Source organism: Pseudopipra pipra, chromosome 9, assembly GCF_036250125.1.
Source record: "Pseudopipra pipra isolate bDixPip1 chromosome 9, bDixPip1.hap1, whole genome shotgun sequence".
Lineage (NCBI taxonomy): Eukaryota > Metazoa > Chordata > Aves > Passeriformes > Pipridae > Pseudopipra > Pseudopipra pipra.
This window is the reverse complement of record NC_087557.1, coordinates 9,638,798-9,710,886: the sequence shown is the minus strand read 5'-3', so window position 1 is coordinate 9,710,886 and position 72,089 is coordinate 9,638,798. Positions and strand designations below refer to the sequence as shown.

General features: G+C 38.9%; 3 long non-coding RNA genes across 4 annotated transcripts; all 3 read right to left on the bottom strand.

Moving 5' to 3' along the window:
- Positions 1 to 9,983: 9,983 nt before the first annotated feature.
- Positions 9,984 to 12,893, bottom strand: LOC135418821 (uncharacterized). Its single transcript, XR_010432687.1, has 3 exons — positions 11,992 to 12,893; positions 11,436 to 11,595; positions 9,984 to 11,178 (listed from the first exon to the last, which is right to left on the bottom strand). It is a non-coding gene; the product is annotated as an uncharacterized LOC135418821 (long non-coding RNA).
- An 18,182-nt stretch (positions 12,894 to 31,075) lies between these two features.
- Positions 31,076 to 45,848, bottom strand: LOC135418820 (uncharacterized). 2 transcript variants are annotated; one of them, XR_010432686.1, is made up of 3 exons: positions 45,233 to 45,848; positions 42,687 to 42,776; positions 31,076 to 32,610 (listed from the first exon to the last, which is right to left on the bottom strand). It is a non-coding gene; the product is annotated as an uncharacterized LOC135418820 (long non-coding RNA). The 2 variants fall into 2 exon arrangements; XR_010432685.1 differs by lacking the exon at positions 45,233 to 45,848 and adding an exon at positions 42,878 to 43,030.
- Positions 45,849 to 55,281: 9,433 nt separating this feature from the next.
- Positions 55,282 to 59,413, bottom strand: LOC135418552 (uncharacterized). Its single transcript, XR_010432514.1, has 3 exons — positions 58,184 to 59,413; positions 56,933 to 57,178; positions 55,282 to 55,546 (listed from the first exon to the last, which is right to left on the bottom strand). It is a non-coding gene; the product is annotated as an uncharacterized LOC135418552 (long non-coding RNA).
- Positions 59,414 to 72,089: the final 12,676 nt, after the last annotated feature.

Sequence of the window (72,089 nt, the reverse complement as noted above, 5' to 3'; positions counted from 1 at the left end):
GGAGTATATCAACATTTGCAGCATAAAACTCCATTCTCTTTGATCATTCAAGCTTTCCATCACTCTAGGTGGTCCTAACTAATAAGGAACTGTAATCCTCTTCACTACTTGATTCCAGTACCCACACAACAGACCACATGCAATTAGTGCTTGCCATTAGTGTTTCAGTCAAATACCAAGACTTATCTACAGATTTATGATCCTTTTAATTACATATTTATAAATCAGATCACTATATGTATGCATCTTTTTCTTTGGGATATGGTTTCCCTCAAGGCAAAAACATGTGCAGGTGTTTTAATATGTATAATATTTGTTACAGAGCTGGAGTGCTGCTCTGAAGTTCCATACAAACATGTACTATGAAAAATAGAACTCTGATCTTCTCCAGGTTTCTATATGAAGTTCTTTGTATAAGAATCCGGTTTACAAATCTGACATGCCTGTGCAATGCCCAAACTGTCAGCATTCAGTCCCATATCTCTCCTTCAGCAGCTCTTGTCTGCTTTGCTACGGATGCTAAGCACTAACAGCCCCACTCATTTGTTGTGCTGAGAACTCTGAAAAACACACCTGCAGAGAAGGAATTGGCAGCCTCAGAATTAAATACCTGCTTCTGGTAACACTCTTTTCCCAGGCAGCTATTCTGTAGTGAGTTTAATATGATTTTTGAATCTTTGAACAAAGATGCTTGCACACAGAACACCAGTTAAGGTGTCGTGTCCTAGTAAAGGAGAAGTTGTGGTCATAGGATAACAGTCACCTTGAGCAGATACCCAGGTGTGGAACAGAAATATATCTCTCTTGCTTAGGTATTAGGGTTTAATGACAAATGAAGAAAGGCTGATGATAGAATTCATTAGTATGACAACTCCTTCTGAAAGGAATTTAAAGCAACTTTAGCCAGGCAGATCTTTCTCAAATGTCTCTCCTGTATATAAAAAAGTCTGCTAAATTTGAGATTATTGAGAATTAAGAAGTTGACAGAGGGAAACTTTGGTACATAACTGATCTCTATATAAATCCTAGGCTCCCTATTACTTCGATTTGCTGACCTCATAATCTTAGAAAATACATATTTGTGATTGGATCATAGTGAGATATACAAGTTACAGCAAGACCTTTTGATGCATAAATAATTCCTATGTTAGAGGTTTATGAGAGTAACCCCCTCACTCCAAATCTTATGTAGACAGCAATTTGTGTAAGGTTGAGCCTTACTCCCAGCCCTGTTATTTATTTGGGATACTTGGTTAGGCTGGATTATCTGACTATACATTTTTTTGGTGCTCTGAATGTCTCATGCCAGCAATCTGAAGCACTGAGCACTAATTTTAAACACAACCTTTATAGTTTCATTGCCATACAGTCCCTTAATTCCACATACTCCTTGGAGTTTGGGTTAAAATCCCCTGGTATTTCTGTGCTAGTGAAACACACAGATTTGGGACTTTGATTTTCTTCCATTTTAATATATGTGTAGATTTTAAATAATTGTGAAATATATGAACTCAAAACAGGGAAGATGTCTGCTCTAAGAGAGGAATGACAAAACAGATTTGCGCTGAACTGCCTGGGATCATTTAAAACCAATGAATTAAAAATCAGATAGTTTGTGAGGGCTATAATTTACACTACAGAGGTGATAAAGCCTTTTGTGTTCCTATTTGCAAAGAAAGCATTAAACTACAGTGATTTTTGATTTTTTCTCTTCCCACCAGGGAGAAATGTGAAACTCAATTTTACCCCCGATTGGTAAGGTGCTAATTTGTCTGACAAGTTGTTGGAATCTCAGCATGTTTGAGGTATCCTTGATGTATCAACACCTTCATGCTGAATGAAGGATGTCTTTAATGTGTAAATGTTTAGTACATATCCTATATCTCATTAGCCAAGAACAATACAAACCACACACAGGCAAGAAGGGTCAGAAGCCAGCTCCAGTCAAAGAGAAAAATCTTTTATGTTCTAATTAAATGAGCAAACATTTGGAATACATCTATTTTGCAAATAGTTTATCAAAAAATACACTTGAAATTTGCAGCCTCACTTGAGACTGATGAGTCTCCTATCAGATGAAGCATCCTGAATCGGAGTGCCATATAACACTGGTGTCTCAAAGTTCTTACTGCATGCAATATCACAAACTATTAAGAATAGTAGGAGAACAGCAGTTTTTAATAAAACCACAAAGGTATACTTCTCGAACTATTTCTGTTGTTAGTCTAAACCTTGGTAACTTTGTAACTTTAGAAATTTAGCTTCATTGGCTCTTTTGTGAAAATGAAAACTTTTCTAGGGAAAATGAAAGAATTTTCTAGGGAAATACCGACTGCGTTTGAAAGGTAGAATCTCCAGTTTCATCTCATTCTGTAAGTATAGCAACATCAAAAAGAAGCCAAGACAGTGAAAAACAGATACTTTAAAGAAAAGCTGGTAGAAATATAACTGCATTGCAACTGCATTGAGCTGTGGCTCGTGTGGAGAGCTGGGGGATGCCCGTGAGGTGAAGTGAGTTCCTTGCTAGGCATCTTCTAACTAGGTAGGTTTGCCTGCTTGTGAGAGGAGAAAAATGATGGCTCTGAATGAGGACCTGGAGGATGTGTTCACACACTCTCAACCTGTTACCACTGCCATTTTCCTAGTTTTGTCTGGGATTATGCTGCTTCCCCTTGTAAAAGTTTTCCAGCCTGAGAGGATCATCAGGTTTAAGTACAACAGGGCTCAAAACTAGAATTTTTGCTAATTTGTATTTTTGGATGTTAATCTACTCCAGGCTGTAGTACTTCAGACGTTGGATGCCATGGTTTTGATAAATATGATACAGTAAGAGGAACAAAGGTAAACAAAGCCTGCAATTTAAACAATAGCAAGAAAAATAGCTAGATTTTTGCTACCATACTTTATTACAAAGACCAGAAAGCACAGCTGAGTACCACAGGCTGCTGACAAGGCTAGAACCTCAGTGTACCCCAGATTCCTACTTGTGGAGAGGGAGAGACAGAGACTGGTCTCCTGCAGTTCACGGTCTCAAGAGCATACAAAGTTTGCCACATTTCTGAGTTACAGGTATCTAGAACATGGCTGTGGATGTGTTTATATTCAAATGCTTCTTACCACAAAGCTATACCTTGTCTGACTAAAATATTCTGCTTCTCAAATAGACCTAAATAGTCTATATACCCCCATTTACTAATATGATTATACTGAGCAATACAGAGTGTAAGTTCATTGCAGTAGATGAGCATGTCTGGGAAACAAGTGGTCTTATTTGTCTTGTATGGATTGCATTAAATATATTTATGAAAGGAGACTTAGAAAATCAAAATGTAGAGAATCATCAAAATTGTCTTAAAAATTCCCAGCTTGAAGAATTAAAAAAAAAAAAATATTCCCGTTTGACAATCTTGATTATCAGTATCTCAAGGGAGAAAACATATTTTCAGTACTCTGAGTGTCAGAAAAATGGGTCTTGTTTGTTGTGCTGGTAAGATGCATAAAAAGTATCTGCATCTATTTGCTCATTATGCAACTTTTGAAACCTAATATTTAAATAAAACCCCATGACGAGTTTATGAAAATTTGCAAAATCCTTCTTCCAGCTGAACATGTTATTTTTTCATCTTTGTTTTTAATGTTTAGAACGGCTTCCTCTGTCCTGCACTAGAGCCAGAGTGAAGTCAGGGACACTTAGGGGCATTTAGGTCTGGGAGATTCAGTCTGTCAGAGCTGGCCTCACCCTGCCTTCATGGCCATTGCTCTGGATATTTCCATTACCTTTCCCATCCCCACTTCCCTCCAGCAATCAAACAGAGCTGGGAAGCTGCTCGGAAACCCTCTCACCTGAGCACTGCTGTCTGCTGTCACTGTCTTCCCTTTCTGGAGCAGCCTGAACAGGGCTGGTGGGCTTGTTACCAGCCCTGATACCCGTTCCACCCTTGGCTCTGGTTCAGGTGGTACCTGTTGCTCTCTCTAGACCAAAGCACAAGGTGTACATAGGTCCACGGGGGAAACACAGAGCTTCTGCTCCATTTTGAGCCCTTGGAGGGGGAAGCCCTTTCTGGCCCAGCCTTTGCTGTGGTCCTTGCCAGCACTCCCTTCTCTGCAGGCCATGTGGGCATGCTGGTGTGCTGCAAACTTCTGTCTGGCTGCATTCTCATGCTGCATACAAGAGATTAGAGACCCTCTTTTCATTACTATTTATCCACATTATATAAAATCAGTCTCATGTTTGTCAGTTCAGTTGCAATTGTGCCCTGGTCCTGTGTATGGGTTCATTCCTTCTTTCTGCTTTTCTTTTCCAGAGGGTTGATCCCTTTGAACTGCTGAAACCTGGTGACTTGCAATCAATAGTCTGTAAAACAATAAGGTCAGCAGTGTGAAGATTCAGATTTTCTGCCTCTAAATACAGACTGCTGTGCTGGGCCACTGAGGTGAGTCTGACCTGATCTGATTGCCTGATAGAAGAATGGAGTGGGAGGAAAGGGATTAAAAACCTGGAGACATGTTGAGCTGTTAATACAGTGTCTCTTCAAGTGCATAGCTGGGGAAAATACAGCTGCGTAAACTTACGATAGATGCGACTGACAAACGTAATTTTCCTGTTAAATGTTAAATCACTGAGGGACCCTGTGACTGGAATTCTAAGCCCCATATGCTACACTGCAACCTTGCAAAAAATCAGGAACCTTTACAAGTCATAAGATCAGTTTTTCCAATGAAGATGAAACAGGAGTCTAGGATTTTTTCTGGGAGGGCAGGGTTTGTGTAGTTCTTTAAATACCAGAAAGATTATATTTATTTTTTTCTGGGCAAATAGAAACTTTTAAGACTTGCATAAATGGCAGGAGTGTTATAGGGTGACATGCTTTGATACAAAATGCGAGTTTGGATTCAGTTCCTAAAAGGCACTGAATCCAGGTTTCTCAGCTGGATCTCAAAATACATCTGGCACAGCAGCTCTAAACAATTTCGGTGACTTTGTGCAGATGGACACATTATATGGGCTGTAGAGAAACTGGCCTCACACTTACCCTACAGTCTAACAAGCCCTCAGTGGATCGATGCTGGTTAATATATCCATTTAATTTGGTTCCCAGGAATACAGCAGGACATCACAGTGGCTCAATTGCACCCAAGTTTATGTTGCACTCACAAAAGAAAACAAATGCAAGGATCAAGCAGTCAATCAGTGAAATGATTCAAAGGGAGAGATTTCCCCCAGATTTTGACAAACTGGCATAAGTACGATCCCAAAGAGTGCTGAGGTATTAAAATATCATACAGACAGTATGACAAAATAACAGAGATTATATCTGTGACACAAGGAAAAAAAAAAAAAAGATGAATTTTCCCAGTATGTGAGTAGGGCGGGGAACATCATCCCACTGATGGAGCCGGGGTCAGTGGCAGGGCTGTGTGGACATGGCCGGCTGGGGCCAGCTCACAGCAGCCTAGCCCAGGTTAGAAAACAGGGTGAGGTATTCATGGTCAGGAACTTGCACAGAGTACTTAGTACTTAGAGAAAAGAAAAGAAACAAAGTGCTTTTTGGCTAAAAGACTGAAGCTTCTTTTGTGGTTGAGATTCATGCAAAGAGGCTATCACCTCATGAACAGTTTGTCCAAGAAGTAGTTACTAGAGTCATTACAGGAGTGTTGTGTCAAGTATTCCAAGTTCACAAGACAAACCCGGAGTGATTCAGCCACAGCAGCTGAATGACCTGTTTCTGTGACTTGCTGGCTGGTGAAAACTCTCTGTGTTAATTAGCGTGTGTAAATAGTTACGATCCTGAAGTTTTACATAACTTCACTGTGTTGGTCTCAAATTAATGAATCCACTACTAAAACAATTTACTAAGTGCTGTTAAATATTTCTCTTGTATTAGTGTCTGAAGCTCAAATCAGAAAAGCTGCAAGAATTATCCAGTCCCGACAAGGTTCAATTTCTGCCTGAAATTAAATCAGCTTGCATCAATTTTGAAAAAACCTGCTGTAGCGAGGTTTTTCTGTTGAGAGTGATCAAAATAGATCACAGGAAGAAGCACAAGAAATAAGTAAAAAAAGAAAGAAAAGGCTAGGAAAATAGAGCAGGTATGTCAAGATATTTTTCATGGACATTTTGACTTTCTTGCTATATTAATTTACTTTATGTCACAGACTTTCATGTCACAGTAGCAATAACCTTAAGAGGAACAAAATCCTGTCACTGACATTGTACAATAGGGAGAAGATTTACATATTTAACTTAGGTGCCTGTACTGAAAACAGCGAGAGTTAGAGGAACTTAAATATACTTATAGATCTTGTTATTGTTCTCTTCAAACACCATTTTTCAACTCTACAGATGAAGTTCTGGTTTTGTTAAGGTAATGATCATAGAGCATTTGTCTACTCCTAATTGATAGAAGCAAATATTCATTTGAGATCTGAATCCAACCCTCAGATGCCTACACATTTATGCTGCAGATATTGAAGAGATTTGCAGGAGTGCATGTGCAGAATTGTGAAATCAGACCTGGATCCTTGGAATTGCTCATGGGCCATAAGCATATGCAAAGCAGAACACTGCTTGTTTCCTCTGGCTCATTTTTAGTTTTGGGATTCCAGTAGGCAATGTTAAATGCAAACCCCTCAATGCTGACCCCTCCTACATTCCCATTTGCAGCTGCACATTCTAAATGCTGTGAAAGCAGATCTCAGGACACAGTGTGAGCTGCAAACATACATAGGATAGATGAGCCACAAGAACTGTTCAGGTTTGTAATGGGTATCATAGACAGCTCATGAAAAAGACGTATTTTGAAATGAAAATGTAAAGATGTAGGAAAAGATAAATGACTCCCTTTGCTTCTGTGAAGCATTTTGTCCTGAATACTTAAATGCCAATGCCTAAACAAAGCCACACAATTTATTGTCCCTACCTCTCATTAAGGGTGTTTGCCTGCATAATATTGGGATCAGCTGTAGCTAAGAAAAAAAAATCACACTTCTCCCAGATCTGTATTTTACCCCAGTGCTGCTGGAAGGGTCTGGCAAAGTCTCTCCTTGTTTCCAGACATGTTAGATTGAAGCATCAGTGGTGGACGTTCAGGTAGCAAGTGTTTGCAATGCTGAAAATGCCGCCAATAAGAGCTGGCTGGGCTGTCTGGCTGCTCCAGCAGTTTTCCCTGTCAGGTTCCTGGCAACCTCATGGGGTGCATAGGCATGTTTACATGGCACTGGGCCCATCATATGGCTGGGACTCTGAGCAACACTGCAGAAGCCACAGGTCTGCTCCTGGATATGTCTCCTCAGCTCCTTGCTTTTCCCAGATAGCAGACACTGGAATACAAAATTGCTCTTCCATCTCTAGACTCCTTTTCTTTTCCTGTCATACAGACACATATTTAACATAAACATTAACAAACCATCAGCCTTGGTACTATTATCTTTTCCTACATCAAGAAAACTTATTCATGGTTAACTGAAGCTTCAGATGATTTAGAGCACTGCAATTCATTGACTCAGCAACAAAGTCAAGAATATACCCCCCACATGGTTATTTTTTTTTCCCTACAAAATACAGAGAGCACAGAGGGTCATTTTCAAGGCTTGTATCTATCTAAGGCATTTGAAGGTCAAGCCTAAGTGGTCTGTGGAACTGCTTCAAACTCTGAAATCAAATTCTTCCAAAACTGGTATCTCCTAGTGAGGAAACAATACTCTGGATGTGGACATAACAGATTTCTGAGTGAGTGGACTATTTCTCTAGGGTTTTTCCTTGGGATCAAGCAGGGTGACTTCTGTACTCCTGGATAGTGAGTCTTGGACACAGCCTTTTTACCAGAGAAATCAATAAGAGATCCCCCCAAACTTTCCCTTGATATAAAATAAGGCTTCCTGGCAACTCAGGCAGAGCCAAACTACTGTTGAACAGATCCTACTGATTTTAATTCAGTTCAAACTGAAACTTAATGTGTGCAAACTGTATTCAAAGTACAGGATTTTGTTTCAGTTTTTCTAAGGTGAAACCTGAACAGAACTTAGGAGGTAAACCAGAACTTGGCACCTTGGCACGGATGCCAGATTTATACTAGGTGTTAGCTTTTCCTTAGGCATGTAAATAAAATAAGGGACAGATAAAAGCTTCCACCACCTGGAGCTCCTCATGACACTTGTGGAAAAGCTTCTTTCAAATCTCTAAAATTTCAGAACATTTTAAAAAATTTTGCCAATGGCCTTTGAAGCCCAAAAGGGAGCTGGGCAACAGTGAGCCTGTGAGCAGTGTACAGCCCTCCCCCCCCCAGCCCCATTCTGTTCTGGTCCCCACCAGCACAGAGGAACTGCTCTGGTTTCTGAGGGGCAGCATTTGGTTGTTAAATTCATTTCTCACAGGGTCCTTCCCCTCTTTTCCAGTCTACTTCAAAATGACAGGCAGAACCAAAATTCCATTCGATTAAAAGAAAGTAAAAAAGGGAGATGAACTCCAAGCAAACAAACAAAAACAGTTTGAAATTTTGACTTAAAAAGCACGGCAGTATTTTACCAGCACGGACTGAATTCATTAATGCTGCCTTATTCGTGTTGCTACCATTAAGAGTTTTTCACTGTTACTGTTCAAAAACATTTTAAAGAGCCAACTGTTTTACTGCTTTGAAATAGCTCTACCCAGGAGTGAATCTTTGCACTTATTTTCAAAACAATCAATTCTTCCATGTGAAAGACTTTATGCAAGTCCATCAGTCTTCAAAGACAAAAAATAATAGGCTTCCTCATTCTAGACCACTTTCCTCTTCTATTCATCATCTCCTTCCACGTTTCCTTTTCACTTTGTTCTCCAGCAGCAGCTCCTATGGTCATGTGCTGTAGTAATAAGCACATGCATGCCCTTGTGCACACACATGAATAGGCTTAAAAAATGAAGACCAGTACCTTCTAACTCCCCTATGTATTATTCTCAACTATTTTTGTTTCTCTATATCTTCTTTTTCCTATTTCCTTTCCTTTATATCTTTCCGCCTTCTCTCCTAATATTTTATAATGCTGTTAGTTGCCCTGATATTCTGAATTCAGGGTTAACTGCAGTTCCAAGCTGCTTTCATTTTCAGTGCATCTTGACGCCGAGCACTGGCACTGCTTTTTGTGGTGCCACAGCCAAAGGCAGAAGAGGCCAGTGACCTCCATGACGTTTCTGTTAAGCCATTCTGACCCAATTAGATCAAAACTGTTAGTCTGGCAACCGAGACCTAATCTAAAAGACCATTAAAAACATATTGGATGTTGGAGATGGAATTAAAATTGGGAGTCCCACCAGAGCAGACTGTTGTGGGAACACAAACTGAGATGGGCTCAACCACCTCAGCATCTCTGACAGGCATTTAAGTCTGTTTTTGTGACTTTGGTATTACACAGCTGCATAGGTTAGTAACGTGAACAGACATGAAGCAAGAAACATTAATGCCATGTCGACAGTGTAGTTCCCATCACTTCCTTGGCAAAACCTTGTGTACGCTGACAATCTGACAAACACGTCCAGCTCAGGGGAAGGTTCCTGTTCTAAATGGTTCTGTAGCTTTCAAATATGCTGGTTTACAGTTGTGGTCTCTATGCTGAAGCAAACTGAAAAAACACTGAAGAAATAGTTTCTCAGGATTGAAATAAAGAATAGAGGTAAAATAAATGTGGAAAATCAAAAGGTGGCTGGAGATGTCATAGCAGCCCGAGGCAGTGGGTGTCACAGACTCCCACTTCTGAGTGTGGTGATACGAGAGACTTTGGTAAGCAGCCACACACATGGGTGGCAAAGGTTCAAGTCAAAAGATTTGGGGATTTTTCAGGGTGGTTGCGCGACAGCAGGTAGTATTTTCAAGTGAAGACAGCAAACGAATAGTTCTGAGGGAACGGTTTTCCTTTGCCTGAAGAGCAAAGGATGCAAGGCAGAGTGTGACTGTTTACAGCCTCTGTAATCCGAGCAGCAGGACTTCGCGGCAGCGGGAAGAGGGGGAGTTAATTGTTGTTACCAGACCGACTCGGGGCAGCAGCACTCGGGTCTGTCCCGGCTGCGGCGATGGCACCGCCTCGGCCGCCACCTCGCGGCCAGCGGGGGAACGGCAGCGGCCGGCGGGGAGCGGGGATGGGTTAGCCGGGAATCAGAGAGCCAGAACTGGGCCCGAAGTTATAACCCACCCACTCCAAACTTTTGCTCATTTTCATTTTAACTCTGTGTCCCGTAGTCCCGCTGCTTATTTTATTAAGAGGACAGGATACCTTGACACCATGCAGCAAGACGAAATTAAAGCATTGGTTTTTAATCTCTTTTATCACTCATTCGTCTTTTACCAATCTGAGAACGATAGTGAAAGCGCAAGGCAGAGAGTGTGTGTTTCTAAAGACAGGCTTTATCGCTCCAAATTTATAGTCTCCTAAAATACACGGAAAAAAAATAAAATAATAAACTACACTGAATCTCAGTTGTTAAACTGCTGCTGTCAGTCAATGTAATTCCCACCAGCTAACAATGAAAATGTTTTGACATCCAATCTTGTACACACTTCAATAACAGTTACCTAACAGGAATTTTCTCCCCTCTCTTAGAATCATGAAAATTTTGACGCGATACAAGTTCCATTGTAAAGGGCACAGCAGTCACCAGAGCAGGTCTGTAAATTGCCTTGCACGGAGCAGTCACGTACAATACAACTGTTATATTTCATAATAAAACCCAGCTTATCACCAGGGACAGGCGGCGTTAGTCTGTTACAAAAATACTGTCAGACGAGACAATGCTCGTAATAGGAAATTTAGGGTTTCCCAGTTGTCTTTGGCTAGTTAAGCTTCATTCAGGCTCTACCCTGAGCAGACGAGGTGAAGGTTTTCTTTGGGTAATTGCAGAGCGAATGGGTGCCCATTACTGAGACCACAGCAGCCTTCAGAGCCACTTCAGAGCTGCATTTGCAAAACAGCCGGGCTGCGTAGAGGAACTCTGCTGATCCAGGCTCTCACTGCTGCTTGCAAAAGTCATGCAGAGATGTGGTTTCATCTCCACTTGTGAGAGATCTGTAAATGATTTGAAGGTTCAGAGTTCAGGGGTGGTTTGGAAAACCACCCGTCGGGCTGCATGGCCCGCGGGGGAGCTGTCTGGCTAGGTAGGGCGTCTCTGGGTATTTCTGGCATTTCACCTCTTGACTGGAGTCAGGAAAACTGAAAGAAAGAAAAAATATGAAAAAATACATCCCGGCTCTTCCTAACTTGGAAACTAGTTTCCTAATGTTTAGTCAAAGGCAGAAGTCAATTCTTGTTTTACCCACCAAAGAATGTTTCTTTGGATTAGAAAAGAGTCATTCCTTTAAAATATCAGATAAACAGCACAAATAGCTGCCCAAGAATCAGCAATACTAATTCCTATTCATTAGATGTGTGTGCAACATTAACTACTTGTTTCACTAGTCATTAATTACAGTGAGATGCCTCCAGCTCTGTCACATGCATCCACATCTGCTTCCACACTGTCTCCTTCGAGTAACTCCGTGTCGTCATTCTGCAGCCTTGTGCCAATGAGAGGAAACGGGAACGGCTGTGTGCCACAGGCATCCCCCTCTGCCTCTGCAGTTCTGGCTCCTGGGGATTTAAGAAGAGAAGATGAGCTCCAGGGGGTAAGATACAGCCACTAGTTTTGTTACTGGCATAATATCTTTTGTCTGAGGTACAATTCCCAGATGGCTTTCCGAAGCCATCACATTGCAAATATTTCTGGGGAGTTTTGTAATTCACCTCAGCAGTATGTGTAAACACTTCTTAATGCATGTCTTTAATGCTGACTGCCTGCTTCCAGGATTTTCACTGGGTCACTGCATCGGTGCTGAAGCTTTCCCTGGGGCTGCACACACATTTCCATGCAGCCAAGGGCAGGGAAAACTGTGCCATTCCACTTTGAGTTGATTACAGGTTTTTGACTGAAACATGCTTTTTCTTTTTTAAAAAAGAAAACACTGAGTCACAAAAACTTAAACTTACCTTGTAAATGGATTGATTTTGAGGGGAAAGTTTCCCAAACAGGGTGGTCTTTCTGTATATAGAAAAAAAAGGATTCTTCCATGATTAGGGGAGTTGCCTGTGGGAGCCCTGTAGCCAGCAAAGTGCAATGAGTTGTGAAGTAACAGTCATGGAGCCTGAGAGGGAATGAAGGAGGGTAAGGATTTGAACCTAATTTGCAGGCTAGTTTCCCAGTTACTGGGTGATGGTCTAAGTATATTCTGCTAGCACCAATCCATTTTGTAGAGCTAGTTAAAAGTTCAGTTAGTCAGCAAAAAAACACCCATAAACCAGCAGGTATAGCAACTGGGTGAGGTAGGACCAGGGACTTGTGCACAGGTATCTCCCATGCAATTAGCCAAGAGGTGATGTTACTCTCTCTTCAGCACAACATGGCAAACTCTTTTGCCTCAACTCTTTTCTGTGATGCAGCCTTCTTTGTTTCTACCTACCCCAATGTAATGGAGATGAATAGAATTAAAAATGGGGAAATCTATTTATTGTCTCATTTTTTTCCACCTTCATCTTCTGCTTTTAAATGCTCCACTGTGTATTCCACGATTGACCTGGAAGGACTAATTTTGTTTAACTTCAAAACTAAAGCTAGTGGGAACTGAGCATGCCTTGAAAGTAATTGTATTAACAGAAAGTGGTGATGCAATGTCAGGGGGAAGTGCAGGACCTGAGTGCTCAAAATACCATCAGATATGTCATGAAAACAGATGTGCTCTGTAACTCCTTTCTGTGTATGGGGAATAGGCTCAAGATCAGGGTCTATTCTAAACAGCTCAACAAAGGTTTTTGTCCCATTCTTTCACTTCCTATCATTCCTTTCAGAAGGGACTAGCCAGAGATAACGAACACAGAGGACGCATACACACTTGATTTACTAAGAAATCAAAAGATAATGCACATTTACAGCTGATAATCAGAAATGCAACTGATTTATCTGTTGACAGAGAAGCTTTACACAAGAATAGAGCTTCAGAAGAACCCTACAGGTCTGCCAGTCCTGCCTCCAGCAACTCAGTCCAAGGGCCTCTTTTGATGTTATACGTGATCTTATGCCCTGCCTAACTCACTGCAGCCTCAGAGACACAGTGCATACACCCAGCAGCCACACTTCTGTGTTGACTTGAAGCAGTGGGACCATGTGCTGTTGTGCTGGGCTTTGTTCCACAGAGGTAAGCTCTCTATTTAAACCATATGTTGAATTATACCCGTTTAAGTAGGAGGAAAGCAAAAACATATTTCACTGGGTTCTAGAAAAGCTCTGAATGGATGTCATTTTTATCAAGGTTGTACGTGCCCTATCCAAACACCAAAAAAATTGTGCTGCACATCAGATTTAAAGTGAGCTGTTGTATTAAGTGTCCTGAGGTGACCACATCAATGGCAGTGTATACACTGTAGGCCCTGCCTCAGGATTCAAGGTTGAGCCTGTGTTTTTCAGATGCATCCAAAGTTTAATGACAGTTTTGCACCCTGGTCTTCCTGGTGGGATTAGGGCTTCATTGTCCCCAAAACGGCTGTTTGCAGTTGTACCTGTCTTTTGTTGGTTAGGTTGGGTTCATAGCTAGGAACATGAGCTAAGCAGTGTGAGAAGTGTGGTGTGCTAGTGCCAGCTCAGACTGCAAAGGATGTCTATGCTTGGCTCACAGCTGTGTTGCTCTACCTGGCCTTGATAACATTATTGAAGCTCTGTGGGACATGGTTCTCTCTTGGAAAATGGGAATAAGTAAGTGGTATTTCCTTACCACAGAGCAGTACTACGATGGGCTAGTAGCTCAAAGGGATTGTATGTGTGGAAATGAACTAAACTACTCAGCAAGCTTCACTAGCTAATTGGTTTCTAGACCTGAGTTTACCCAGTGCCACTAACTAAATTCTACTGTAAAAATTGCAATGCCATTTTCTGGTTCTTATTTAACTTTGCAAGTCTGCGAAAAGTAACTTTCTTCTAATATATGGAGTAAGCTTGGCAGCACTTTCATCAGGAAAGGAACTGAATGGTCAGGATTTCTGCCAATTTGGGCTGAAATATATGTGGGACTTTTGTTGCCTCCAAATCAGAAATACAGTTTAACCTAAGTTTGTACTTGAACCTGATTTTGATTCAAATCTTCGCCTCACACACTGCAATTTTGACTTTTCTTAATTAAAAAATACAGATAAAGCCACGCAGAAACAGGAAGAAAAGGCCTGGTTTGCAGAAAAATATTTTCCAATGCTGGAGAAGTGAGGCAGGTTAACTTGTCTTCATTCTTGCTCAGCTACAGTGAAGACAGATTAAGGATAAATTACTCAGTGAACAAATGTCTTGTTTTCTCTGTGACTCCACCTCTTTCGGGCATCCTGCCCTGTCCCCACCCCTTGCACTTGTCTGCATGTTTTAATGGCAGTATTCATGCAGCTGGTAATTTATGTGTTCTCTCTGAGAGAGAAGATATACACAGAGCCTTCTGTTCAGTTATTCAGAAAATTTGAGATACTGTACGTATGCGATTCGTTAGGTCCAAACTTCAACTTAAAAATTGTAAATGTCTGAAGGGCTGGTCTTGAATGAGAGAAATTTTAAAAGGAATAATTTCATCTAGAAGTTAGTTCTTAGGTCCTCGCTTTACACCTGGTTACAAAAGTTTGTCTTCAAAATAAATACAGTGCCTGTTGTAACATAAGCACACAGTCGTTTGGCAGCGACTGGGGCAGTTTGATGTTCTGTTCTGGAAGACGGACAGAGCCAATCCCATTCCAGAAACCTGCTTGATTCAGTTGGTGTCTCGTGTCATAAGCACAAATTGTTAATTTCATATTGCTCATAACAGGCACACTGTGAATGTTTGCAGAGTTTATAGGGTATCAGTTACAAATGTGATTATACCAGCCATTCCTCAGGACTGACACCAGTTTCAAATTAGAAGCTGACAGGCCTCACCTGCTCCTGAGTTCACTGACAGGTCACCTTCCTGTCATTTTGGCTGTCCCCCCATCAAAATGACATCTGTGTTCATAAAGGGACAGCGAGGGACTTGAAGTGGTTAGAATTGTTGAAGAATAAGAATAAGGTGTCATCTACTCCAATAATGTAGTGCTCAACTTTGGCCTTTCAGATGGCTTGATGCTTGCAGCCCCTGACAATGTTTCCAGCTACAAGAATAGCTGGATTGGAGGGTCAGCAGTTGTTCCCTCTTCTACCCATGGATGCTAGGCATTCAGCTCAGCCCTAGCCACAGGGTATAGACAATTCCAGAGATCTGAGCATGTAAAGTGCCTTTACTTTTCTACATATGGGATATATGTAGTTAAGCAAACATTCCTTTCAGAGGCTGTTGTTACACACCCACATTTTTAAACAAAACATGTATGCAAAAGACAAAAGGTAAATATCGGTCAGCAAACAACTGGATAAAAAAAATTTAAACTTTTTTTAATTGATGAAACCTATTTCTTTATAATAGAAGTGTTTTTTTCACATTCACTCAATTTAATAGAATTGAGCTAGGTCAGTCCAATTTTTGTATCCTTAAATTTCTCCCAACTAGGAAAATAGGCTGGATCTTCAAATACAGACTATAGGATTAGCTCTTCTTTCTGTTACTAAACAAATGGAAATATCAGATACAAACAATGTCAGACTTTGCAGGTTAAAGATCGAGGCTTTCTTAGATTTCAAATTTACTAAACAATTATCTAATACACACGTGCCACCTATGGAACAGTTGTACAGCTGCTTTCTTAAGGCTTGGGTTTTACAGGAAATGTAGGTATGTAATCCCACCGAAGTTGCCTGGCACATTATTGCTGTGTGCAGAGAGGAAGGTCTCTGATTTGCGGGATGTTACAAGCTCACGTACATGAAACTCGTGGGAAAAGAGCACAAACATATTCATGAGAGGGTAGACAAGGATAAACAAGATGTTGAATTACTGTTGCCAAATGAAGGGCTCAGAGCAGCCAAGGAAAATCATTTTGTTTTCCCCTCCCTAAATTAGACCTTTAGTTTTGTCTTAGGCACCATGGCTAGCAGAGCTGTAAGGACAATTCAGTTATCTTAGTTACCATTATTCTCTGAAACCTGCCCTTGATGTTATTTTCTGGTCCTGGAAATATTATAGATATTAGAGTATTGTTATTTCATCCATCTTAAATAAACCTGAAGCCAGATTCCTCATGGTGTAAACAAGCATGACTTCAGGAAAGCAGTGCTGATTCATGCCATCTGAGTGTCTGATTCTTAATATGAAAGGGACCATGTTACAAGAAAATAAATAGAAGCAAGCATTTGTTAAAGAAACTCATGTCATCAACATGGACTTCCTTCACCCTGCCAGCATTGAGCAGGGGAAAAAAAAGGTAAGGTAGATTTACAGAAGCAACCACTTTTCTTTTAATGATTTGGATATTGATCATTTTTAATCTTCTTCTCAGAACAACCAGGAGATCTATTACAGCTTGAGCCAGCCATGAAAAGCGGGTCCGTTCTTTAACCTGCCCCAATTCACTTGGACATATTTTATACCTCCAGGGATTCAGCCACGAAGTCCATTAGAGCATCAGATGCAGTGAGGTCAAATCAATTGTCCATACTGCAGACAAGGTAACCATCATTTACTGTAATTCTCCCCCGTCATGGTAGAGGAGAGGAAAGGTTAAAAGCTGTATTACCATGAGGCTGTCTCATCTATCTTTCAGTATATTGGTAATACCTAAACATTGCTTAAAGAACTGAATGTACAATCTTAAATCTGTGTTAAACTGGGTTTAATGGTTAGACTGCCAAATCAACAAATTTGCTAATGATTTTTCTTCTTCATGGAGGAACAGAAAGAGCACTTTTAAAACAAAAAGCAAAAAAAACTTTAAATATATTGTCTCATCTGACACAACACATCCAATACTATACCAAGTGTTCATCTCAGGATGCCCTGAACGACTGATATTTATCCTTCCCTATACGTAGATATATTTACCTACGAAGTAATTTGCTGTCATCTCTTTAAGCTGAAGATGCTACGGCAGCCCAAAAACAAAAGAGGAAGTAAATTCAGGATGTATATTTTGCACTGTAAATCAAGTCCTTATGTGTTTGCACTCTAGGATGGGCAATAATAATTGACTGAAGCAATCACTGCTGTGGGAAAACAAACGTCCTGGCGGTGTCGCCTCTGAAGGTCAAGCCTGATGACATAGTAAGCACCTGAACTCTCACTGACTCCTGGGGAGGCGGCGGGCGCTGAGCCCCTCCCGGCACTCGCCTGACGGGGACAGATTTACGCAGCCGCTGGGGCTGGGGATGAGGAGGCTTTTTCTCTCCCACCTCCCGCTGTTGGGTCTGTGGAGTCATTTATTTCGTGCCACGGCATCTCTCTGACTCCTGCGCTCCCTGCATTAACCGCAGGAAAGCAGGGAGAAAATGCAGTTCTGTGCCAGGGACTGCGTGTTCCTCCTCCTCTGAACAACTGCGCCGTGGTCCTGACTAATGTCACAGGAGCTGATGTGCATATAGGGTACCTGTGCTCACCCCTGCCCTGCCTGTGAGAGCTATAGCACCATGGCCTGACCCTTGTAGGACTCCTCTGTTGAAGTGGGAGGTGACAATGAAGCTCAGATTTATTCACTTGACTTGCCTGTTTGCCTTTTCTAGGTTAATCTTTTCTCTTTCCCCGGATTTCTTTAATCCTGGGCTGTTTTTGTTAAGAAAGTGATTGAATGAAAATTTTCCATAGTCCAGAAATCTTTTCACAGCTGTAGAAATTAGTAAATTTATTTTTGTGTTTCAGAAGCTGAGTTGCTGAGCAAACATACGGATGCATATCAAATAGAACCGAGGTAGTAAGAAACAGAAAATAGTGAAACACTGTTATTCTAGTGTAAGTACATCAAATATATTTCTGTGGCTGACATACATATTCTTCTCAGGAGAAAATGTGATGAATGTAGTAGGAGTGTAAGAGTTGGTGTAGGTTACAAATTATTAAATATTTTTTATTATGAAGCCTATATTTTATGGTCTTAGTAAGGTTTTAAAGCCCAGAACAGTAAATTCTTACTTCAGATAATGTGGGTATTCAGTAACCCTAAAAAGAAACTAGTAAAAGTTTTGTGTGTGCTGAAGGAGAGATAAATGTGCTTTAGATTAGGTGTTACATACCATTCACTTAACTGCTTTTCCTCTTCTGCTCCTTCTTTTTATGATTTACCTTAACACAGAGTCTGTGTGGGTCCTTTTCCTCAGTTTATGTTACACTATCATCTCTGAATTCATCGCTATGAATGCCTATTCACACATCCTCTGTTAATGCTCACAGCAGCACAGATTGGTTTTGTGTTGTTCAATAGAAGTAATGTCGCTCTTTACAAAATGAAGCACTAAAACGGGTAGGTTTTTTTTCTTTTCACTTTAATAAAGAAATTAATTAATAAATTAGGGGAATGTAAATCTAAGAAAGAAATTAATTGATCCAAGTCTGAAAAGAAATGAAATATTGGAAAGATGCTTTCCTTCATAATAGCTCAAAATTAGGGCTGCATGCAGCTTGCATGGTCTGTTGCGTTCCTTGTTCTGGAGCAGCTCTCAGATAGCTCTCAGTTTAGCAGTCCCCTCTCTGCTGGCATATATTCTGCAATGCTAATTCAGAGAATGGTCCACTGGGTTATTTAACTGAAACCGGAGTCTCAAAAAGATCAGACAAGCTTTGCTGTTCTTTGGCTTCAATGGATATCACAGCCCTGACTGAAAGAACACTGTACTTAATAGACAGGCTTTGGATCTGGAAAAATGCTTACTGAAATCAATGAGAGAAAGAGCTTTAACTCCACCAGTTAACACTTCATCCTGGCCCTTTCCTCAGTAGATACAAACACTGGCTCTGTAATGCCTAGTCATTTTTCAGATCAATACGACAAACCTAACGGGTGTCTGTTTACTATCTGCTGTCTTAGCATTACAAGTCAGATGAGACTTTTGAAAAATAACTATTTGATTTTACAATAATTCCACCATGTACAGCAAACAAGTGCATTTTTAAGGAATTCTGTTTAACCAGGAAAATCACTAAGGAATTCCTCAAGAGTTATATATAGTTCTTAGTTGACAGACTTCCTTAAAGAACTCCTTTTTCTGTGTCTACAGTAATTAAAATAAAAGTTGTCCTTTGAGAATTTGACATTGGCAAGTTGCATTTAGTTTAATTTTCTCCAAATGCTAAAGAGGTTGCTAGAGTTATGGGGAAGTAATTAGGTCTTGTGAACATGAGAGAGGGTCAGAGTCTCTGAATTTGCCATAGGGTAATATATTCAAGCAGACATTTCTGATTCTCCTGATCACTCTGAAGGAGTGTAGTAATTGCCTGCTTGTTGCATCAGTAGTCAGTGTCCTGCAAGTGGAGTTAGTGGCATGACAGCTGTGGCAGTATAGGGAACACCACTGTGGGGCTTTGGGGATGAAATTTTCCTCTAAGTACTGTAAAAAGGCAGTTCTGATTACAACAAATGGTGACATTAGGCAGAACTTCACTGAAAGAAAGCAGGAAGCAGCAGAAGAGGAGTGTTTGTATGCAAGTCTTAACCTGGGTGCAGCTTGGGTTGTGTCACAGCATGACTGTTTCATGTTAAAGATGAAACATAGAAGTTCCAGCAGGAGGTTACCAATACACTATTTTCCTTTTGAAAGTAACTCGTTCTGTTAAAATTGAAATATTCATGAATAACATCTTACATCTGTATAAAAATGTTTCCTATGGTGCTGTAGGCCACTAGAGAAGACTGCATGGCCCCTTTTTCTTTCCTTCTATATTTTTAAACAGCAATAAATAGAGTGAAAATTAGTAACTGTAGATTGCCTGGAGTTTCTTGGCATTTACAGGTAATTTCAAACTAACATGGAAAGCTTTGGAGGCTCTCTTTACATAAGCGTGCAGCTTCACAAAATGCATTTTTAGTGATTCATTTTTACCACATGCTGAAGCCCCTCCTACTTTTACTAGTCTACAAGGTATTATCCTCCCATACGCCACTGTGAAGTCTCATTTGTACCAGTTTATCCAGTAGTATTTTCTACTTGAATTTCTTGACTTGGTGCTCTCTGATGTCCAAACTGAGTGAATCACAGAAGAAAGTTGGGGCCCTCGTGCTTTCATAAGGCTATTTAAACCTTTTGAGACTGAAATAATGCATGAAAAAAGATGAAAAATTCAAATTGGATGTACAGTTTTAATTTCTGCAGATTTCCTGGCATTCAAAACATGAAAAAGGCACTGGTGTTTGTGACCAGATGAAAAACAATCAGCTTAAAGAAGAACACACATACAAACCAAACCAAAGTAATTAAACCTTTTTGATGTTTGCTTTGGGATCAGATTTTGGGCTGAAATTTGTTCTTACAGTTCTTCAAAGGCTGAGGGAAAGGCACAGCAAACAGTGAGGGCAAGTTCTTGCTTTACACAGATCCATCTGCCTTGCCTACAGATATGTTATTAACTGCCTTAGATGATGATTGAAAGATCAATGCATATTTGTCCAAAGCAGTAAAACAATGAGATAATTTATCAAAATGAAATATTACCCTGAAAGAGCTTCCATTTTTCTACAAGTTCAGTTTGAACCAATTTGCCAGATCAATTCAAGGACAAAATTTACCAAGATTTTGAAAAACAAAAAAGCAGTAGAAATATTTCCATCAGTTAGAAGAAAAAAACTCATATGATATTGTCTTCAATGCCCTCATTTCCAGCTCTGAGTTCAGTCTTAATATAGTCTGCTGGCTGAGTGGAAATCTGAATGAGAAGTTGGCTTTAACAAAAGGGAATTTAACTAATTTATTTTCATTACTGAAGCTGTGGAAAATGCAAGCTATGTGACAGAGAAAAGTTATATTATTGGAACAGGAAACATTTAGGTAAAAAAACCCGTAAAACATAGGAAAACCCAGGGAAATTAGATGGTTTTAAAATATATTTTTTACCCATGCAAGATATTCCTTTCAGCACGGCATGGGATATAGCATTAATCTTATTTGTCTGTGATCTAAAAAACTATTTCCTCACAGTCAGGACTTTGCTACATTACCTCATTTTTACCCACAGAAGCCAAACCGCTGAATTTTTGGAGACTGTTAGCAATAAATTTTTTTCTATGACAATTAGTTCATTACTAATCTTGTCTCCAATGAACTAATGAAGAACTATAATATTGAAAAGCACCTTATAAATCCTTTACAATAAACCAGAAGAAATATTAAGCATCTGTAAATATGAATTCTTGTCTTTCTTTTAGCTTTTTTTCCTGAACCTTTGCTACAATTATCTTTAAATCTCCATGAAAGAAGCCAAAGAAATAGGAACTCAGGTTTGTAGTAATATTAGTCATCTTACTAATGGATATTCTATAGCTTGTCCTTTTTTTCCACTTCCTCTTACCTGCTCCTTTCATAACTCAGTCAGACAGACTCTTAAATACTCCTTGATTGGAGCCAATGGGTTTTACAAATGTAATTTATGCAGTAGGTTGATGATTTAAATGGAAAAAACCCAAAGTCTTGTGCTTTTACAAAATGTAAATCTGTCTGGATCTCATTAATGAAGGTTCTTGACTACAGGAGAAAGCTGTCCCCTCTTTTTTTTTTTTTTTTTTTTTTTTTTTTTGAAAGCCATAAATTTATTTGTGGGATTCAGCTTTTCTTTAAAAAAAAAATACTTTGGAATTATGGTTTTATCTGGGTTTTTTTTTGTTTTCAGCCAAAACCTTGCCAGTGGTGACATGTAGGATGCTGTCAGTGGGGAGATGCCATGATGACCTCTCCGTCAAGACAGTGCAACACTGCAAACAGTGCATAACGCAGGAATTCCAGGGAACAGTGGATTTCTCTTAACCTGGAGACCGTGAAACTTTCAAGCATCTTTAAAAAAACCCACCAGTGGTTACAAAGGGCAGCTGCATATTAGGGACATGTATTTTGCCTGTGAATAACTCTTTACTACTTTTCTGTTCCCTTATTATTCCATTCTGGCTGTATGGAAATCAAAACATGACAACTTTGCTGTAGCCATAATATCTAAGAAATCCTATGAGAATGAAGGGTGAAACCAGCTTGCCTCCATTTGTGAACAGCTGAGGTTGGCTGATGGCAAACAGCTTGTGTGTTAATTTGTGGATAAAGCTATCCTGATGCGGGCTGACAAGTTGTTTATTAGTGGGGTCATAACTTGAGGAGATATAAGGTTTCACTGACCTACTCCCAGCATAAATTTCAGCAGTTATTACTCACTGAAGGTCCTAAATGAGAACTTAGCCACTCATACTGGTGGCTAAGTTTTTGTTTTTCCAAAAGAGGGTGACAGTGCTTGTGTGAAAGATTCCATATGAGGGACAGATTTATTTTATTTATTATAATTTTGTGAAGTCCACCAGTGTCTACTCCTCTTCTTTCAAATTTGAGATAAGGATATCTGATAATCTGGGGGAAAGCAACATTGCTTTCTTTTTGCCTCATCTTGCTCTCTTTTGCAAAGATTATGCTGGACTGCTTGAGGAGCTCCTATTGATATTTCAGATCACACAAGACATCACTGACTGTACCAGACAGTGTTGGCATACCTGGCATCTCTTCTGGAAGGAGATAGATTTTCTTTTAAGGAATTTTACTATTTTAACAGAGAGAAGTACTGGGAAACTGCTTCTTCAACCTGAAGGGTCTAACAAAATGCAAGCCAGATTCCACTTGCTTGCCTTGCAAGCCGTTGCTATGTTCAATGCATTATAACTGCATGAAAAGTGTTCAGAAAGAAGGCATAGTTCACTATAATAACTTAAAACTTAGTTCAGTTCTGATTCACATACCTGCTAGTTTGGAAATAAAAAATGAGCAATGTCTTATTTTTAAGCTAAGAGTTTGACTTAGACACGGTTTCTGCCTTGTTTCTTCTAGTCTTCTTGGGCTTGTGGAGAAGAGGATAAGACAAACACATCTACTAAGAGAAGTGTCACATTTCCTTATGACCAAAACAGAGATTATTTACTCTTTCTAGGTGTGCATTTTTCAGTGATTTAGTTGATGCCATCACCAATTATGTTCCAAATTTTTCAGCCATCGAAGACCAGGGAGACATTATTAGAGATACTCTATTCTCCACTGGTAGAGAGAAAAGCTTCAGTAAAAGTGGAGTTGCAAGGTTTTCCCTTGTATTTGTCCTTTCTGACCCGTGTTTGGGATAAGCTGTGCCATTTTTGGGTTGCTGCGTTGTCACAACCAGGCCACGATACTGTCCAAGGAAAACAAATTGGTCATTACAACAGGGACCAGCAGAAGTCCAGGTACAGGATCTTTTAAAAATTTCTTAAAGAACTTTGGTGTAACAGATAGAAGCCCAGACTTACTTAAATGTTATTGAGGCTTTTTTTATACATGAAGAAAAGGGACATCATCTTGCAAGTGAAGAATAATGTTTGGATTCCTGCTGACGTACAGAGTCTGATGCCCTGCAATACTGTAATAGTTACCAAGCAATTTCCCATCTCCAGGGAATGGCAACAAAGAAGCTGTTAGACTTGTCCTGGAAGGCTGAATGTCCTATCAAATGAATCATCACTCCAGAATTATAATATTTTTAGAGCTATACTATCCAGAATCAGTTTTCACTAAAAAGATATTTTTAATACCTAGTGTATTGCTTGTTCCCAGTGTGGTATTTGCTTAAAAAGAACCCTGTTAGAACATGTTCTTTTTTTTCCATGGCATTGTCCTTGGAGGATTACAGAGACTTTACTGTGGGCCATTTCCTCATCCTTTTCAGCCAAGGCATAGACTTTTTGGGTGACTGCTGTATTTCTTGGATACAGATCTGTACACACTCCAGTTGTTGACTGTGGTCAGACATCTCATGAACAAAGCAGGATCTGATTGCCCCTGCCCAGAGGTTCCCTGCTGATATCCCTACTGTGCTCAGTGCCTGGCAGCACTGTGCTTGCATTCTGCTAGCATGCATCTGCAGGTTTCACTGAGAGATGATGAGGTAGTGGGGTACTTGGATGAGCCTTTAAATTAAGCTATAGAGTGCTGTGCTTGCTCCCTTTTGCTTTTTTACTCACTTGATCACATCAGCTTCTCGTTTTAAAATGATGAGACATTTCAGGGCAGTATTAAAAAAAAAACAAGGTAAAATTTCTCTATATTTCTATTAGTACTATGTCCAAAGAGAGATACAAATTCATGAAAATTGTACTGACAGAAGGCTTCCTCTATCTCCATCTATTATTTGCTCTTATTTTCATCTTAAGCTCCTGCATTATCGGAGGACAAGATATTAATCAGACATCTCACAAGCCAGAATTCTTGATCACTTTTGGGGTAAAATTTAGCTAGACTGCCCAAAAATGCTTATTGGTCTCTATGGATTTGTGCTGAATGTATTTAATACAAAGTGTAATATAAAAAGCCCTCTCTGCAGTTAATTAGCCTCCAGGTTATTGCAGGCCCCAAGACATTGTATTTGAGTTGTCATTGCTACTTGCAAAGATCAGCAGTATTTAATTCACGTGTTATACAAAGTAGATTCCCTGGGCTTATATGGCTAGTGTTAATTCATTGTTTCTAAGCTCTATTTTCATTTTTAATTTTCTTGGCTATTAAAGATGGTGCTAAATATAAGGAACTTTGCTAAAACCAGATGTGTTACTCTGAGATAGTACCAGTTTAAATTACAGCAGAACCAAACCTGAAGGTTCCTCCAGAATTATGCTATTGTAGCTGGGGGCAAGATTTGTTCCTGTTACGTGATAAACCTAAAACAAATAGGGTTAATTCAGACTCCTTTGGGATAGGATAGACCTAATCTTATTAATTATTACTGTTTTCTAAGGAGAAAACGTCAGGTTTTCTTCATTTGATAATTCTGTTTTCTCAGAAAACATTTATGCATGTTCCAATACCCAGTTAGCAGCGGCAGGAATTCTTTAGTGGTTAGAGAAGTGGCAGAAGGTTAAATCATCTGACTTTGATGTGATGTTGATTGTTTACCCTTAGTGTACAGTAATATCTTAAAAAAAATAAAGCAAAGAGGGTGTATTCATTACTGGACAAACACGGCTCACAAGTTAAAGAATATGTGACTCCCTTCAGCTGAGACCAAAGTGCTTCATTTATAATGGAGATTACGGTAAGAACCAAATGAAGTTGTCTAAGGGAAAATGATGTCTCCTGAGCCTTTATTCTGGTTTGGCCACAAGTTAATAACATGACCAGCACTTAACAACAAAATGCAGGACTGTATTATCTTTTAGCAAATGCCAGTCATGGGCAATCCAAACAGGTCAATTACTAGCAAATCTCCAAAGATCTCTTGAAACCTCAGAAGAGTTAGAGATGCCAAGAAAATGTCTAGATGCACAGAGACACAGGCACAGAAATAGGGCACAAACCAATTTGCAGAAATGGAACTTAACCCTTGGAGGGAAGAATCCAGCCTGCTACATATTCATTTCCACTTCATTAAATATTTATGGCGAGACATGCATGTAATGTGATTCTAAATTATGGAAAAAGCACAAACGGAATCTGCACTCTTTCAGTCATGTTTAACCTATTTTTTTCAACCTTTCTGTATCTTGCAGGTATAATGGACAAATGTGGGTTTTTCTGCCACTGACATGCTAGACATTTGGAAATGAACATGTTCTCTTGAATAATCCTAAATCAGAACACACAAAACAGAGTGTAGAGACCAGTGACAGCCTATTCTTCAGCTCAATAGTGTGTCTATGACTTATTAATATTAATGAAATCTGCACACAAGCATGTGGGGATAATTGACCCCATTAAATTCCATTTACTCATGAGCTACTTTGTAAGGTTTGCCCCTTAGTTATTGTACTTTTTATCAGTGATAAAAGTTGGAACACTGTGTATGCCAACATAAGACTATTTCAAAAGTAGCTTTGTGAAAAAAAAAAAAAAGGAAAGGGAAAAAAAGCAAGAAAAAGGAAGTAGCCCATTGAAACATGTTTTCATCCAAACTTTGAACAGCCAACGAAAACAACCTTATCTCGCTTTAAACCTTTATTGGGATAGCACATGAAAATCCTTTCGGAGATGAAGACATTTGTCCTGGATATATTTTTATGGAGATCTCCCTTGATTTTTTTTTTTTTTTTGTGTATTTGTAGGACTTTATGATTTGCTGGGCAGACATGAGAAGAGTGAGCAGTGTTTCAAACACATACCTGGATATCTGGATCCATTCAAACCCAGGCTGGATGGGGCTCTGAACAACCTGATATAATTGAAGATGTCCCTTTAAAGGTACCTTCCAACCCAAACCATTCCATGATTTCATGATTTCTTTTTTCTTTCTCTTAAATTGTGGGAAATGTGTCTTAACTGAGTTTTCTTTCATGCTTTCTCTATTTTCTTTCTGAGAAAGGGAGTAAAACGAGAGTCAGTCTGTTGCCTTTTTAATGGCTCATCTCTAAACATGTGAAAATTGGTGACTTAGTTCACTGGAGAGGATGCACCTATAATTATAGAATCAACTGGGTTGGAAAAGACCTCCAAGATCATCAAGTCCAACCCTTGATCCAACACTGCCATGGTTACCAGACCATGGCACTGAGTGCCACATCCAGTCTCATCTTAAAAACCTCCAGGGAAGGTGAATCCACCACCTCCCTGGGCAGCCCATTCCGATGTCTCTCCTGATTAGTGCTTAAGTGGAATCCAAAGCTGTAGACAATAATGTATGAATCATTTTTATATCTTTTACCAAATAAGTGATATATATTGTCCCTGGCCAAGAGTAGCTGATCACTTTCAGCTGATCTTTTCTTTAAAAGAATAAGCCCATGATATACAATTGGTTTTGAAAAGTTATGTACAACCATAATCTAGCCCCCTCAGACACACAAAGTGTTAAAACTAGCATTAGCATTGCGGGAGCTAGTGCTTTGTAATAGATACTACTCAAAATAATTTTCTAGACAGTAATTTTATAGTTTCTTGGTAATGATCTCAAAAAAATCTCCTGGAACAATCTCATCATGAGATCAAATCTTGCGCAAAAGGAGCACTCGGACAACATGAGTTGTTGTACTCCTTGCACTTCGTACAAAATAAAGAAATTAGTATTTTTACAGTCTTAGGACACCTTCAAAATCCCCTTGTTCAGAGCTGCAGGGCACTTGAAAAAAGGTTCAGAACCACATTTGGTGTCCCCAGCCCTGAACTGGGTCTACACAACACTCAGTGTCTCCATCAGCTTCGGGCTGACACATTGCACCAGACCAGAATGAATAATCTCCAGACATGAGTTACTGGCACAATTAAAGCAAGAGCACAGCTGACTGACATACTGAACAAAAGACCTTTGGCAAAGCTTCCAGTGGAAAAGCATATAGAGGAAATTCACTCTTGGCGCTGAACACACACGAGTAAGAGCAGGACGAACTGCTGATTAACAAGCTCAGACTCTACAGACTAAATTCCAAAGGATGAACAACGGTAATAACATTCTGTTATGTCTCTCTACAACATGCATGCAATTTATCATTAAGTTGTATTCCACAGGCAGCTCCAGCAGAACATTTTCACAGTCTAATTCATGCAGATGAGATTTGGCTTGCAGCTTTCAAAAGAAGTCAGATCTACGGAGAATTCTGTTCATCCAACAAGAAAATCAAAGCCCTGTAATATTAGTTATAATTGCAATAGATTCTGATGACTCTAACACAGTGACATCATGCAGTAAGGTAGCAGTACACAGTTGTGTCTCAGAGGGTGCACCTTGAACTGGACTGTCTGGGGTTTCCTCAGGAAAGAGAACATTCTCTGAGGGACATATTTTTCCCATGTTGACTAATTTGATTCTTATTACAACTTCTACCAGTTTGTTTGCTGTAGCAGTCAGGTTTAGCAGACTCAGGGTCACCTCTGAGCCTTTCTCACATATTTTCATATTTTTCCATTCCTGTGGTACTGAGGTCAATGCAAAGTTTTCCTGCAATGGCTTTCTCTTCCAGAACTGCTCCATTTGCACCTCTCTCATGTGTTGGCACCACCAGTTCACTGGTAGTCATCTAGTCTGAGGTAACTGAATGCAGTTATTAGGTTTCTATGGTTAGTAAGTCACTTTTCAAAATGTTGTTGGCCTATTTACGGTGGTTTTAGTTAACTTCTCCAAGTCAGTTCTTATCTACTTTTCTCCATTGGATATGATTTACTTTCCAAAGGGTGCCTTTTTTCTCTGAAAACCATGTTCTCTGCCCCTTTGACAGGATAACTACTTTTAATATTCAAAGAGAGTGTTTAATGGTATATATTTACACTGGACCCTTATTGTACCTTTAAGCAGACTCTCAGTGGACTGTGCTAGCTGCTCTTTTTTTTTTACTCAACCTTGCCATTTTAAGGTAAATCGCTGCAAAGCTTGCTATTTTTACTCCATCCTTCTGGGAGCAGCTGAATTTGAGAATGACCATGTCAGGACATAATTCTTTTCCTTATATTTAGAAAGTTGACAGCTTCACTCTGCTGAATGTATCTGACCACTGAGCAGTACTGGCATCCACGTCTGTCAGTCAGTGTCTTACCTGAGCTCTCACTCCTCAGGTGAGCCCTTAGAGCATCTCTCCAGAGCTAAATGGTACATGCTGTAGTAAGTGGCACATGACACTGTCTTCTGTGGTAGCTGTGAAAGAACCTTCTGAGGGGGAGTCCAGGGCCCGGGGAGGTGCTGTGCCCATGTGCACAGCTGAAGAAGCTGCAGACAAAAAATAATAGTTTGAGTTTCCAACTTTTCAGCTCCTGGGAAAAGAGAGTAATTAATCTTTTGGTGAAACACACCATGCTAGGAAAGGTTTTCTGAACACTGTGCTTTCATATCACACTTGACCTGCTAGTTGAGTAACACAGTATGGCATTATCTGATTTCTTCTGTGCTTACAGCAAAATGACTTCATAATAAAAGCATTCACATTCACCTATACAACTTCAGATTTTGCAAGACTGTTATGTTTCTAATCATGAAAAACATGGCTTATTTCAGATGATAAAGTAGCCATAAATAAAGAGCTCACAGGAAAAGGCTGACAAATAAACTTTTTATATGTTGGGTATGTATGGGGATGTAGTTTGTGGTGACAGCACATTGCTCAGAAGAGCAGGTCATATGCTGCTTCCTATTATACCAGTGTCAACCCAGAGAATTTCCATTGTCTATATTTCAACCAGTTCAACTAAGATAAAGATCTCTGCACAGGATTTCATAGCCTTTTTGCCACTGTATAGTATTATTAAAAAAAGAAAGTACTGTAGGGGTCAAATTACTTTCACTATGGTTTGTGATAATGAATGCACTACAAATGGTTTAGTCTTATCCATAAATCATAATAAAATCATAAAAAAATGCTGAAATAGGTTTCAGTAAGGTATCAAGCCCTTCTCCTGCACTGTTACGAAATTTAGGCATGTGATACAAGGCAATGCCTGTCACAGTCACTGGAAATCAGACACTTCAGGGTAAACATTGCCATTTTAGGTCTCACAATGATAAGACTTTGTGTAGGTAAGTAGTAGTAGAAAAGTAGTAGTCTGCCTCTAGTAGACTATTTGTAGTCAAAAGAAACAAAGATGAAATTATAGAAAACAAAATAGAGAGGTTGGTTCTGAGGAAAAAGCTAAGAGGTGTTCAAAAAGCATCATGTCACATACATGTATCCAAGAACAATAAGAAGGAAGCGGGGCTGTATGCAGAGGTGGGATGGCAGAACTGAGTCTGGGAATGCACACAGACAGGTCTAAGCCCAGATTTTGATTCACAGCCTCTTGCCCTGCTAATCTCTGGGCCTGAGTAGCAGGGGCTGGGATGTGCTGGTGATGTGGCACTGCTTGCCTGGGCTGGCTGCACTCAGCAGTCCTTGCCACCTGGGGCTGTGTTGCTGTGAATTGTCCTCATCAGGAGGAGAAAACTAAGTGTTAAAAGTGTCACACGTTGGAGAGGCACAGTAGGTGATGCTTGAGCCTGTGAGTGATGCTCCAGCCAGCCAGAGCCAGTGAGGATTCACTCCCTGGCAGTCTAGGGAAGGAGAACTGAAGGTTCACAGAGATAGAGCAGCAAAAGTAGGGCAGCATCCACTCACAAAGCCTGAGCGGCTTAACTTACACTAATGGAAAAGGGGATTTGAGTAGCTAAAACCTGGTACATCGAACTGAGATGAAAATATAACTTTAAGTATATATTTCTGGGCTGTAAGAGGGCTGGTAGAGAAGACAAATTATATCTATCATATGTCCTGGAGGGTTTGGTGTCCCCCCCATTTATTAATAACAGAGAGGGATGTTATTTTCAGTCTAAATAATTCCTTTTTTTATATGTAAACTCAAGAAAAATTTGAAATCTGGTTGCAGGTTTAACTGTGAGATGCACATATATAATACACACACATTCATGTACGAACTCTTCTCACACACACATACACATACCCCCGACCCCCCTATTTCTCCAAATATCTGTTTCATTTTGTGCCCTCACAGAAAATGATGGCAAAAAAACTACACAGAAATAACTTTGTTCTTTTCAAGAAATCAAACACAGCATAAGCTCTAAGAGATCAAAATAAAACAGATATTACATTTCTAATTTTCGATTAATCAAATTCTGTACATCAAAAGGCAAAGGGCAGATTCTATTCTCATTTGTAACAATGTAAAAGAAAAACCAGAAAAATTTGCTGTTCCTCTGTTCCTAAGTACCACAGAAAAATCTGCCATTCTTCTGTAATGGAACAGCATGGAATAATATGAATAATTTGAATGTCAGGAGCCTTTTTCTATTTTAGCATTCTCATTTCACAACCAAGTCAGATTACCTCGACCATCCTCACTGGAACTGGAGTCATATAGGTTCGTTCTCATTTTGTGGATGAAATTATGAAGAAGAAACATTGTGACTTGCCTGATGCAATGGAAAACATACCATCTAGGGGAGAAATGGCACCTGGGTCTGCGGCCATCTAGTTGTGTTCATCGACCTCTAAGCTTTCCGGCAGTGTGATGCAGACCAGAAAATGATTTTCCTGACTATTCTTTTTTTTCAGTCCTAGGGTAACAGTAATACTTCTGAAGATATTAGCATTATTTATATTAGATGGGAGGGAGTATTTTAAGGAGATGTATGGTTAATTTAGTTCCTCTGGGCCAAATTCTGCCTGAGCTGTCCAATATGCAGTTTAGGCTGCCATCAGTAGCACTTCTGTGGGTAGAGCTGTCTGGACTGGCAGAGTGATGAGGGGCAGGGAAAGGAAAAAAACACAGTGAACCTGTTCATTTCATGACATGAAGGTATACCCAATTCCTTGCCCCTACTTCTGGCCTCCCCTGAAAGCCTATCTGAATATAAACACTATACTAAAAGACATTTATTCCTTCTGCTTCATTTGAGCTGTGGCAAAGCTGGTGGAAACTGTCATATTGTCCTTGGAAAAAATTAAGGATTTCCTGGGAAATGCAGAATTTTACTATTCTAGCCTACCTTTGTCAACCCCTGCTTAAAAAAAAAAAAAATTAGTGTTTTTTTCCCTAGACATTGACTAAAAAGTTGTGCTAAAATGCAGATAAGCCTTTTCTCTCAGAAGTCAGTGACACCAAGCTACATGTAGTCCGTGGCAAAGAGGTACCTAAGAACACGTTTCATACTGTTTCCCTTCTCATTTTGGCACAGCATGGAATTTAGTGATACATGTGCTAGGGCCAAACTACAATGGTTTTGACAGCTGTGGGGGAAGGGTGGTCGGTACTGTGGCTGAACTCTTCACCCGTTCCCATGGGGAGAGGGTGCCTTGCAACTAGACAGATGGCTCCTACAGAAGGTCAGCAGAAATGTTCAGGCATACCCCACTTTTTTTGCACAGTATTCATTGATTCAAACTGCTTCTGAGCCTCTCTCCCCTCTGCTTAATAGCATTTTTATCATGTTTTTAAATCTTTGCCAATTTTAATGTGGCTGATTTAATTTCACACAAAAAAGTGTGGGAGCAGCAGTCTCGGTTACCCTGGATAAACACTGGCCTACGTGCTACTTGTGTTTGACTATGTCAGCTGTGAGCTCTCTAAGTATGAAGTCCTGTCAGGCAAGACATAAATCTTTTGTCAATGAAAGGGGTACATTATCTGCTTCTCAGCTGTTTCTTTTCTAAATAGCTACCTGAGGTTTAAGATAAATATTCAACATGGTTATTTAAAAGAAAAAAAGAAAAGCCAGAACACTTCTTCTCGTGCCTTGAACATTAATGGCAAATCAGAGAGAGTGGGGATCAGTCCACACGGCATGTCCCACATCAGTCTAGAAATGCAGTAGCACAGTGAAAGGATTTTTAAAGGGGTAAAGAATTTAATAATACTTGGTTTGTAAGATACTTTTACCTTCTGAGCCAGTCCCTTGCAGTGAAGCTGCCAGATTAACTCCTGAGGCAACTGGGTGCATCTTTGCTGGGTTAATGAAGCTGTGCCCTCCTTCCCCAGGAACATGATCAGTCCAAGCGTGGGATTGTGAAGAGGGTTATGTTGAAGTGGGATCCTTATTCTGAGCCAAAATCTTGTTGTTCCCAGATATCTTCATACTGAAAAAGTGTGAAGAAATTAAACTGGTGACTAGCCCTAAGGCAACAGCTAAAAGGTTCATGGATTTATTATCTCTCCATAAATCCAGTTAATCTCTGCTCCATATTCAACTTCTGTAGATGTTGAATTTGAATTTTGGTATTTCTGGTACCATTTCAAGGTAATCTCAGCCTCGTGTGTGTAAGCTGATATGGTTACCTGGTACTGTTGGCCCTGTACTAACCCACTCCCCAAAACAACCCCAGATCTCACCCCCATCTTTCTCTGAAATTCAGCTGTTTCTCACAACTCCTCCTTAACCACCTGTGAATTCCTCATGGCGCCGTCTGTAAATTTGTCAGGTTCTTACCCTGTGATCCGTCACGTCCAGCAATTTCTTGTGCCACATTCAGTAGTTTCTGAGGCTCTTTAGGTGAGCTCCAGGCTCGGCACAGCCACTGGTCCCATTGCCTGCCTGCAGTTGGTGTCACAGCCACAGCCTGATGCTGTGGGAGAGAAATGCATCCATCCTGCTAGGACTAAACCACGGTCGCTACAGTATACAAAAAGTGAAAATAATGATACTTAAGGATTGATGTGATACCCTTTTTCCATGCTGCTTAGTTCCTGATCACTTATGGTTATTAGCTATTGAGAGAAGAGGATGTACCATCTAGTCCCACACAAAGGTAACACCTTGAGTTCAGTAAGAGCTTGAAAGGCACATAAAGATGTTTGTGACAGCCTAAGGAACTGGGGGCCACTGCAGGAAGCTGCTTCAGTGGATGATGGGTTCAGATCTGACAAAACAAAACTTGGAGTTGAATAATTCATAGTTTAGAAGAAATGTCTTTGAAAGAGGAGGAATGGAAAACTAAATAAAACCACAATGATTATAGAAACTGTAGATAAGATTACTTATATTAGATTTAGATGGGTCCTCAGAGGAAAATAAAAATGTCTCAGTGTAAAAAGATCAGCTACAATAGCGAAGTGGATAGGCCTGGAAGTGCATAGGCCTTTTTATGTGCAATTTTGGAAAACCAAGCTATGCATATATGATTTGTTGCATTTTTGTTATAGAAGGTTTTATCCCATTTTTATGATTTTAGAATTAATAAACATTATCCAAGTCAAGCATAAAATGAGCAGCACCTCATTCAGCACATTCACTAGAATTTCCAACGTATTTAGCATTTTCTGCTTGGAGCATGGATATAGCAATGATTAGAAAACAATATGGCAGGAAACTCTCGATGTTAAACATTTGAGTTATGTATCACAGATTGTCTCAAACTCTCTGACTTTTTAGATTTAAATCTTTTCAAAGTTTTTTTGAAGCTTTTGGCATGTTTTCTGAATATATGTACAAGAAAGAAGATTCTTGGAGGATTCTAGCCTTCTGTTATTGTTTAAACACTGATGCTTAAGGTTTAAATTTACAGGGAACAAATCATTCTACATCAAAACTAAGGTGTTGCATGTTTATTTACAGACCAAGCTGCAGTAGTAATGTGTATTTGTCATGGAAACTGATTTGTATTTAATTCTACACTCTGTTTTGCACCAGGAAAATGTGAGTTTCATTTTACTCGTCTCTGTTTTCAATTATAATTTGACAAAAGAAATAACCGCATTACCTATTTGATTTGCCAGAACTTTATCCCAGCACCACCTGTTGAGCCCTCGGCACTCGAATCCTGACATATAGCAGAGAACAAAATTATGCAGTTGGCATACTAACCAGCAAGGATGCCAACAAAAGCATAATATAGCCTTTGTACTCAAAGCACAACAAAATATATATTAAGCTACCAACTGCAAAGGTTTAAGCAAGCCACATTTAATTATACATGAACATATCTTTCCGACAAATAGCTCAGCAGAAAAATGCTATGGAAATTAGAAAGAACCCTTTTTGTTTGCTTTGGTAAATATTGCAAGCTTAAAATAAATAAAGTTTCACAATACTATATAGATTTACTTTAGAGATGGCAAGAGGGTATCCAGCTGATTTATTCAAATTGATGGGTTCAACACTATCAGCTTCCCAATTTAAACAAATACCCCATGTTCATTTCTGGCAGGGGATCTTGACCTAGTGCAGCACTGGTCTCCCAGGAAGGTGGAAGAAGAGGCTCCCAGCATTAGTCTGGATCCAAACCTCTGTACTGCAAGTATCTGGGACCAAAGAAGTAGGGATCAATTGTGTCTTTGATGTGTATTTCTCAAAGCAGCACTTTGCCACAAAAGTACTCACAAGCTTTCCTGATTGTCCCGACCTGAGATCTGCATGAAAGAGAAGACAGAAGTTGAAGGAGATAGGACAGGTCAGCAGGGATGAGGCAGAACCTCTGCTCCCCAGTTCTGCAGAGGTCAGATGAGGTCTGCACAGGGGCTTTGACCTCAATGGGGATTTACACACTGGGAAGGGCTACCAGTGGTTCTAGCAGTGATGCTGGAGCTTCCAGAATTTGTCCAAAAATGTGAGTTAAATCACTGCACACTTTTTAAGGGGCCGTTTCTAAATACTATGACAGTAACAATCCTCAGATTTTTATCACTTCCCCAGTAAGCCTAAGAGAGATTTAAATCTGAAAAGTTGATTATAGCGTAGTTAATTCTAAGAGACTGTTGGCTAGAAAAATAACATTAGATATAAAATGAGGGTTTTGTTCCAAGGCAAGAAGAGAATTAATCAGATTTTACTCCTGGTCACCCTAATATTGCCACAACTGCCCGCAGACAGATCCAAGGAGGAGGACAGGGTAAGGCAGAAAGACCCACAGATTGACCCACAAAGAAAAGCAGCTTGGGAAGTATAAGTGTTGGAAAAATTCCCTTGATGCATTTTTACAGGGCTTTGATGCTGGATAAGGCTTTTGTCAATATTTTCTTATGAAGCATAAGTAAAAGACAATTAAAACTTTTGAAAAGGAACCAAAATGCTATAGGTTAAATGAAATATCTAGAAGACCTTTTAGAGACAATGAAGTACAGCTTTAAAACAACTGGGGAAAAAAACCCAACAAGTTTTGCAAACAAGGGAACAAACCACAGACTAACCAAAGGATTTTACTTACTGTGCTAAATTTGAATTCTAAGCTACTTAAGTAATCATTTCCACAGTAGGCTTGTGCAAGCCTAAGTGGAGGAGGCACCTCTTGGCACCTGTTAGATACCCCCATAATTTCTGATATATGATTCCTGAAAGGTATATATGCAATTCAGAAAGTTAAGTAAGGGAGAACATCCTCTGATAGGAAGTGGAACATTTCATATTGTATCCAGAAAAATGGAGAATAATTTTGCATTTGTATGGCTTTCCTACCAATGCATTGCAGCAATCAGCATAGGTTGCAGAATCTTTGTCTTTGGAGGGTTCAACTAGACTGGATGCAGCCATGAGCAACCTAATGTAATGAAACTGGCTTTGAGAAGGGGGGTTGATGACCTCCAGAGGTTTCTTTCAGCCTAAATTATCTATGATTTGAAAACTGACCTGACAAAATCAGAAATGTTTTCCTTACAGGTGTTATTAAATTAAATTTTACTGAATTGCATTTTTTTTCTTATTTATTTAAGCATTGGGATTATGTATTTACTACTTACAATAGTTTAAAAATATTTTTGTAATTTGATACATAAATATGCTTTGATTGTTTAATTTTTACTTCAGTGATTGATGAAATAGAAGTAAATCTGTAAATGGTCCAGTTAGTATACTGGGTGCCTGTGGTGTAATTCAAATGAGTCAATGAGAGTGCTTGTCTAAAACTCTAAAATGGTGACTTGAAACTTACCTCAACATCCTTAATTTTTCTGTGCTTAAAATGTAACCTGACAATTGTTAATGAGAAAAACTTTCCTTCAAATTTGTAATAGAAACTGTAAAACACTTGCTAAGAGATAGACCACATCTAGGAAAGCCAAATCTAGTTGATCTATCTGTCTCAATTGCAAATATCCTTTGTGGTAACCACATTTCATTCAGGAGAATAAGACTAGAGGAAGTATACATATGACAGATAGTCTGGCATCATCCACTTCTGGATTTCTCAGATGTCTAACAGCCAAGAAAATGTTCCATCATTTTAATTTCTTTCAGACAGCTGATCCCTCATAGTATTTACTCTAGATGAAAGCTTCAGATGGAGTATCTGGATAGTGTTCGAATAGGGCATTAAATAACTCTCCTACAATAGAATCCATCATCTTCTCCTAATTTCTCCCTTGTTCAGAATAACTACAAATGCTTAAATTGCAACGTGGATGGAGCTTTGAGTTTTAAAATCATAAACTACTTAAAAAACTCACTCCAGAAGTGCACTGCATGGTTTATTGCCTTCCACAATATCTCTGAACATACCTAACGTTTTCTGCCTTTCAATAGCCTTGCAAAGACACTGAAAACACTGGAACACTTCCTTGCCCAGGATTGATGAGCAGTCTTGAGAGCTCTACAAGTGCCTTTTTCACCCTTCACTGCTGTTGGGAATTTAATGAACCCACCCTGAATATTTAAGGCCAGCATTTCAGCTTGAAATCGCACTTCTTGCATGTAAAACAGCCATGAAAATTATGAAGCTTTACAGGTGAGCCGTACAAAAGGCAGCACGTTTTCAGGCAATATTTAAAGTCTGCTATGAGTAACCCAAATTTCTCAGATATTGCTTAGCTCCCTTGTCACTCAACAGGGAATTTCTATTAGTTTCCTGTATCATCATATAAAGTGGGATTCACTATTGAATTTAATTCCATTTAAATCTGGACCATTTGGGAAGCATTAACAATTCTGGAATTAAATGTCAATGGTTCTTACATTAGTTTAGTTTTCTGTTTCTGCAGTACTGCTGTGAGTGACCCCACTTTGCATCACGTTTCTCTTATTTGAGTATTCTGATAGCACACACACACACATCCCTCAACAGAAACCAATGACCTTGAGGATCCTTTCACTAATTTAAGCTTGAATTTACCTGTCACTGAAGGTGACTGAGGTCAGCTGGCTTAAAATGACTGATCTATAACCCACACTTCCTGAAGAGATAATTTAAATCCAAAGAGAGAGTCTCATAAATTCCCAGGGAGATCTCAGTATCATAAAAACAGACTTGACACCACTCCAAAGTTTAGCCTCTGCCTTGACAAAGAGGAAGCAAAATCAGCTTTGGTGCAGATCCTTCACAGGAGATACTTCTCAAAGTTCTCTTGAACAATCTGTGCCTTCTTTATCTTTTGGTAACTTGTCACTGATCCCTTTGTCAGCTTTCACTGATAGTGAGATACTATGGCTGACAGGAAGTGGGAGAGAAAAAGAACTCTTCTCTGTGTCTCCTCCTTTACATCATTATTCATGAAGATACTTCTGTAAAACTGTGCTCAGGGTGATTGATGCAGGGCACAGACAAGTATATGTATAGAAAAATCCTACCATTTGGAATAGAATTCTATAGAAACAGCTCTAGGAGCTTAATGTATTTGTAAAATTAACCTTGGCATAATTTTTTTGAATGACCTATTAAAGATCTACACCAAGAACAATATTTGCTATTGCATTCTGTGGAGTTTTTGCTGGAACTTGTCCTGTTCTGCCTCCTGACCACCATAATCACATCGTTCCTGCTGCAACCTGAGCCTTTCACTGTTCTGGAAACTGGTTGAGATTTACCCAGTACTGCTTCCCAACACAAAGTGATTTCCTGTCTCAAATGACTAAACTGTTGCATTGAGCAGAGAAGGAATCTAATTTCACTGTCACCCTCTGAGCTAGCAAGATGATTCATCCATTTGTTTATGTACCAAAGGCTGCCAGTGAGGAGCACGCTTTGGTAAGGGGCACTAAAATGGGTGATGATTTCATTTGGCAGCACCTAATGCTGACTGTTTACATTGGCACTTACCCATGTAGGCAGCTATGTAGACTAGGCAGCTTAACAAACAGGCATGAAATTATTACCATAAATTTTCTTCAAAAAATTGTCTTGATTCATGATTGTCTTAAAACATATAAACACATTTTACCACAATGATTTTGCCCATTTCGAGGGATATCCAATACACAAGGGACTTTTTCCATTTATATGGCAGTAAAAGCAAAACCACTACGACTCTTGCCAAACTTGTTCAAAGTTTACATGGATTTGGTTTGATGAATGTGGTGGAAAATTATATCCAGTATCTTGGGTACTGGCCCATACATCTCCTTATATCTCAACAGTGCTGCTTCCAGCTTTTAATACAGATTTCTAAACTCTGTTTTTATTTGGATTATAATATTTAAAAAATAGATCATATGAAACAGAACACAATTTTAGCTCTGTAAAATGGGGCTCTTCCTTATGCTTTATTTTCTAATTGGAAACAGTAGTTAGTGATTTTTGCTCTGCTTTTCTTGGATACTGCTGTTCTAGGGTTATCTTTTGCCTGTAAGAACAGTTGCTCCTCACGTTATTGAAACAGGTCATCTTGTGATGGAGCTAGGGATGACATGATGTTATACTGAAAGCATCTGGTACTGTGGCAAAAAACATGGGGTTGGTTTGTCCTGTCTCACTACTGAATTCATTGAATTTCTGTGGGGTGGGTATTTGAGTGAAATTAATAGGATATTCTGATGGAATTTTTAATGGACTATGAATGTTATTGACAAAAAATTATTTAGTAAAGGAGAGGCTCCCCTCTTCCCTCAAGTTTCAGCATTATAAAGGAAGAGAAGGGAACATAACCTGTTTAAAAAACCTAAAACATTATTTTTAAGTATTTTATTATTTTGAATGGCTCTAAACCAATAAATTTTCAGATTTTATACACGTCATTGGAAACAATCAAACCAGAAATATTTTGCCAAAAGGGAAGTTTGCAGACAGCAAGCTGAAATATTTGCTTGGTTGTCTTTGGCACTCCTGGTATTTAAATGTGAGGTTCCAGGACTGTCGATACGCACAGGACTCTTAACAGGAGTTATAAGCAGAGATCAATAGTTATTCCTACAGCAGGTCATCAGGCACATAACTTACTGAAGTGGAAGGCTCAGTGCTTTTGACCTCTCTCCTGCCTCAACAAATAAATCTGAGACTGGGGCAAGCATATCACTGGTCCTAGGCTGAGGTCCTTCTGGAAATCCCTCCATTAAGCAGAGACCCTCGAGGAAAGAATTAATTCATTTAACCCCGTTGGGTACTGTGTTTGCATACCAAACATGAAGATGCCTCTGATGCTTCTGGCTGCGTTCACAGAGGATTTGGGCTCCGCTGTTTCCTGGGTTAGATGCTTGGGACGCTTGCGGGCAAACTCTGACCAGGAAAGCTAAGTAGGGGTCTTTAGAAGTGGTCTAAAATTCAAGAGCATTAACGTCGGATGGGGAAATTTTCCCTCCCGAAAGCCCCCCGCCCGCAAAGTAGTTACAGGTGCTTCAGGCTGCAGAACGAGAACTCAGCTCTCCTGCCCCCGCTTGGGCAATCCCTGCGCGGCGCGGAGCTGAAAACAGCGCCATGACCCGGACTGGTGCCCGTGCGCGTCCCCGCGGCACCGGGAGCGCGGGCGAGGAGCGCGCGGGGGAGCGCCGCGCCCGGCAGGGGGCGCTGCCGGCCCGTGTGCCCGCGGGAAGCGCCGGTGGGACCAGGCGGGAACGAAACTCCTGCCCCGGGAATAGCGCCTGACCTGGGAACGGCCGGGAAAAGCCGCACAGAACGCCTGGCTCAGCTTTTCACACTCAGCATGTGTGTAAGGGCAGATACGAGCACCCGGAAATTAATTCCTGATGAAGGAGAAGAAGTATTGAAGCGATAAAGTTTAGAGGGATCTTTAACTACGATTTCCATAAGATGTTATTCAGAAAGACCTTTCTTGGGAGGGTTTTTGTTATTGGTTTTTGCGCGGATTTTCTACACTTTGTGACTGGTGATGGACTGTCTGAAAAAGACACTACATTTCAATAATTTTTTTTTTTCCCCTTCAGATTTCCTTTTCTCCTTCAGCTGAGAATTTTTATTCTTGTTCAACTTCAGGGACATGCTGAACTTCCTCTTCTCCCTTTTCCTTTTATATTTCCCCAGATCACTTATTTCTTTGTTTTCTACCGTGCTTTTGGCATTTTTTGGGGGAAGGAGGGTTTGAAGAAGGAGGGACCTTTTATTTGGAGCTGAACACCCAGGGTTTTTTTGTTAGTTGGGTTATCAGGAGCTGTGAAAAATACCTTCAGCCCACAACATCACCCCGTGTCCTGATTTACCAGACCCTGCAAGTCCTGCGTGCTTTCTGCCAACAGCCCTCGTGGGCCAGCACTGCCATGTGCCCTGCAGGGAGATCCCAATACATCCCTGACAGCATCCCCACTGAGCTCTCTATGACAAGGGGCATCCTCTGCTGTCACCAGAGGCCTGGGATACAAATGGCCCAGATTATACATCTCCTTTTCACTTTTTGGGTCATGTACAAAGCTTGGAGCCTAGCATAGGTATTTCTTAAACTTCTTCCTTAAATATCTCAAGCTGAAGAAGGGAAAATAAATCCCATTTATGACCTGATACTTCATCTATGAGTGTGTTTTTCACTGTGCTTCTTCAGTGTTGCTCTGAACTTTGTTTCATAAATACCTACATTAAAAAAAAACACAGAAACTTCTGGGTACATGTGTATTTTTTCTCTATACTTTGGTTCCTAAATACGAAATAAATGGAATCAACCATTTAGGTTTACTTTCTATGCTTAAAAAAATAATGAAATATGACAGCTTATGGCTTTTCTCCTCTGGATGGCAGTAACTCCTGCTTAAACATTCGTGACCCGTGACTGCAATATCCCATAGCAAGGGATTTCCTTTTCTTTGTCAGTGTGCTATCCAAAAGAAACATTTAATTTCATTCATTCTATGTTATTTCAAATCTAAATTTGAAAGCTAATTAAGCTTTCAAAGAAGGAATCTGTTTAATGTAAAAATCTAATTGCATAAGTCCTATGTATAAAATGGGAATCAGAAGAAAGGAACTGATCCTGGGTATTAGTATCTACTTGCATCCAATAATGTATTTCATAAAAATCACCTAATGTTGTTGAGAAAATCAAACTCCTTGACAATAAACAATGAAGCAGTACAAAAGATACAGAAAGGTCCTGACCTGAGAGTTCACCGGAATATCTGCCCCTTTAAAATGCTCTCATTGTAACAGAGCACATCTGGATTTCTTGACTGTTCGTTGCAACATGAAATTTTAAAACAGAAAATACATCTAATAAAGGTGATTGCCAAACACCCACTGTGCAGCCTTGTAAGTTAGTTTCAACAAGAGGTATGAGAGGGAATTAAGCCCTCCTCCCTTCACATTTGAACAAATAATCCTTTTTCAGTAACAAAGCTACATTTATGTGTAGGACTCTCTTGTCTTCTCACTGGCCACGACCATCTCTATTGCCTTATTTTACTGCTGGTGGAAATAATCCAATTCAGAGCAGCAATTTCCAAAGATTAGTTCCTGTATTTATACAAGTGAATCTGCACTTTGGGGGTGTCCCAAGTCCTTTGACACCTTCCTGCTGATTCTGGCCAGCTGAGGTCTGTCCTTCAGCAACCAGCCTGGTTTCTGGGATGCTGTGAGGGCAGTGCTCCCCAGCTCCTGGCTCAGCAGCAGCAAATGGAACCTCTGTTTCTTCATATATATTATTCTGTCAGGCAGAAAGTAACTGATTTTACATATGCATTCCGTTTCTGATCTATGGGCTGAGATGGCCAATGCAGATCTAAGAGTGTCTTTTAGTAAGTGGGTGGTTTTCAAATGTAGAAAAAACCCTAGCTCCTAAACATGAGAAAAGAGTTTCTGCCCACATCTTTTTCAATGGAAAAAACAATTTTGGCAAATTTGGCAACTTTACATTAATTTCTCCAGAATCACTGGACAAATTTTCCCTGTTTACATTTTCCCTCCAAATTGCTAGTGCTCAGAAAAACCACTTACTTATACAGCTCTATTTCCTCTGCTATTGTCCTGATCTTTAGTAGCACTTTAAGGTTCTGCCCATTTGTTTGTCTTTCCTGCATCTAAGTGAGTAAAGCAAAACAGTTCTGTGGTAAACAAGCCAATCCCATAAAAGGTCCTACCTGAGCATTGGAAGTCCTCTGTGGTGACAGAAACATTGGTCCAGCTCTGGAAATGAAGTGCTTCGGGAAAGCATCGTGTCTCCTGAGTTTCTGCAACAGACAGGGGAGCAAACTTTGTTACTGTCCTGGAAAAAGAGTGGCACCTCCTTGCTGACATGAATCCAGAGGGAAACAGGGAATCACTGACCTACCATGTTTGGACAGCTTTGTTGTCCAGGTAATTTTCTTAAGGAGTGTAGCAGAGATGCTCAAGACTTTAGAGACTGAAGGTATCAGTGGGAGATAAACTGCAAATTACTGCAATCTACTGTCCTGGCCCCTTTTTTTTTTTTTGAATGTAAGGAAACCTGAAAAATAATAATGTGGATGCAGCTAAGAAGGTGATTTTACAGTTTGCCACAAAGCTGAGCTTTCAGCCTTTCAAAAGACGAATAAAAGCAGATACATCACATATTACACTGGTTTTACTGCAGGTCTGTACCTTTGAGATCCCCTGATTTGCTGGAAAATTTTCTCTAAAGGCTTCATTAAGTTCTGGCCCTGACACCAATTTGTCAGCAAAAGATAAAGCACCTTGAGGAGCCAAACCAAAAGGTTCCTCCTTAGCACATTTGTGAAGGCCTGTTGCTGCTCATACTGACTTCTGAGCTCAGGGGTAAAACTAAATACAAAAAAGGGGGATATCTCTCACCTGCCAAATAAGCAAATACATGACTGGTGGCATGTAGTTCTTTTCTGTCCTATTAAACATTGCTCTGGCCCCACTGCAGTGCCCAAGTTTGCCTCTATTCACCATGGGAGCAGGTAAAAGGACAGACATCATAAAAAATTTTAAATGGATTAAATGGTCAGCTGCAGATTCATTTTTACTGTGTAATTTTCTAAGTATAAGCTTTGTCCAGGATGTGGGTGGAAGGTTTCTGCCATACAACACTGGCCTACCAAATAGCTCTCTCATCTGCCCTGTGAGCAATCTGAGCCGCATTGTGCACGGTCTCTTTTTGAAAAAGATATAATTCATAAACCTCTCCCTTTCCCTTAGCTCCAGAAAATGTCTGAATCGGTTTCCTAGATGGTGATATATACACATGGCATAGTGGAAATACAGACAAAACACTTGCAGCACTGCATATGCTTCAAAAACTCTGTTCTTCATTGTCCTAATATATTAAAATGGAGTCTGATGGCAAACAAAGATGCTTTCCTGTGTGGTGCAGGGGGTCACTGTGACAACTGAGGTCAAGAGAGGAGAAGGCATGCAAGAAACATTTCAGGCTTAGTTCCAAAATACAGAGATTTCTAGTTTATTGTGAGGACAGAAGAGCACTGTGCACTTGTATTTCTAGCTGTTGGCACTCTTAACTATACCCAGCTAGTCAGAGGGATCAGTTATAGCTAGAGCTCAGTTTGAAAGGAGATTTCAAGCATATTAAAAATTCCTGATCATTACAACCTCCTAAATTAAGTGAAACTCTCTGAAAGATTGGTTTCTTTCTGGATCCCAGAAAATTCTTTAATTATGATCGGAGAATGAAGTTATTTTGGATTCTAATTTAGAATTTAGAATCTAATTTAGAATAGATTTATGCTAGCATCCTAATGTCCAAAATTACAGAACTGCCAACAGTTTGTCAAGAAAAACACTTACTCTGGACTTATTTAAAATAAAAAAAAACAATTTAAAAATCTGTTTGGGACAGCAGCCCTGTCTCTCCGAGTAGAAATGTTTTGCAATCCTAAGAGCTCAAATGTAACTGTAAAATGACCTGCACTGTGTGCAAGAAATGTGAAGTTTTTCTGAAATGCCTCCTCCTATTTCCCCAAACTAATTAGCAAGTGCAGCCTTCCAGGGCCTTACAACAAGGCATAGGTTTTCTTGCTTTCTCATGCAAATGCAGTGGTAGGAGTGGACCTTACATCACAGCCCCCAAAGGGAGGGCAGGATTGCCCTTTCGGTGTTGGGGTAACAGTAGGATCCCTTCTAGAACTTGCTTTCTGCTGTGTGCTGCATGAAACTCTCTGCAGTGTTATACGAATGGACAGTACAAATAAACTTCAGCATAGTTACAGCTACTTTCAGATTTGTTTCACCTGAGCAAGGTCATGTTGGCCTGTCTTTCTGTGTAGCATCAACTGCTGATTTGACCTACAGGAAACCAAAGGGAAAAAAGTTTTTCTGCGTGGGATATACACTTGTTTTCAAAAGAGCTGTTGTATAAAAACCCCCTATGCTTTCTGGGTTGCTGGAGTTGCCTGAGGCAGATCTGTCATTGTTGATAATACATTAAGCACAATACATCAGCATGCCAGAGAAAAAGATTTCCCAGGATCGGCTATGCCCTTTGTAGAGCAGTAAGCAAGAATGACTAAGGTATAAAAGGGCATACTGTGGTGAAGCTTTTATGTGAGTGAGGACTGCAAGGGCAGAGAAGACACATAAAACTAATGCCTTCTGCAAGCCATGAAGAAATTAGCAGGAAGTATAAATGGGAAATCAAAGGCATCAAAGGCAAGTATAGAGAACAGTCACACATCCAAAAAATCACCTGGACAACACAGCTGCCTGAGTGATCCAGAAGTAAGAATCTTTTTTTCATGTGATAGCCCAGCTGGTTGAAGAGATGGGGTTAGTTTGGCATCCATGGGCTCCCTCCTGCTGGCAATCAGAAGAGTTTATTGCAGAATAATCTGAGCAGTATCTTGAATCTTGAAACCCAGTTACGCCCAATTAAACCACAGTGGTTCAATGTTCAGGGTCTATAAGTGAAAAAAAAGGGCAGAGTCAATTTGCAGGAAGCACATGTCCTGTGACAGATGACCAAGTTATCTTTAAACTGATATATAAACTGGTTTCTTTGCAAATCAGCAGAATGCAATACCTCGCTCTGCCTCTGCAGGTGTACTCTGTGTACCTGCACTTTCTGCCTGATCTGATTTCCTCTGCTCTGTCCCCTGTTGCACTCTGTGGACCTTCTTAAGTTTGCAAAGAATCTTCAAATTTACGAAATTATCCCTGATACAATCGATACAGTAGTGGTACTTTTTGATGAAACTGTTTGTAAGCCCAAATATCCCACAGTTCCTGCCAGCTTTTCACGACTGAGATGAATGTATTTGATAAAAACAAACAAACAAACAAACAAACCTCCAAGAAAATGAAAATCAGGCCCTTTCATACTGTTCTTTGCTTCAAAGGACACAGAAGAACTGGAAAAGCATTAAGATGATAATGGACTTTTGCATTGCCTATAATTATTCTGTTAGCAGCAGACTGGTTTCAGTAAACCAAAGACATGAGGATACAAACTTTTGCATGGGTAAATATGCCCAGATTCTTAGAATTTATAAAGTTTGCACTAGCAGTTACTACAATCTATTTAACTAGTCCATTTTGGAAGGCTGACCAGAATGCCTTTATATAACTTTTTGCAGGCAGGAAAGCTTCACTTATTTGGGCATAATCAGCGCATCGCCTCCTCCTTTTCACATCTTTTACATCTCTACAAATTGACTTATACCAAAATCATTCTAGTCAAATTTTCAAAGCATGTGATTGCTTAGATCTTCAATAAAGCTATATCCCCTCAATGATTCCTCCACCTCAGTGGGGTGTACATGACAGGGTGTTCTGAAGTGCACTCTGACAGCCAAGTTTTCGTAAAACCATTTTAAAGGGGAAAAATTGCTAAAGTGTGTAGTTCTTGGCTAAGGGGAATGCCACCCCTTTGCTTTACTAACCACTCAATTTAAGGGTGTAGGGGCTGCTAGAGCAACCAGTGCCATCCATAAAATCCTGCCTGAAAGCATCTGTAAAATGCTAATCTGCATTTTACAAAGCAGCTGCAAAAAGGACCAGATCAGCAAGCCATTAGTGTATCTAGCACATAATTTTCTTAGATTTCTCTACAGGATTAAAGGTTTTCTTCTGGTCATTTTTCCTGGCAGTATAGAGAAAAGAATGTCATTTTTGTTAAAGAATGTCTTTTGTTAAAGGAATACTCCCTTTTGATTGATGGAAGGAGTTTGCTTATGGAATTGAAGCAAAGGACATGATTTGCTTAGTAATAACTTACATGGAAGTTTTTAGAAAAAATAAAGGATTGCCTTCGGCTTCATATTCTTAAATAACATTAATCAAAAGTATCTGTTGGCTAAATGAAATAATAATAATGCTCATAATAATACTTATAATACTTATCATCGTCCTCGTCCTCCTACCTTACTGAAGGCTTGGAAAAGAGACAATTGCGGTTGCACATTATACCAAAGACTTCTTCCCTCTTCAATTCTGATGACCTGTTTTCCTCTGTTTCTGCCCTCAACATTTGAATGACTGCTTCACTGCAGGTAGCCTCTGAAAGGCCTTCAAAGGAGTGCACGGCTGCGCACGGGGAATGCAGTTCAAAGCGCTCTGACTTGCTCACGTCACCAGGACAGATATAGAGGGAGAACACTCTCTCTGACACGGCATTTCCTTTGCTGCATCCTTTGTCACTGTGTGATGGGCAGGAATAGCAGAAGCTGACAGTGTGATGATTTCAAGCTTTAAAACTTAACTCTGCAGAGGCAGCTTCCAACAGGTGACTGAAATGAAGAAAGAATGGGGCTTTTTTCATATTGATAAATCCAGCTGAATTGTGAGCATTCCTGAAAGTGTGCAAGCCTCTGATAAGAGCTTTATCAAGCATGTATTACATCAACTGGCTGCTACACCAGCCCTCTAATCAGCTGGTTTTCCTAGCAACAGTACCCAGACAATAAGCTCACATCTATCGAGGAAGCACTTCACTGTCAGTGGAGATGCTGTTATATTAACTCGTGCTTGAGACCAGGTGTTAAGAAGGACAACCAGACCTCAGGTTTAAATATGCACAGATGCTGGGAGAACTGTGGATCTTTTAAAAATCCTATTCAGTTCAAACTTCAGTTCTGCCCATCTGAGAGTGCCTTCATCTTCAGGAGAAAGAAATGTATTTAATAAGTTCATGGGGGAATCAGTAGAAATATCTCATAACAATTAAATACCAACTTGTGGGAAGTGTAATTTTCAGATGTGTTTTTAATATAACATGTAATTAAGTTTTAACAAGGTCTATTCAGCTCTATAAGGACTTTGCAGAAAAGCTTTAGTGGGAATGTAAAAGACAGAACTCTTGATTTAGAAAAGAGGAAAAGGCCCATGAATATAGTTTCTTTTGTCACAATGAGATTGAGTATGCAATTTCTTGGATTAAGCTGGGACAGACTTTGATAGTCTGCCTCTCAAAGATCCAAGAATACTGAGAGACTTCAAGCATTCAGATTTTCATCACTGGCAATATTAAAATCCTAGCTAAGATTATTCTTTCTCTTGTAGTCATATGATTAAGGACTAATTCCACTTAGGAAATGCAATATCTTGATTTAAAGAGAATTAATTCTGACCATCAAAAGTGATAGAAGAATATGTCTCACACTGAAAATAAAAGCCAGCCTGCCCATGGAATAGTAACATACACTGCTATCCATATATGTGCACCTCCTCTGAAAGAAATCTGATGGTTTTTCCTGAAGCTATTCTGGGATAATTGTAGTTTTGTCCATTATAAATTCACACAGATTTTTATAAGCAAAGCAAGGGTCCAAATGGCACCATTAGAAGTAATCCTTTAAGAGATTTCCGAAGATATGTCATGCTTAACTTCAGCTAAACACTCTACAGGAATTTTATTTTTCCTCATAACCAACAATAGATCCCTGTAAGTGTAAAGTAAGTCATACACAATCAAATATGCTCTCACTCATATAAAAAGTAAATAAATCATGCCAATAAAGACATGCCAGCACGTAAGAATAAACTTTTTGTTTTAAAGCACATACAACCAAAGAACATTTTATAAGCTTTTAAGTTCATTAAGATTCAGGTCTTGGCTGTTTGGAAGGCTTTCTCAGTGACTGGATCACCAGAAGACTACATGAGGTGAATTCTGCATTTTTATGCATAAAGGCTACAAAATATTGAAAAAGCTCAGCTTACTTGAAACTGGGTCCTATTCTTATTAAGTTGTCATTGAAAGAGAATAGAAATAAATTTGCCCTGGTCTGTTGTTTTCTTGTAACACTGTAGTTAGCACTAGGGAAGACTTGTTTTTCCACCTTCATCCTGTGCTTTTTTTTTTATCATCTTGGGTTCACTCCAGAATGGTAGGGGACTTTTAGAAGTCTCCTGGAATGCTGCACCATGACTTATCATGGACTTGGAGAATGTAGTGGCTAATGTGTTTTCGCTTACCTGCCAAAAATTACTGCTTTTTTCAGCTAAAGAGTATTAAAACATTTCATTGCACTAGAAAGCTGTCAGATGAAATGTATATGACAGCTGTTACAGTGCAAGTGTCACAGAAATTATCATATAGGAATATCTCAGGAGCCCATCTAAAGCAATATTGTCTTTTCAAATGCAGTCAGCCACAAACATTTTGAAAAGGAAACGGGCGGTAATCAGGATATGGCCCAAAAATGAGCAAAAATTTTGGATCCATGCACTGAGATACAAGACAGAAAGATGCTCCTGCACCTTAAATTCAACTGAACAAAATGCAAGTTTAAGCTGTCTCTCTTACAGTTAAACTGTTATCTGATCCATTCTGCAAAGGCACCCGACATACTGAGCCTAAATGCACATTACTGGGATCTAACTGGATTATGCCTGCCAGGAATGGACTTACACTTCCCATATAATAAAAACTACTTGTATCAAAGTATCAGAAAAAGTTTGTACATCATGTAATACCAAAATGGATTTGCCAAATCATCTGAAGGAAGATTAATAGTAGAAAAAGGTGAATATATTGCCTTTGGTACAGAGTTCATTATCTTACAAGCTAAGCAACAGTTGTTTCATAAAATCAAACAAACCCCATGGCTGATTCCTCTAATTTTTTGCCATCTGCATCACTTTGGAATATTCACATAAAAATGACATATTTGAAAAATTGTGCTTTTTTTTTTTTTAACAGAAACATTTAATTCTCTTTCACTGTGTGCTGTGAACGAAAACTTCAACACTTCTGAGAAATTAAAAAAGAAAGTGGTGAGCACATAAGGTTCTTGCTACATCTGTTAGGGAGCAGAAAAAAATCACAGAACCCCAGAAATGTGGGGAAAGGGATAAGAAAATTGGAGGAAAGGGCTGTATCCCAGGGAAAGGTATGTGACTATGAGTCACAAGTACTTAGTCCCAAAAAAGCTCGGAGTGCATTATAATGACATAATAAGTAAAGTATAGGCTATACCTTCCTAGTAAAAAATTTCAGAAAACTCCACTGAATTTTTTTCCTCTTGAAATAACTTTTTTTCAGGTTCCCTAGGCAAAGAGAACGATCTGAGCTAACATATTTCACTACCTCTGAGAGTATAACACACTGTGTACCCTGCAGTGCATTAAGAGTATCTGGTATCCAACTGATACGAAGCAACTCATATTTCTCAGAGGATAGAACCCCATGGCTCAGTTGTGAGATTCCAGATTAAAAGATTTGCAGAACATATAATCAGTATAATACTCTCTTACCTAGATTCTAGGGCTTCCTTCACGCCTTCAATGATAGTATTTCTGTCTCTGGTGTTAATTGATAGCATGTTTTTTACTGGTTGGAGCTGTGAAAATTTCTTGTTGCGCTGTTTGGCAAAGACACATCTTAGATATTTTAGAAAACAGTAATATATGGTCGCTTCATAAGGGATATGTTGATTTATTCATTTAAGTTTTGTAGGATGTCTGTGTCTAATGGTCTCTTATTTTGACACATAAAGCTATAAAAAGACTTACTGGGGCTCTGGAGCATTTATTTGCTGCCTGGGTATTCTTTGCAGTGCTAAAATCTGATTTTATGTTAATCCACCTTGTGAGCTTTTCTGAAATAATCTAACCCAGTTGGTTTTGACCTTTTTCAATTTGCAAGCCTCTAAATGTTTTCCAGGTAGATTATGGACCCTGTCTGCACTTGAAATTAAGATAATGGGTAATAGCATTGTCTTTCTTTGTTACTTTTCAGGGATTGCTTGGAAATGGTCCCTTTGCAGTGGTTGCAGGCCAGAGGTTCAAAACCACATGTAATTTTATGGCCAAAGTCTCAGCTAGAGTAACTTGGCATAATTCTTCTGATTTCAAAGGAAAAATCCTTTGATAGCATCAGTTAGAATAATGGTTAGTTTATTGTACATTAGCTGAGGAACTTCCCCTGGCTTCAGTCCTCCTCTTAGATTTCACTGTGAATAAGATTGAGCTCCACTTCAAGGTAATTATATCTCCTTTGGGAAATATTCCTTACTTACTACCCAGACTAGAACACATCAAAGAGCCCAAGAGGAATCTTAAAAAAAATTTACATGGGAAATCTCATCAGAAAATTCTTAAAATTTTATTTTATTCTTAGTCTCAGATGTATCCTATATGTCTAATTTTTAAGATGGCTCTTCAGTCTGATAGTATCTTTTATCTCAGTGGCACAGTATAACACATGCACAACTCTAAGTTATAGAATTAATAACATAAATTTACTTGGCTTCTCTGATCAAACAGTTGTACTGTTAAACTCTTGAGCAAGGTATCAATGTCTTTGAATAGAGTTATGCAGATTTACACCACTTGATCATATGCCTAATTATATGTTTGAGGTTCTTCATGAGTGAACGCAAATAATGTTCCTCTTTCTTCTGGAAAAGAAAAGCTCAAATAGAGAGGTAGATATTAAGAAAAATAGCAACCAGGTCTGAAATGTTAAAAAGTGGATAACTTTTCTGAAGATAGTTACATCTAAAAGACAAGAAAATATGTGAAAAATTAGAGAAAAATTTAAAATTATCTTTTATGCTGTTACTCACTTTGGCCTAGCTCACTTTGCAGCTCCATCACATGACAACGAATAACTAAAGAAAACTACTATTATGCAAACCTCTCCAGCACAAAAGGGTATTACATATCTCATACAAAAGGGGATTTCTTTAAAAAGCACAGCACATTCAGTGTTTAGGGTTTGCAGTTGAAATTCATGGTCTTGCTTGCCAATATTATCATGCAGCTGGGTATTATGCTATTGCTTTACTCTGAGGGGAAAAAAAATCACAATAAACATATTCAAATGGCTTTGTATTAAACTGTTGTATTCTTTTATGTTGCAATATCAGTTTTGATGATTTTTGGCATCTCTTCTCTAGCACAAAGGCCACAATAAAGACCAGCCACAGAGAATTTGATTGCAAACAGAAAATGTCAAAATGATGCTTTTGATTTAAAAAACATCACTGGAAAATGGTTGTTAGGCATGATTTCAGTGTTGAGAACTATAGGATTAATAATAATTTTTCTCTTATTTAAAAGCTATGAGACAGAAGTCCATCTCTCTGTAGAGAAAGCTTCTGACAGAATCTCTTCTATTTGTTCTGTAAAACAGGGGTTTATTATTTTAATTTCAATTCAAATTAATTTTTTATCTTTCCATAAATTCCTGTTTAAATAAAAGCAAAATTAGTTGGCCCAAAACAGTCCTGATCAGTAAAATATTAAATGTAGTTTCAGAAATCTTTTAAAAAAAAATCTTTTAAAAGAGTCAGGCATCATTATCCCCATTTTATTGAAAGGAAGAGTTGTTTACAGATACTTGAAGGAGTTCCAGGTGTGAAGCAGATCTTTGCAGTGCCAAAGCTACTGTAACACCATGTGGAAAGTTTGCACTGCTCCAATGATTTTGATGCCTGATAAATTTTCTCTGCTCTAAGACTATTAGGAGATGAGCCATCCTGGCAGTTTTGTTTATTGGCTTTAGTGGAATGTAAAAGTATATATCTGTCCACAGTGGCTCAGAATCCTCCTGAGGAAATGCTGGTTTGCTAAGCTTTGTTGCTCTCCTTTCACTGTGCCATTTATGGGATTAGGAGAGCAGGAATTTTGTCCAAGAGGGGAACCAGTTGGAAAGCTGTGTTTCCATTCAGAGGGGAATTCTGTCACACTGGAATGTATTTTCTTTCACTGAGGAAAAGGTCTGAAACATCATAATTTACAGTAACAAAAGTGTATCCTAAACATTTGAGTCCAAGCAACTGAAAGGATTCATTTAATTGTTCAAACGATATAATTCTGTGTGAACAGTGAAACTGTGCAATTTGTGGTAGCATGATATGACTTCTACCTTTACCAGTCTCTCAAAATTAACTTTCCTTTTGAATTCACAAAAACATTTCATTACTTTAATACTATTCTGAAAAAAGAAATAACATTGGAAAGTAAGGCTTGACTTTGTACCAGTGGCACTCAGATAAGTGGTAATACTGAACACTTTGTACACGTGGTACTTTTAGGAGCTCAGAGAAGATGTCTATAGGAGCATAATTGCCTCTTTTCTCTTTATGGATTACTGAGCCATCTCCAAAATATTTATCAAACAATCACTTTCAGGATTAGTATTTTTGTTATGATACATTTTCCTCCTCATGCTCAATATTTGCAGTTCACTTTACTTAAATATTGTCCCGTCCACATTTCATGAAGGAGGGATAGGAAGGAACACACCTTCCTCTGCCCCGAGCACCGCTTTGTATGGGACAAGTTTTGAACACGTGACACTGGCAATGCTGTGTAGAACATCCTATTGGACTAGCTGGATAGTGCCTGGATACAAACCTTGTACAGGCTCTAGTTTGTTCATGTTTCTATTTAAGTATGATATGTTTTTTCCTCATAGAAACTTTTTAATTTTTTAAAATTCTTGGCTTTTCTGGAATAATCAGAAAAACAATACAAAATTAAGAAAATGCACTAAAAGAGACATACTAATTGCTGGCTGTTATTAGTTAGTAATTGTAAGCCCACCCACACACATAGGCTCAATTGCTAGTAATTTACTTGCATGAATTCAATAGAAGAAGACAAATTTCAAAATACCTCAATCATTATTATTCTAATTGACACATGAATTTGTCTGTTGTCACTGCTTCCAAAAACTTAATTTTTCTTGAACTGTGAAGAGACAGAGTAGGTTCCCATTACTTAGATTGATATGGAACCATAAACCTAACAAAAACCCTGTAGCCAATACACAAAATAGTCTTCATTGCCTATGTTTTGCTTTCAGCCTCCCAAATGAGTTGCTCTGATTTACTTGTCTGTAGCAAAGGAGAGGATTTATTGCTCTGTTTTCAAGCATTCTTCAGTTCCAATGACAGGAAGCCATTCAGGCCCTATGTCAGAGTCTTGACCATTTGCAGAACTATCGTGTGATGACTTCCTAGGGAATTAAGTCACATGAGCTCAATGGCATTAGAGTTCTTGATATCCCTGGTAGAAGCTGAGGAATGAGCTTCTCATGCTACACTGGAACACTTGCACTTCTGCCTAATGCAGCCTCATGGTAAGGCTACATGCTCCTGCTGCTTCCCTTTAAAACAGATCTGTCTAACATATATTTTTGCCTCAAAATACAATTCAAAAAACTTCTTCAGATCTTCTAGGCCATGTTACTAATACAATTCTTGTGTATTCTCTGTAAGTTCTGCTGAAATGTGAGGGTCAAGTATTACAAAATAGTGTTTGCAATTGCAGTATCACAACCTAAGATTGACCATAAGCTTAAACCAGGGCAAATAAGTGAACTATGTGGCTTTTCCTTCACTTAAACCATCAGCCTGGTTTTAAAACAGCATTATCTAAAAAAATAACAATGTTATTAATCACTTCTTACAAGACCTTTAGAGGTTCTCTCTTTTCCTGTTCATAAATCCTTAGTCTTTGCATTAAATTTTTCTCAGACAGGAAAACAGTAACAATTGATTTACATGGACAAAATCAGCTTTTCTCAGTTTTCAGTCCAGCTTCCTCTGAGATCTCATTGACCCCCAAAGTTCAAATTCTTCCAAGCAAGTTTTCTTCGGGATTAATAGCCTTCAGCATTGAGTGCTATAGCCATTGCCAGTGCTATAAGTAAGGCTTCAGCATTTCCACATAAACTTATTTTCAGAGCTTTATAGCTTGGCTACAAAAATACAGTTTTATGCTGAAACTTGCTAAAAAAAGCTCAGTCTGGGAGAGATTTTAGTTTTTATTTTGAGAAATCTGCACAACTCTGTGGGTGTTTTCAGACTGAAATTCTGACCAAGATTGTGACTTGCTATCTACATCGTACTGGTGCCTTGGAGAAATCCTAGCCTGGCTTTCTAAAAGTGCAGATCCACTTCGAATAAATTATGGAAGGGCAATCTAAAAGGGTGTTTTAAAAATGGTTATTCCATATGTTGAAAATTTTCAAATTGGATCTAGTCACTGCGTCTCTGAAAGACAGTCTAATCACTTGAACACTACAGTATTTTTCGGAAGATTTTAGCCAGTCAGCCTGACATGAGGCCAAATGTGCTGCAGTAACAGGGGTCTGAAGGTTTCTGTTTGCATCTTCATGTAGAGTAACTGAGGAACCTGCTGGTCCTTCAGCAGCTGGAAAGGCTGATGGATTGGGGGATGAAAACCTTGTATAGAGGAGACTCAAGCAAACCTGAAGAGAGGAATTTGGGGAAACTTTGGCCTCCTGCCTCTTCAGGAGCCATGACAGTTTTCTCTTGGCTGGGGATGACTGCCGGGAGGGACAGGTGAGGGAGGGGAGGAGGCAGACACCTTTTTCTCCAGCATCTTGAAACAAAATGTTCACCATAATTAGAGATGCTTAATCCAAAACCAGCAGAAGTACTTACATGCTCTGTTTTGCACAAGCCCCTTCAGAAGAGATTTGGAGGCACCATCTGGAGAGAAAGATGACAAAGAGATGCCATAGAGTTTCCAGTTTCCTCTGTTGGTAATTCCTGTAAAGGGATTACTTGGTCCCGAGTCATTGCCACTGGAGATGGGAATACAAACATTACACAACATGCAAACATGTTCAAGGCTACAGGCTACAAAGATGATTTGCTCATCTAAGATGGTGACACAGTGCAATACAGGGGTTCCCATGACTACTCATTCATTTTGCAACAGAAATTTGAGCAAACCAGAGGCAATATCCTGCTCCCAACTCTCCCCAAATTATTCACCAAAACTAAAACATCAGTCTTTCCACACAAGTACAGGACAATTTCTAATGCTTGTGTCCAGCAGCAGGACCACTATTTCACTTAGCTGATATAAATAGTATCTTACCAACCACTTGAAATATGAAGGAAAAGGTCAATACACCCTCTGGACCACCCCCTTATTTCAGACATGTCAGTGACTACCACAGTCACTCCTGCAATCCAGACTCATCATCCTTAAATTCATTCTGTGTTTTCAAGCAGAAATACATTGGTGCCCAACAACAGCAGGACAACATCCTCTGAAGAATGAGGCATTGGTAACTATGCAGAATTTATGGTGATACATCTGAGTAGGAAATACCAGCCTTCATATCTCTGGGAAAGCTCCATTTGGAGCTGATCCAGAAATCTCTTTTGGGAGTAGCTCATTATAACTAGGCAAATTCAGTCCAAAGTCTGAAACTTCTTTTGAAGGCATAATGGCAGGGGAACCTCACAGACAGGATTAGAAGGAAAATAAGGAGGTAGCTTTGCACATGTCTAAAGAAGCTCTTTCCAAATGTAAGGAATGGCATGGGATAAAGCTTCAGACTGAGTGACTGAAAATCTAAGGAGTAGATGGAGGAGGCTGGCATCATGGGCTAATCAGTGAAAGAAGTGATTTCTTGATCCTGAATGAGAGATGATAGGTAGGATGAGGTGAAGGCTTTGAAAGTGAAGACAAGCTGCTTATATCCGATAGAAGAAGGGTGTTATATTTGACAGTCAAAGTGACGGGCTAGGCAAATGATCTCTGCAGTGCTATGATGTATAGAACCATGCTGCAAAATTACATTTTTCAAAAGCAGAGGGATGGCTATTGAAGTAACCAAGAGAGATTGGTGATTACATATATATATACACATATTAATTTTTGCATAATAATAATCACTAAATTCTATAACTCAACTCCATAGTAATTTCTATAACTCACTTCTATAAGATAATATTTAATGATCTTTTTGAGAGTTGTACTGAAGAATGTTGCATGGGAAAGTGGGCATTTTTTTGAATATTTCTAATAAGATTGTTTTGTGCCAGCATTTTCATTGTAACATTCTTTTAAAATATCTAGTTTTATAAAAGAACAAACTACATACCTGACTAACAAATCCTTTTTACATGCACTTTTTTTTTGGTTTTGGCTAAATCTTTTCATCTCAATACAGTACCTGAGGTCATTCGTTGTCCATATCCATGGCAATTACATAATGTCTTAGCTGGTGGTCTTGGTTTATTTCTCTCTGGGCTCTGGTAGCAGGATAGAGGTTGTTCATTACAACTTGGAGATGACTCTGGAAAGTCAGTGTGCTGGATAACACAGACATCAAGTCGCTAAACACACCACACCTCCTAGACATACAGATTTAACAGCACTTCTCCACTCCGTTTGGAACAGTATTGCATAGTGGTTCTGGCTGTAATACATAAGAAATTAATTTTATTCCCTATTGTAGCATATCTTTCATTTCCCCCATGCAGAGACTGACTGCTGCATACACATTCTTCCAGGGCAAGGCTTTTCCTATTAATAGATAACTTGGCTTCGCACGCCGAGATGAACGAACAAGGTTTCGAGTGCCTGCCTAATTTAAGCAGACCATATGTCATAAGCTATAGTATCCTTTTAGAAGGGAATAAAATAAAGCAAGATTGAGAGGAAAAATAGCTTCCTACCATTAACTGACCTCTCAGACTCAAATTTTCAAAGATGTTTATTTAAGCATGCTAGGAATTATTTACTTATTCTGTGCATCATGTGAAGTTATGCATATTTCTAATGTATTCTTGATGGGGGTGCCATCTCAGAAAAAGAACTTCTGAGCATTACCACAAGACAAAAAATAACATAGTGATCCTGATTTTTTTTTCCTGGAACTGCCTTCAAACTGTGGCCAGCTTCACATTTGTCTGCTTTGGCTTTCCAGCCTCTAAAAACTCCAATACAATTGTTTACTGTTTATTTAGTGTCCTGTGAAGGTAGATATTGCAAACTTTCCTTGCTAATGTTAAAATACACTGGCGGATGAATGTCTTTTTTAAAGCAAATTATATTAATTACTATTACTGTTTAACCAGCCCATCTCAGCTGCATGGTTCAAATGGTTCAAAGAAATGTGCTCTTTCAGACTCTTAGAGTGGTTATATAATCACCATTCCTCACAAATATTTGAATCATTAGAGCTAGCAATCATATTTTCCTGGCAAGTTGTCCACTGCTAGGGTGCAAACAGAGTTAGAGAACTAAAAAATGTAAAAATCAGCATTTCCATTTACTTCCTCCCACTCATCCCATGCACTTCTACTGTATTTTTTCCTTCTTTGCTTTGTCTTTCTCTAAATATCTCTAGAAAAGTACCATTGCCAGATCATTTCATTCAGGTTAGGTTATAGATAAGACCATGGTGAGCTGACTGGCATACCTGTTGCACTTTCTTTGTTTATTAGAATGTACCATTCCATACTTCCAGTATGAGTCCAGCTTCCATTCCCCTTATGATCCAAATGGGCAGTCATGGGTTTGTGTTGGTATGAAAAATAGAAAAGGAAGACATGTCTTAGTTCTCCTAATTTACAATTTGTTTTTGTTTTACGCTACTTGTGACAAAAGTAGTAGAATGAAAGATTTACTGTGTCAAATGAAAGAAAAAAATGTTTGGAGGAAAATATTGGTTGGGACTGAAGAGAAATTTTGTGTGCATATTTTAACCAGTGATCACTTGGCTGCCTTATGAATCTGTGATGCTGACTATTGCCTGCAGTTCAGATACTCAAAAAGCAGAAATTAGTAAAATCAAACAAATAAAAGCCCCACAGGGGGAGAAAAATATCTTTACAATCACTTATTCACATTTTCAAATACTATAGACACTCCTCATCTTTCTTTTCTACTTCATTTAGTTAGTAACACAAACTTAAAGGTGATGTCTGAAGTGAAAAGAGACCAACAGCTAAGGGACCAGGGAATCAGGCTGATTTTAATCAACAGCAGAAGTTTTGCAATACAAAACTCTATGATGTGGCACACTGTCCTAGAGAAAACATTCCATGGCCCCAGCCCTAAAACCCCTTTGGTGCTTTATGCCTGTGGGAGATGTCCATGCGGACCAAACCCATGTCTGTGGAAACCCATGTCTAAGAGGAAGAAGAAAATTCGAAACATCACCTTTGACTGCAAATTAGACAGATCTGTCAATCCTGCCATATTTCAAGGTAATACATCACCCTACTGCAATTATCTGTGAATTTCTCATCATTTGGTTGTTTGGTAACCCACCAAAAGGTAGACCCACCCTATATTCCAGAGCAGGACTGAGGTCCCGAACCCTGATGCTTCTCAGGCACATATGTATAGGTTCATCTGCATCTGTGCCACGATTCCTGTCCATTTGGGCCACACTGTCCTTAGTTTTTGCAAAAGGGAAGCTAGATATTTTGGAATTCCAGTTTTAAAATGACAAGAAATAGACTTTTATGTTTTGTCTTTTACTTAGACTAGTAGAGATGTAATTTAAGGAACCATATTGGCACATGTCATTAGAGCCCAGCAAACAAGGGCCTGGAGTTGCACTGCTGAAATGCTTCAGCTTGCTCAATGCAAAAGAAAAACTGAAAAGTGAGGCTTTGACTGACTGTGTGTTCCCTTTGAAGAAAGAATTGTGATTGTTGGCAGAGGAAGGAAGGAACTAGGACAAAACAAGGAAGAAGTTGTTTTTTATTTTCTGTCAGCCAGCTCCTTAATTTTTGCTGCCAATATTATAAGTCTAATTTACAAGATAAACATAAATCTATTTATATATTATTTAAAATTAAATTACAGAAAATGACATGGATTTTTAAAAAATCTTTCAGTATTCAGAGATGGGAAAATGAGGGAAATAAACATGTGAGGCAAAGGTCATTTTGATGTCAACAGAAAATAACCCCAGTCAGAAAGAAGAAACTCTCTGTTCACCTAATGTATTTTTAACTCAGGACATGTTTCATTCATTTTTAATGTAATTTCTTTATACAGAGATATAGTCAGTGATCTAAAGTACTTAGGTCTACAAGTTAGGTGTTTCAATCTCTAAATATTTAAACATCCCAAAAACTGTATCCTTGAAAATCAAGAGTGAAGGAGGCCCCCCTCTCATCCTTCTTCAGTAATTTATTTTGGATACAACTTGGGCCACAAGATGTCAAAACAGAAGAGTTATCCTGAGAAATTTGTTAATTGCCCCTATTATTTAATGTAACATCTCAAGATTCATCATGATAGTAAAAGGGTTGATGTTATGAGCTAAGTTGTGAGGATCTTTTCTGCAGTAACATTTACCGTCCCAGCTATTAGGAAAATATTTTGAATATATCAATATAGTTTTCTAATGCCCAGCTGAAAGATATGCATACTTGTTTAATTAATAAAAGAGAAATTAGACAGGGACACTCCACTACAAAACATAAGCACCAAATTATAACTTGTTTCAAATATGACTTATGCAACCTTCTCAGAGGAAATGAAGGGAAAAAATGTTTGTAAACATTAAAAAATTGCATTATTTTTATGTCTCACATTATAAGTTCAAGCCTCACCACGATGAAAACAAGAATTCAGGCTTTTGCATGAACAGCCTCTAAAGCAATGAAGACCTCTATGAGATTCCAAGAATCACTTTTAACTGAAAATAGAAAGAATCCCCTTCTGCAAAATCTGTCCTTCATACAGTAAAACTGCTAAAACAGGAACTTTACAAAAGGGACATGGTGTGGCAACACAGCTGAAGAAATCTGTAGCAAATTAACTAGAGGTAGAAAATCAACAGTAAGGAGGTTATTTGACTCAGTTTCCATTGATGTAAAGTCTTATATCCATAGGAAGAATGATACCTTCTATTCATTATGTAAAAATTCAACCTTCCATCTTTTTACTACATACTTAGGATACTGACTAAAAAACAAATTTTCTCTGCCATTAAGGAACAAAGGTGGAGTAACGGGCCCATGCCTAGGGGGGGCCTTGTGAAAATAAAAAAAAATGAACCTTAGAAAATGAAGCAATGCTTCAAAGAAAATAAAAATTGAAGCAGACAGATTTATGTCTTTAAAAATTTTGGGGTTTTCTTAGATTACATCCAACAAAATTGCATATTCAACCAGATTTTGGAGCAAGTTGTAGATTTAATATTTGGGCTAAAAAATATGTGTGACTATAAATCTAGTTGAAAAACTTACTTACATCCTAAACATTAAGGTGGCCCATTCTCATAACCAAGTAGGAAAGAAATCATGTCAGTCATTGGACTCTTAGTTTCAGTTGCAGAATACTCTCAGTTACAACTTCTTGGAATAGGGACTGAGGGTACTGAGCTCTGTAAAGAAATTAGCCCTTAACCAAGACTAAGAAAACAGCACTGCAAACATCCAACGAGCTTTTCTGCAGTTTGACCCAATTTCCTAGTGAAAATTATCTTTATTTTAGGAACCTGGAAGTGATTATAATCATCAAACTTGTTTGAGTTTCTACAGAATAAAAAACTTTGCAGGATACCTCCTCCTAATGGAAGATTAAAGACAATGAATGTTTAGGGTAATGTTTTCCCTTTTACTCAATATGATAACTGCTTTTTATTTAGTTAGAAAAGCTGTGATGCTACTTCAGTGAGTAAGCTAAGCATGATTCTGAAGCAAGAATAAGCACTTATACTTCCAGGGTGTTTCCTTCTAGATCTGGAGAACAGTAATCTCACAAAGCAGAAAGGGACTAATGTCAGTATTTGGTTTATGGCCTCTCTGGACAAAGGTCAACTAACTGTGGGATCTGAGATTTAACCACAGCATATTTAATTTCTGGTGGGAAAGAAACAGCCTTCCACTTCCCCAGTACATAAAGAACCTAACTGAACAATCCGGTTTCTCAAAATATTCAAGGGTGTCAAATCTGTAATGAAAATACTAAATGTTTTCTCTGATCCTTTTTGGGCAAGTATCTCATGTGAAGACAGTATTTGGCATGCCTTAAAAACTGTACAGCTCAAGAGCCAAAGGAAATAGGAAAGGCAGCAATATCTGAGAAACTTTCTACCCCTTTTCACCTTGTGGGACTTGAAATCCCATAGGATATCATAAAAGCCATGTAGTCTCTGGGGACAACACTGTGAGGTGGAGAAAACAGTTATGCTTTTGAAATTTCCCTCAAAAAAAAAGAAAAAGTTGCAATTTTTTAATATTACTTAGGGCCCATTAAATTTGAAATAATTCATTTTCAGACAATAGTGTTTCCCAGCTCATCCATATCCATCAGGGAAATGTCCTACTTCTGTGAGCTGCCTTGGTCGGCATTGTCAAATGGAAAACTTTTGCCCCAGTACAGTCTAAGAACTCAGTCTCTGATAGGGAAAGATTTTGGAGCTCACATTCAAGTTTCAATGGTTCTATCAGAGTTGATACTTGAATAAATATGTAAAACATAAGCCCCTACTTGGAAGAAACAGCCTTTACCAGGAATCAGAATGTTATGCCTGTTGTATGTCTTTTTCTTTCCATTCCAAGTCCAGATTTGCATTTACCCTAAATCTGTCTACTGTCTGGAAGTGCCTCAATGCTCTCCTCTCTTGTTCTGAAAACATATTTGTGGAAGGCTGAATTAAACCCTTCCTTTCTGGTTATACGAGGTTTCATAAGTAACCTTCCTCTGCTGTACACAGACCTATGGGGGACAGTGAAAGGAGAGCAAATGCTCGTGATGTGTAAGTCACTGGAGCATTTTTTTCTTTTATTAATCTTTTAATAGGAGAAAAACTTAATACATGAGTCACAGATCACTATATTTTAGTTTTTCAAAGTACTTGTCATTTAATGAATACCTGTTTAGGTCCAGTCAGGGACAGAGCCCTGATGAAATTTCAGTCCAGCTATAGCTCTTGATAGAAGCTGAGAACAAAGCCATGGGTGGGTGGGTAAATTCATTCCTGTCTGGGGCACTGACTATGATCAAGAAAAAGAGAATTACAGGGAGCATATAGAATCACAGTGTAACCAGCAGGGCCTGTGCTTCCACACACTATTCTTTAGAAGCAGTACAGTAGCAGCACATTAAGGACATTTCCTGAAATGAATACCCATCTAGACACATTTAAATACCTCCATAAATATGGTCTTGCAATACTTTGAAAAATAACTATTAGTCTAAATTTTTTTTAATTTCATAAGCTACAGATGAGCTCACTGTTGTGACATGTTGCCTCTGAATTCTCTTTTATCACTGACAATAGACCATAGGTATTAAACCCCATTGCTGTGTGCTCTGCAGGGGGCAGTCTGAGCAAAGCTTTTATTTTGTTTTCTAGCAGTAGAAAACGGGAAAAACTGTTTTGCCAAACCAACATGTAGAACATTAATGATCAATGTCCAAAATACTTTCAGTGCTGGTTAACTAGAATTATTTTAAAATTTGTCTAGTGGAGTATTCAGAATGAGTCATGTAGAAATGAGTATTTATGTTCCCTCTGACCTCAAACATTCGTGGCCTTGTTCAAGGTCACATAAGGAGACTGTGGAAAGCTTCCACATAACTTACTTTTAGATAATTTCTCTCCTTAGTTCAGCAAGCTGTGTATGTGATGTACACCACATGGTTTCTAGTGCATTCAGAAGCACATAAAGTTCTCATAAAATTCATTTTATAGCTATTTAATTGTGAATGACAATAACTGAAAATATAGAAGGAATGTTGGTACAGGAAGACAAATTGCAAGGGACAGCATTCTGCTGTTGCTGCTGGGGTTATTTTTAAATCTGGCAATGATTCTGTCACCATTACACACAGTGTTTTTTCCCAAAAAGATATTCTGAAAACAGCATAAAATTCCCGATCCAAATAGTAAGAATTTCAGAAAAGTAAAATGCAAAAGCAGCTGTCTAGGTTCTTGAAAACTTTCTTGGATCTCCTAAAATTATTTTTCCAGAGCTACTGTCTTCTGTGTTTTCCAGACATATTTAAAGTCGTAAAAATATTTCTTAGTGTCGTGGTTTAACCCCAGCCGGCAACTAAGCATCACACAGCCGCCCATACTCACACTCTGAAGAAAATTAACCCTATCCCAGCCAAACCCAGCAGACTCGTATGGATACAAATGCACATATTAAAGAGCATGATCAGAAGGACTGATGAGTCAGTAACATGTGCAGCAACATAATGAAGCAAATGACAGGAAAAACTGAAATGGCAGATTAAGGATTTCCTCAAAGCCTGATTAAGAGAAACTCAGATCACACTGAATGTTGTGCTTCATCTAAGGAGTTATTTTGCCACTTGAAAATGTGGACTAATGGGCAGAACTGAGAATGATGAAATTTCAGCACCCAAGAACCACAGACATCTCTGGAATTGTATGCAGTTCATGGCAGCAAAATAAGAAAGTTCAGGACTCATTACTTTCTAGCACTACAACATCTTCCGAATGACAAACTGAAACAAAACTGTCCTGCTGCAGAATGAATCTTCAAATACACGACTGTCTAGAGTGAGAATAATACGAATACCACTGGAAAGAACATTCTTGGATCCACAGAACATTATGAAACACATAATGAAACTTATATTGGTTAGAAAAAATTAAATAGGGGATTGAAAAGGATCAAAAGCATCAATTCACCTGTGTTACTTGGAGAACAAACATGAAGGTCTTTATTTATTAGGTTCCATTGTGAATTTTCAGTTGCTCTGTTAACAAAGGCAATAACCAAGTTTGTTCCTTCTAACTTTTGAGTAATTTTTTAAAGGCCGGTAGTACTGAGTTAAACAAGAGCAATTGCTAACAGGGCTGCACCAATTTATACCAGCACAGAATTTGGCCCACTGATGGAATAAACAATTAGGCAATGACTTTATTACTAAGAAAAAAAAGATGAAAGTTGTGAGTTGGAACAACCTCAGAATACATCTTTTATTTACTTAGTGGTGATATTTTTTGTTTGGTTGGTTTTTGTCCTGATTTGGTTTATTTTGTTTGGTTGGTTTTAAAGATAAAAAGATAGGAATTTGAGTAGAACAGTCATTAGCACAGGTGAGTGTGGGTGGTCTTCACTTAACAGCCACAAGGGATAACTACACTTAGCATCCAGCTGGGACTGAGGGCAATTTTCTGACTGCTCTCCTGAGAGTGACAGCCACAAATCTGGATGTAACTGTGTCACTGCTCTTGTCTTCCCCTCTCTACTGATGCAGACACTACATCAGTGGCAACTCAGGGTTCTGTGGGGCCACGGATGGGCATGAAGCCCTCCCTCCTCTATCCTAGGACATAGCCTGCGATCTTTTATTCCCTGAACAACTGTTCCTTGCCTCCTCCAAGAATAAATGCAGAGTCAGTGGAAGCACCTTACATACTGAATTAAAGATTTGGGCCAGCAGCTAGCCCTGCCAAACTTTGTTATATGGATAGAAACCTGATATATTGATAAAAGTCCCATTACAAATGTGAAAAGGATCCCGGGGGGTGGGGTGGGTGATGGATACATGAGAAACCAAATCCTCTCTCTACTGAAACTAAGCTTCCACTTAGATAGCAACAGAAGAGGGAGTTCCAAATTACTTGTTTCAGGCAAAACATTTTATGGCTGCAGAAAATAACAAACTACTGATATTTAAAACCATGTAAGATATGTCATAGCTATTAAAAATACTTCTGTTTTCTTCCACATTCATAAGGCCTATGGCTATCCACTAGTGAGTTGTATCGTGACTCTCACACAAGAATATTCTTGTTATAACCTGTACCCTTGTTGATGTCTAACTATTTATCTTTATCAGCATAAGAATTGCAAAATATTGTGTAATTAATTTGTTCCAGTGAGATAGTTCTCCCAGCTCATAAAAACTATTAGTTATAATGGCCATATTAATTACTTGCCAGAGTAAGACCACCTTGAGGCTTTGTTTGGCATTCACTTTTATAAGAAGAATGTTGTCAAATGCTGAAGTCCCAGAATCCTTTTTTTTTCACTTTGATTTTCTCCTGCTTTCAGCATCAGCTAATCTTACATGGTTTTACAGATCCATAAACATAAAATGACAGTGCTTCTACAGGATGCCCCTCTGTACCACAGTTCTCTGGGACTGCCAGGTAGTTATTAGTCTCCCTTTTTAGAATTCCTTTCAGAGAACTCCTACAGATTTGTAGACATGAGATTTTTATAAAAAAGCTCACTGGATTTAGGAAAATATACTAATCTTCTAAAATTGGGTAATTTCACTGAAATATGCTTGTTATAGAGTTATCAGATCCATCTCCCAGGAAAACTGACAGATCTCAATAACAGCACTTAGTCACTCTTTCACAGCATGACTCCCACCCTTAATCATCATCAGTAAAGCAAGGGCTTGCCTGTTTGATCCTGCTAGGGAAGTTATTAAATGATATTACTTCAGCTGAGCAATATCTTAATGGTGAAATACCACAAAATGGAAAACCAAACTAAATGTTTTCTAAACTAAAGGCTTTAATGTACTGAAAGAAAGCTTCTAAATAAAAAAAAAAAGTCCCAAAATTCAAACTAGAAGGTACAGTCATTCTTATCCACTCCTGTGTATCATCAACAGGGAAGAAATAATAACCAGCATAAAAGACTGAAGACCTACCTGAAAACAGAAAGGGTAACATCAATATTGTCAGATGCTAAGGAATGTGACTTTGCCAATTAATGCACTTATCTTCCATAGCTTAATTGGGAGCTTGCATGAATAGTTAATGGATGAGAATGGATAGCAGGGAAAGGCAAGTCAAGATCTGTCACAGTGGGATCTCTTGCTGTCAGACAGTGCCAGGCAAGGCGGCGGTGGCTCAGCCGCCACGGCTCCCCGTGCAAGCCCAGCTGCATCTGCGAGGATGCGGAGCATGCTGCTGCCCTGAGGCAAAACTCTGCCCAGCTGATGAAAACATGGATGGGTGGCTCATGCTTTCTGTAAGACATTTTCATATTGTTAGTTTTAATGAGGCAGTGTCCCATGCATGTCTTCACACAGCCCTCCCCTTTCTGCCTCCTTGGAGTACAGCGTTTCAGGCTCTTGACCCTGCAATACCCCCTGATATTTCCTCTCCTTATCCCTAATCCTGAACAGACTTCAGCATGGTTCTCACAGAAGCAGATGGCCTACCAAAGGGCTCGTGCAAAATGTTAATGGTTTTGTTTCTGGAACAAACAAGAAAGAAAGAAAATAATAATAATAAAAAGACAATCCCAAAACCCAAAGCCAAATGACTCTGGCTGAACATTAGCGTTGAACACAAACAGCATCTAATCAAAGTGTCTCTAGAGTAGGAAAGAAAGGTAAAACTGACTGAAGGTTGTACAAAGCAGTTTGGAAAGGCACTGTAAAACAACTGTGTAGTTTGAAATCTGAATATTGTCATATAAATGTCATTGTGCAGGAAACAACAAAATAAACCCACTGCACCAAAACAAAATAAGGACAAAATAATAATACGGTGAAGGCAGTACCTAAATAAGGTAAAGTAGGTACCACAGGAAACAAGATCGAATTAATTTGCAAACTGTGGCTGCCAATTAAGTGATACATTAACATGTTATAAGCAAATATGTTGCTAGATACAACTTCGTTATCTTTTAAAGGATAATGGAAAAAACACATCACAGTCTTGCCATTTGTGTTATTAAAGGCATGTTTACACTAATTTATATGAAGTTTAGTGTTTGTGGGTCTATAACAAATAAGGAATGAAAAGAATTATGAAAGTGTTATAAAATTATTTCAATTTTTTATTGTTCTATCTTAAAACAGGTATTGTGAGTCCTGTCTGTTCTCCAGAATTAGACATGCACAATAATTACCTTGTAATTTATGGCATACTCTTGCTTCTAAGAAATAAATGGTTCTTGTTTAAATGGACTTTAGGAATGATTAATATAACTTCTTATAAAGTAGAACTGTGTTTTGCCACATGTATTGCTAAAGGATGCAGTTTCTGACACTAGTTAAATAATAGGAAGTTGATTTCCTATGTAATTGGATGGTGACTGCATTCAGTTGTGAAATCGTGCAGTTTTTAAAGATTTCAATGAAATATTTTGAATATTGATATTTCATCAGAAGCTGCATGAATTGAAACAGATAAATCTTAATCTCTAAGACAGATAAAACAAGAGAAAATTAAAATTAGCTGGGGACACTTTATGTGACCTTGTCATCATCACATTGCTCAATTTTTAAGTTTAAAGTATTAAAATATCTCTGGCTTTAATCTAGTGATATTTCTGGTAGAAGGCACAGATATTCTCTGAAAGAGGGACCAGTATACAGCATTTTTTCCTCCTCCCTTTCCTCTGTGCAGGTGAGTGCCTTAAACAGTAAACCCTACAGTCATGTTCCTTCTTGCTTGCTCCCATCTGTCTTAGTTTCCTTCGTGCAAGCCCCATTCAGTACTTAGAGAAATAAAAAAGTCATAAGCACCAACACTGAGGACAGGACTTCACAGCTTGAAAAGATGAAAAGTCCTTCCTTACAGCTTTAACTGAAACCATAATTGTAAATTTATCTTCCGAAGTGTTAAAGGGAAAATGTGGTGGGTTTTTTTTTCTTGCACAGGTTTTCCTATGTCTGAAGATTTTTTTCCCTCTCATGACATGTTAAAAACCAGAAAGACAAGGAAAAAAGCCCAACTACTATTTTTTGTACTAGCATTTGCATTCCATTGACAATATTTGCATTGGGCATGTTTAGACATGTCTTTATTTTTTTAAGTTTCCCCAGTTATCTAGAGCAACCACATTCAGATGTTGCATCAGTTCAAGACTAGGTGAAAAATCTGAAAAGACCTTTTTCTCATTTTATTAGATACTTCCAGTTGGGGTGGCTGATCTAATTGATGCAAAAGTATTTATCTCTTTTCCACCTAGTTTCCTGTATGTTGCTAGAGAAATTTATAGGGGCAGTAGGTGAAAATGATTCAGTTTTGAATGCATGAGTGCAACGTTAATAATACAGTAACATTCAGAAATAAATCATTAATTTTTAACACTAGCTGTTGGAAATTTAAAGCTTAATACTTCATAGTTTTAATATGTTTAATAAAAATAGTTCGAATCATTACAAAGAATCTAATGCATTAATATTTCCTTACATATGTGCTTCTGGAATTGAATATTACGACAGAATTAATATTAAAATGGATTTCATATATTAATCAAGACAAGATTTTGTCTCCCTCACTTATGATAGCAAGAAAACTGTGGCAGGGTGCTGTTTCCTCTTATAGGGTTACAGCATAAACAAAGATCTGATCACTGTGGTTAAAAGGGAATTGTAAAAGTTGCAAGAAACACTGCAATCAGGCACAAGATTAATTGGTAGATCAACTACACACTGACTCCATAGGTGAGCAGAAGTCAGTCTCTACCAGCAAAAAAAAGTACACTGCCTCTGGAAACTAAATCACCACAAGTCCAATACCAGTTGTTTCTGGAGCAAAATCAATTGCTGCCAAGAGGCCCAAAGAAGGCTGGAACCCCTGAGCTCCTGTTAGTACCAATATGCTAAGACAGAAGATGGCATGCACTGAGCAGAGCGAGGGAAAAGAAATATTATTTTTCCCACTTCACAGACAGAATGCAGAGCCTGTGGGAGAAACTGTCCACTTCTGCTCATAGTGAGTGCAGTGAAAGCAGCTGCTTTTAGTAGCCAAACTAAATGCAGAATGGCACTGTGCCACAGACATCCCCTAAATTACTTTCTTAGGCAGGGACAGAAAACAAATCCAGTCAGATGGTCCCCAAAGCCACTGCCTTAACCAGAGCTCCCTTTCCAGTGCCCAATTCTCCCTCCTCCCGCTGCCTCTCTCCCTCCATGGGCATTCATGAAAGAGCAAGAGGAAAATGTACTTTGTTAAAAGACTGTCCTGTGAAACTCCTGTTTTCCTGACTTTTGGGTCACTGGAGTGGTGTGCTCAAAATTCTGATTTCATCAAATTCATCACCCTCAATCATTCTTTGTTAAACCCAGCCACATTCCTCTAAACTACTGAATGACACTTCATACAAGTTCCTTTATATATCACGGTAAGAAATAGATATTATATGTAACCTGCAATTGCAGATAATTGGGGAACATCCCCAGAAGCCAATTAAAACAAATATAACACTTGGCAGTTTCTTTTGATATGAAGAGAGACTGGTTCTGCCATCTTGCTTTAGTGAGGTTATATGTACATTAAAATATATACAGGAGTTACTTGTGGCTGTAACAATAGCAGACCTGAGTGGTAAGCATTGCAATTCAACAATATAGCACCACTGTAATTTTTTGAACTCTGGATGAAAAATATCAAAAAGCATATTTGCATTCTATTACGAAGTAATGAACATATACAATTCGTTTCACATCTCACAGCTAGAATAGCGCCTGCCAGAAGATGCACTTTGATTTTTGTTAAGTGCAAACCCCACATTTTAACTTGTGTGCCTTTTAGGCATACCAAACCATAGCACAGAGTCCATTGGGAACTATGTTGTTAGAAGAGAATCATGCAAAAAGAAAATATTTGTGTCTTGGAGGTGTGGGGGCAGGAATGGGGTTTGTATTTCCTCCTCATCATTCCAGGTCTGATCACTTCAAGTAAAATAGACTAAAGCTATGTCTATCTTTGTCTCTTCCTTGTTCTCTCTTGATAGTGTGTATTTGCTTGGAACAGGAATGGAAATGCAAATGTTTCTAATTTTTCTTCTGCTTAGATAGACCCTGAAGTAACTAACAGCTGGAATTTGAGGTTCTTCTTTTATCTGACTTCATGACAGTAAAGGGAAATCAATAGCTATGGGGCCAGAGCAGATACTTGGTCTGACTCTGCTTTGCTCAGAAGATCCCTGTAGGCTGGCTAAGTCCATAGTCACTGCAATATAATAGGTACCAGCCTATTTCATGAACCTTAACTCCTCTTGGCACCACTGTCACAGCATCCTCTTGGAGACTTTTGGCAACAAGAGAATGTGAGAGTAGCTGATCTGGACAGGGATACTGAAGCAGCTTTCCTTGCACCTTCCCTCCCTCTCAGTACCTGAAGCACAGAAAGTCCTTTTATTCAGCCTAAGCTTTATGTTAATTAATTTTTAAACAACTAGACAAATGCAATGTTTCAATTCCACATTTAAAAAGAAAAACAAGACTGTTGTGAACCGACAGTCAGCAACTAAATACTTCAGTTCCTAGGGGAAAATTAACTTGACTACATTGTACTTGACCAGCATTTCTGTTTCTCTACACTTTAATGTGTTGGTCATAAAACATCTACGAGAGAGGATACAGGTGCTATAGATGATTGCCTGTATAGACAGGAATAGGCAAGAGCCTGCACATTATATTTATTAGCTTGGCTGTTTATCCTTTAGGCTAAGGTCGTATGCATTAACCTAGCCACTTCCTAGGTTTATTTTAAAAGGAAAAATAAAACACACGCCTAGTAATGCTAAAATTTAAATGATTCCAGGTGTGGTGTTCAGTGATCACTCAGTTAGGCTCTTGTTAAATCTTTTGTAAGATTTAATTTACTCTGTTTCTGTGAGGCCTTGATGACTTGCCTCAGCTATCTGCACAAGAAGTGTAGAAGGCACCATGGTTAATGTGCTCTGAAATGGATGAGACCTGCACAACTGGCAGCTGAGGAAGTGACTTCACATGGCACTGGTACAACACATGTTCAGCCTGCTGCATCTCTTTTGACACGCTGTTATCAGGAGCAGCTCTGGCTCTGCAAGGGAAGGTGAACCAGGGGACTGGAGGGGGGACTGGAGTCAACGAAGGCAACAGCAAGGGAGACAGGGCTAGGTCATGTTGAGGGAGAGCACTGTAATGCCCAGGAGGACAGGGACATGCATATGAGTGTGTTGAAGAGAGCAAAAAGGATAAGCTGGGAAAGAGCTATAAGGAACATCAAGCAAATCAGGGCAAGACACACCTATTTCCCTTCTCTGAACCTCCTCACTAAATTGCTCAGCTGTGTAACAATGATGGCTCAGCAGCAGTGATCAGGTGGTAGAGGGCTGGGGTGCAAAAGAGGGGTGTATAACAAGAAATTGGAGGAGCCCGTTAGCTATGAGAATGGAGTCAATAGAAATCTGGTCTTGATTTGGGCTCTAGAGCTATTTGCAGTAGAAAGGCAGCTGCTTTCGTGAATGAACACTTGGAAAAGAAAAGTAGGAATTAAGGGAAAGAAAGGGGGATCAACATATTTGAAGAGACTGGGAATTGCAGTATATATTGATAGATCTTTCAACTGATATTTCATTAATTTGCTTTATGCAGTCTTGGACTAGACATTGAGAGGTTATTTAACATCA